This window comes from Pongo abelii, chromosome 8, assembly GCF_028885655.2.
Source record: "Pongo abelii isolate AG06213 chromosome 8, NHGRI_mPonAbe1-v2.0_pri, whole genome shotgun sequence".
Lineage (NCBI taxonomy): Eukaryota > Metazoa > Chordata > Mammalia > Primates > Hominidae > Pongo > Pongo abelii.
This window is the reverse complement of record NC_071993.2, coordinates 2,300,902-2,372,990: the sequence shown is the minus strand read 5'-3', so window position 1 is coordinate 2,372,990 and position 72,089 is coordinate 2,300,902. Positions and strand designations below refer to the sequence as shown.

At 39.2% G+C, this 72,089-nt stretch overlaps 1 long non-coding RNA gene across 1 annotated transcript; it reads right to left on the bottom strand.

The window, feature by feature from the left end:
* Positions 1-36,553: 36,553 nt before the first annotated feature.
* LOC129048140 (uncharacterized) lies at positions 36,554-69,775 on the bottom strand. The gene is made up of 3 exons (XR_008510237.1): positions 69,150-69,775; positions 41,845-41,955; positions 36,554-39,629 (listed from the first exon to the last, which is right to left on the bottom strand). It is a non-coding gene; the product is annotated as an uncharacterized LOC129048140 (long non-coding RNA).
* Positions 69,776-72,089: the final 2,314 nt, after the last annotated feature.

Below are 72,089 nucleotides of genomic sequence, written 5' to 3'. Positions count from 1 at the left end.
TAAAAAACACAAAAATTAGCCAGGCGTGGTGGTGGGCGCCTTAGTCCCAGCTATACGGGAGGCTGAGGCAGGAGAATGGTGTGAACCCGGGAGGCGGAGTTGCAGCGAGCCGAGATGGCGCCACTACACTCCAGCCTGGGTTACAGTGTGAGACTCCGTCTCAAAAATAAGCAAATAAATAAATAAATAAATAAATAATTGCATTAGAGGGTATTCTTCCTCTGGGAAGAAAATGATCCAAGGTGGAAGGGAGATAATAATTATCAATAGAGGGAGAAAATGAGTGGACAAATCTAAATGAATATTGATTGCATGAGCCATTAAAATAATGCTTTGGGGGAACAAAAGTACATATAGAATGAAAATACATTCAAAACTGCACAGAAGTTGGAAGCAGATGATGATATTAAATGTTTGAAGATATTGAATTATGTAGGAAGAGATAAGTTATTTTTACTAACCTTTATGCCTTTAGACAATTTTCTAAAAGAACAGGTAATTAACAAGCTAAAAGAGCAGAAAATAGAAATACAAAAAAAAAAACTCCATCAATTCAAAAAAAAAAAAAAAACAAGGACAATTCAATTAGAAAAAAACAAAGTAAAAATCAAATAGCCAAATAGGAGAGGTAAGTAAAATAACTATTACAATGGCAGCAAAGGCTGGAACATTGGACATCCACAAAGTACGACTGCTTATAAGAGGTATAGCCTTATACAAGGATTAAAAAAAAAAAAATTAAAATACCCGGATGAAAAAAGCTGCACTGTGCATTCCCTCCAAAAAAAAAAAGAAAAAGAAAAAATTACACTGATATCAGACAAATAATTCTTTAAGGAAATAGGCAATATGAGGGATCAAGAGGAAAAACAAAGACAAAAGTTTTAATTTCCCAGCAAAAAGTTGTTTTCTCCAGTAAAAATCATTTTAATATTGTAATTGAAATTTGTAGGCAATAGACTAATTAATCTGCTATCCTGGTAAGAGATAGGTGACTAATATAACAGAGACAAAATTCAGCATCAATGTAAAATATCTGATCATAATTAACTAACATCCTATTGATGCATAAAAATGCTACACCTAACAACTCCACAATACATAATTTTCTCAAATACACAAAAGAGTTTACCAAACCCGAACACAGGCTAGGAAACATACTAACTCTCTACAAACATCAAGTGACAACTTTATCTAGGAAATAGTTTCTACAGACAGTAGAATCAAACTATATAATGATACTACAAATATGTAATATTTCACAATTATTTCAACAATAAGCAATACATTTTTAAATAACTTATGACCGAAGGAGTAAGTTACTATATATAAGTGTGTAAAGATTACAATATCATAGTCTATTTTGAACTCAATAGAAATTAACCAAAATTATAACACTGATATAGCCCAAACTGAGTTTTTTGTGAAAACTAAATTTTTAAATATATACATTAGAAAAGAATCATCATTTATAAACAGATATGTCAGTGTTGTTTTCAAAAGCTGTGAAGAGAACAGTGAATTGAACCCGAAGAAATTGCTACACTTCTGAAAGGAAGAAGAAAATTCTTTTTTTTCACCCAAATAATGCAGAGAAAACATTCGAGAAAGTTAAACATAAACTTGTGACAAAAATCGGCCAGGAATTAAAGTACTGTGATAGGGCATTTAAAAATTTATAGCAACACTAATGCTTAGCAATGAAAAGCTGAATTCCTTGAGGTCAGGAGTTCGAGACCAACCCGGCCAACATGATGAAACCCCATCTCTACTAAAAATACAATTAGCCAGGCATGGTGGCATGTGCCTGTAATCCCAGCTACTCAGGAGGCTGAGGCAGGAGAATTACTTGAGCCCGGGAGGCAGAGGTTGCAGTGAGCCGAGATTGCACCTCTGCACTCCAGCCTGGGTGACAGAGCGAGACTCTCTTTCAAAAAAAAAAAAAAAAAATAGTATAATTGTAACATCAGGCAAAACTAATCTCTAGCTAACTTCGTAGATGGGTTGGGAGATGACTGACGGAAAACATTAGGAAACAGCTCATACACTACGTACAAATCTGTATAGAATTTTCACTCTGAAATTACTCAGACAGCTGTATATCTTATTTGTGCACTTTTCTGCATTTATGCTAAATGGTATTTCATTTTTTTTTCTTTAAGAGGAATGAATAACATGTTATTTTTCCAATTTCCTCAGGGCTAAGACACTCAACAGTTTTAGCTGGGAGGCTGTATTTTACAGCGTTTCTGAGCACATTCTTTACAGCTTGAATCCCTGGATTCAAATCCTGCCTCTGCCATCCACTGTGTGATCTTAGGCAGGTTAATTAATATTTTTGAGCTTCAGTTTTCTCAGCTGTAAAGTGGAAAGGATAATATCCATGTCATGATTTTAGCGGAGAAGAGCATGTGATAACCCAGCATTTGGACCTCGCTGTTGGATAATGTCTACGTCATGATTTTAGCGGAGAAGGGCATGTGATAACGCCGCATTTGGACCTCGCTGTTGGATAATATCCATGTTATGATTTTAGCGGAGAAGAGCATGTGATAACCCAGCATTTGGACCTTGCTGTTGGATAATATCTATGTCATGATTTTAGCGGAGAAGAGCGTGTGATAACCCAGCATTTGGACCTCGCTGTTGGATAATATCCATGTCATGATTTTAGCGGAGAAGAGCATGTGATAACCCAGCATTTGGACCTCCCTTTGTGAGCAGAGCTGGGCACTTGTTAAGCATGACAGTTTGGTAGATTGTTTTGTGATTTAATCCTTAGACATATTTTATTCTCATCAGGCTATAATCTTGAACGTATTTAACTATTATCAATTCTCATGACCTTTTCAGTATAGTAACCTTATCCAGTAGTAATTATGTAAATGTAATTATTAACATTTGAAAATTAAAAACAAATCATGGGTGCCAGCCTGCCTTTTTATTATTTGCAATATTATCAAAGTTCATTGGATAAATGTGTGTATTTTAACTTTCCATTTTTGATTTATACATTTCTAACATATAAATGAGAGTCAGAAATAAGAGAAGCTAATTTCCTCCCTTTGTTGGTTATTATTTGGTGTGGGAGTGACAGTGGCTTCCATTCAGGAAGCAGTGCACGGGAGCCTGATGGAGGCTGGGTGGTCTCAGCTCCCAGCAAGGTCTGTGCCTGGCGAAGGGGCCGCCTGGCCCCAGTGAGCACTGGCTTTGTTGGTAACTTGCAGAGTCTTTATGTGGTTCATTCGTATCCTGTGCAAGAAATCTAGGTGAAAAAACTCCCTCTCTTGCTTGGATAAATTAAGATTTTTTTGTTTTACATGGCAAAGGGTACTTCCTTTTCTTCCTCACTAGTGAAAATACAATAAAGAATCAGCTGTGTTAGTGAACAAATGCATTAGTAGTGGTATTATTAGGATAATGGAGCAGCCAACAACCCAGCACAGACCCTGGGAACTCAGATTAATTGCTACAATGTGCCCACTGACCGCTCGACTTGGTGTGAGTTCAGGGTGCCATAGATTCTGTTAAGAGAATTTTGTCAACTTACAACAGAAGCAAACAAGGCAAGTAAACATCAAGGAGCCAAGAGAAAGGAAAAGTCAGAGTGTCCTGAGAGAAGAGAAGGTAAGAATGACAGAATGAATGTGTCTGTAAGACTGACTTGATTTGAGAAACCCTGACCCAGACTTGGGTCAGTGACGCGGCCACTGAACTTGCAAAGTGGGGATGAAAGGCTGAGAAAAATGAAAAGCAAATGTAGTCAACTTCACCATGTTACATAGGATCAGCCCTGGCTTTGCATCTAAGGCTTTCGGGAAAGTCATGGAGCATTAAAATTACCAATTATAAGCACACTTAAAACCCTTCCAGAAGGCCTTTATGATTACACATGTGCAGACAAACTTTCTAATTGCTGCTATGGGATCCTGTGATGTCTAATATTGTATTAAACCACGGTGCTAGCATTTTAGTTACTTATGCAAAAATCACATCTGCAATTGATAGAAATATTTATCAGTGTGTTCACTAAAATGAAAATGCACTGAAGCAAGTAATAACATTTAAAACAAATAGGAAAGCTCAAATGAAAATGAAGCATTTGAATAATTACACAGTGTGTAGTCCAAAATAAACGATATCAGAATCCACTTTTGTTTCAAATCAATAACACTAAAATGTGACAGAATCTTGATGATACTCTATAACAAAAATTTAAACCATCAAAATATACTTGTAAAACATTTCCAGACAATGGGATACTTGCTATTCTCCTTTAGCACAAAACAATTGGCTCCTGGAAATGATTATTTTTTCCTTCATAATTTATTATTACATATAACTCATACATTCTGAATTAGGATTCTAGTGTTTCAGATTTGTGTTTTTAAGGACTGTGGTGATTTATTATATGTTCACATTGTCATAGTTTGCTGAAGATATTTCCTGAGTGTTATGAAGTCTGATGCAAGATCAAATGTTCTCTGAATTTATTTGTTTTGTTAAATTTAGGATGTTCACAACCATATAAGGGTCCTCATCTTGATTCTGGCTCCTGGCTCCTAAAGTGCCTTCAGCAACCTCAGGTTTGTGATTTTCGGCATTCTAATTATGCCTTCTTTCTTTTTTGTTTGTTTGTTTATTCATTTATTTATTTTGTTTGAGACAGAGTGTCACTCTGTCACTCATGTTGGAGTGCAGTGGCTCAATTTCGGTTCACTGCAACGTCTGCCTCCTGGGCTCAAGCAATTCTTGTACCTCAGCCTCCCGAATAGCTGGGACTACAGGTGCACATTACCATGCCCGGCTAATTTTTTGTATTTTCGTGGAGATGGGGTTTCACCATGTTGCCTAGGGTGGTCTCGAACTCCTGAGCTCAGGTGGTCCACCCACCTCCACCTACCAAAGTGCTGGGATTACAGACATGAGCCACAGTCCCCGGCCCCCTCTGTCATTATTTTAGGCAAGCATCAACAAATTTATCTGAATTCATCCAAGACATTGCAGGAGGCTTCCTATTTTGTTTTAACCAACGTGTTAAGAATCACAGAAAACAGTGAGACACAAAAGCCCAGGCTCTGTCTTCATTGTCCAGTGAGGTATTAGTCTGTTCTTGCACTGCTATAAAGAAATATCTGAGATTGGGTAATTTATAAGGAAAAGAGGTTTAATTGGTTCATGGTTCTGCAGACTGTACAGGAAGCACGATGCTGGCAACAGCTGAGTTTCTGCAGAGGTCTCAGGAAACTTACAACCATAGCGGAAGGTGTAGGGGGAGCCAGCACTTTACATGGCCAGAGCAGGAGGAAGTGGAGGAGTGCCACACACTTTTAAACACCAGATCTCATGAGAACTCTCTACCGTGACGATAGCACTAACGGGAATGGTGTTCAACCGTGAGAAAATATCCCCATGATGCAATAACCTCCCACCCGGCCCCACCGCCAACACCAAGGATGACATTTCAACACGAGATTTGGGTGGGGACACAGACTTAAACCATATCACGGGGAAAACAAGCTTTTCAGTTTGTCTAAAGATATCAGGGGACTAAATATCAACTGTCAGATATTCATTTTTAGCCTCAAAGAGACTTTGGATTTCAGAACTTTGTGAAAGATTCATGTATTATTCTGGCATGGAAAATAGTGAAACAAGAATCTGAATGTCAGTTTCAGGGTTTCAGAGAGCCAACTAGACCAGGTCAGGTCAGAGGCTAGCCCAGAGCAGAGGTGGGAGGCTAGCCCAGAGCATCCCACGAGAGGGAAGCACAGCCGCTGAGGCCTGCAGAAGACACAGCAGAAAGCAAGTGAATGTGGACAGGCATGTGGAGCACTTCAGCCTGGCTCCATGGCAACGTGGGCATTGCACGTCCATCCCAGGCTGCCAGCCTCGTGACCACCCTCCATCGGCAATTCCCCATCACACCACCTTCCCCTCACGTCATTATTTGTTCATTTCATCAAGGGCTCTTATAACTGTGACAGTGCTGAGTAAGTCAACACATCCATTATCTCGTATGGGTGCAGTTATGCCATCCCCATCCCTCAGTGGAAGCATTCGAGACCCACGGACATTTGCTGGCTGAGTGTGATGGCTGAGATTCCAGAATCCTGGTTTGAAAAATAGAGCCTACTGTGCTTTCCACTGTGACACAAAAGCTGTGCTTTTCACAGCAGTGGACTGTCTAGCCTGGTGAATGCCAGCTAGGAATGTGGCTGTGTGGTTTACTGGGGCTGCCTTAGCAAAGTGCCTCAAAGTAGGTGGCTTGAAATAGCAAGAATGGTCATCTCATCACCTGGAGACCAGGAGTTGGAGATGCAGGTCCCAGTAGTCTTGGTTCCTTCTGAGGGTGTGGGGATGCTCTGTCCAGCCCTCTCTGCTGGCTGCCTGTTCTCAGCCTCCAGCCCTTGGTGCTCCTTGGCTTGTAGACGCACCATCCCCATAACCCATCTTCACTGCGCATTCTTCCTTTGTCTCTGACTCTGTGTCCAGATATCCATTTTTGCGAGTACATCAGCTGTATTGAATTAGGGCCCAAACTAATAATCTCATTGTCACTTATCTCTGTAATGAATAAGGTCACATTCTGAAGTCCTGAGGGTTAGGAATCCAATGTATCTTTTTAAGGGACCCAATTCAACCTATGACAGTAGCTCTTCCAACTCCAGCCCCTAACAATGTTGCATTCAATATACAATTGCAAATGGTCATAATGGTAATAAAGAGGAACAGAACGAATAGCTTGGATTTTGAACACACAAGTGCAGGGTTCTGTGCAGCACACGCACTCACTGCGTACACACCATGCTTTGGAGGCACTCACCTGTAATTTAGTTTTCAGTTCTCACCTCCACCTGTGTGGCTCTCTCCTCCCATCACAGCTGCCTGGCACTGTGTTCCGGCCAATAGCCCTCCCACTGCTGTGCCCAAGAGCTGGGCTGCTCCCTGACACGCTGCAGCTCCACGCAGGGCAGTGCTGGGTGCCACCTGCACGTGACCCAGAGGTTCTTCTTGCACAGGACACAGGAGAAAGTGCCTAGGCCAGAAAAGTGTGAAAAGACTTGGGCTTCAGGATTGGGGCTTATTGTAAATGGAGGGAATGGAATGTATTTTGGGGGTGCACTACAAGTGACCCTTCTCTAAACCCCAAAGACTTTTCTCTAAACCGCGTTCAGTCAACTAGTGTCCAGCAATGCTGGCCACAGAGCCGTGCTGGGGCTGGAGTGTAGTCCCTGCATTTGTACATTGAAATCCTAACCCCCAGCCCCTCTGAAGGTCACTGTATTTTGACAGCGATTATTAAGAAAAAATAGCATCACTAAGAAGGGCCCTAATCCAATATGTATGCTGTCCTTAGAAGAGGAGATGAAGACACAGATGCACACAGAGGTACGACCCTGTGAGGACACAGGGGGAAGACATGGTCCACAAGGCATGGAGAGAGGCCCCAGGAGGAACCAGCCCTGCCGACACCTTGATGTCACACTTCCAGTCTCCAGAACCATGAGAACACAAATTTCCATTGTTGAAGCTGCCGTTCTGAGAGCACGCATTTCCATTGTTGAAGCTGCCTGTTCTGTGGTGCTTTGTTACGGCAGCCCTGAAAAACACACAGGCAACTTTCATCCACACAACAGTCCAGTCACAGAGTCGTGAAAAACACACACAGGCAACTTTCATCCACACAACAGTCCAGTCGCAGAGTCATGGAGTTCTAACTGTATGCAGGAAATAAATTATTCATCTGGGTTTGCAATTTTATTAGAGACCTTTGCGGATGAAAAATGAAAGCTCAGGGCCAAAAGCATATCAGATTGTGATCAATGGTAAGCAGCCACGTGGTTTTTATATTATATTTTGTTTTACTTGGTGTTTAAAAATCTGAGGCCAGGTGCCAAGACTCACTCCTGTAATTTCAGCACTTTGAGAGGCCGAGGCAGGAGGATGGCTTGAGCCCAGAAGTTAGAGAGACCAGCCTGGGAAATGGGGAGACCCTGTCCCCTGTCTCTGCAAACAAAAAACAAAACAAAACAAACAAACAAACAAAAATATATATACCTGCGCCTCAGTTTCTCCAGCTATAGAATGAAGCTAATGGTTGGTGTTGCTTAACCTGGGCTCTGCCTATGACGCAGATTCCCAGAGCCATGCAGGAGCATTTCAAAGCCATGGAAAGAATTTCACAACCACTCGTCATTTTCAATGGTGGGCAGTGTTTACAATACAGAGTCATATGACAGACAAAGATAACAAATGTAATCTCCATGCCTCTGGAAGTGGAGCTCTTTACTAGCTATGAAGATCTACAAAAAATAAATATAACTTTTAGCAGTGGAAGATTTTTTAGACACTAGGAATAAAAGGATATATGAGAATCTGCCAATCAAGTGGTGGACATGAACAGGTAAGGAACAAAAGAGAATATCAATATAGTGGAATAAGCAAAGGAGATACAGCACCTGTTTTGAGGGAGTTCAGTGAAACATGTTTAAACAAATGTAGGGATTTAACAGCTTCCTTGATGAGGCAGTGCTTGAGAAGGATTTTGAGGGATTTTACCAACAATTTAGTGAAGAAGAGTGAGGCGGCTCTAATTGATGATGAATTCGCATAAATGAAGACAAGGAGCTGAAGAGAAAAATGATCAAGGATTGTGTGCGCAGTGAAGGATCAGTGACGATACTGGGTTGAGTGCAGGGAACAAGGCAGGAACAGTAGGAGATGGCGAAGGCGATGTGGGATGGATTCTACAGGCCTTTTGATTATTATCTTATTTTTTATTATATTATTATTATGATTATTATTATTACTTGAGACAGAATCTCACTCTGTCGCCCAGGCCGGAGTGCGGTGGCACGATCTCTGCTCACTTCAACCTGTGCCTCCTGGGTTCAAGTAATTCTCCTGCCTCAGCCTCCCGAGTAGCTGGGATTACAGGCACCCACCACCACGCCTGGCTAATACAGACCTTTGTTCTGTATGCATGATGTTGGCTTTTGTTTTCTGTCATAATTAGATAGATTGTTAGAAACAAAATTAATATTGTGTTCAGGGTATTTCAGAACACCCACTGCCAGGGCATCTTAGAGGAAGGAACTGAAGAGATGAAACTGGGATGGCAAGGTTGGGAATGACCGGACATCAGAGGGCCCTGATGAAATCCAGGAATATCATGGGTAAGACTTGCTGTCTACTGAGGTGTGGGGTTGGGGAGAGGAGGGTGTGACATTGGACTCCAAGGACTCAGTGCACCTGAAAGAGCAGGAGTGCCTGGATGGGAACACGAGGTTCCAGGGAAGTTGTTTCAGAGTTGATTTGAAGGCAGAGGGAAGACCAAGTGGGGCTTCCAGAGGGCCGGGGAAACATCCGTAAGTCTGCACTTCTATACCACGTTAACTTCCTAGGAGCCTTCTTCTATCCTGGGAGGTAGGGGCTCTTACATCCCTCCATCTTAGCTTTAGAAACACACCCAGCTCCTGAGTATGGAGAGTAACGTCCATGGTATTGAAAAGAAACAACACTGGCGATGAGAAGGAGGAAGAACTGACCACGTTCGAGATGAAACTCTAAGTGAGCAGGGGCAAAAGGTCAGTGCCCCATGCAATTTTGCAAAATATAAGCCCCTCTACTTAGCACAATTTTATTTATAAGCATCCTTGGTTAGATAACCCCTGATAATGTAATTTTACAAGTTTTCATCAAATTTTATCCCACTTTCCATAACATTTTCATGTATCCACCAAAACCTATGCAGAACTGTAGCAGATTTTACACAATTCTGCCAGACAGTTTGAAGAATAAAGTAAAAACACATAAAACATATACATGCCCTCATGGAATGCCTTCTCCAGATGAGCATTATACATAAAAAGTTGGTGAACATCAAAATGCAAGCTAAATTCCAATAATTGTTAGACAACTTCTAAATTTTAAAATATTTGAAGAAGGAGGAGGTTGGTGAGAGGTGTGAATGTCAGGAAAGGTGTCATGCAGCGGTGAGGTTTCACCTGTGCTCTGGAGAACGGGCAGGGTTTGGGGTGGCAGAGGGGAAGGTTCCATAGTGGCAGAATGTGCTGGATAAGGAGGGAAGGGAGGCTAATTTTAGGGATTTATAATCTCAGTTTTTCTCAGTGCTTTTCTGCCCTGAGTTGGAAACAACACAGAACATGTCCTCTATTCTACTAGTCTTTGGAGTATATATTTTTTCCTAACCTGCCACGATAAATTATTTCTGAGTCTTAGATGTTATTCCCACCTCAACCACATTGCGCTTCATGTTGACATCAATTTTCAGTTGTAGGAAGCACTATGTATTCTGGCTTTGAGTAGACTTAGCGCTCCACAGCTCTGCCTTTGACTAGGCTGTGTGACTCTGGGGAATTAACATTGGAAACTTGATGTCCAATGTCATTAATTCTGCATTCACCCTCTCCCCAAGGTAAGATGCATGCAGGGATTCAGGTTAGAGCATAGTACTCGAACCCATATCACAGACACCATGTCTTAGAGATTGCTTGAGCTGCCTTGATTGATGCACTTGAAGAATGAATGGACCAAAGAGTTGACCTTTTCCATTGGAAAGCTCTCAGCTGGGGGCTTAGATGGTGAAGCAGACCTTTCTGAGACTTTCTTTTCTGGTCTATATTTTGTAATTTCATCCATGTTAATAATTACTTATCTGCAATTCCAAACACCAAATACTTTTAAAAGTCAAAAGTTTTCACTTTTCATAAGTTGAAGCTCAAACATTTTTAGACACAAAACTTGACCTGAACTGACATGAGGCTACGTTTCCTCTTTAAAAGAAAATCTTAGTGTAAATATTTGTAAATTTCACTGCCAGTTTAGTCTGTGTTTGATTATGTGATGACACTCTGTGCTGGGGTGTATGCATATTACTATCATTATGAACTTTTAGACAATGGGTTGTGAAAATTCAAAACTGTCTTGTATTACACTTCTTGAAATAATATATGTTAGCAGAGATAAAACTGGTAGAATCACTTGAACTCAGGGGACAGAGGTTGCAGTGAATCAAGATCACACCGCTGCACTTCAGCCTGTGCAACAGAGTGAGACTCTGTCTCAAAAACAAAACAAAACAAAACAAACAGGAATGCAAGGCAAAAAAATGGCAATTATTCAGAAAGGGATGTGTATATGTGTGTATATATATATATATACACACACACATACATGCATATATATATATATAGTCCCAATATTTTATCTCAAGGATTGGCATCAGAAAAAAAGATACATTTTTAAACAAAGGCAACAAATTAAAAAAAAACACATTACTTAATGTCTGTAATCAAATGACAGGATATTATTAAATGCCAAAGCAATTCTAATTAAACATTTTGAAATATATTTTTATAGAAAGAAGAAATGTAATAACTATACTAAAAGTTTGAATTTTAAATAATATATTTTAAATTTTGAAAATATTGATAAGTAATATCAAAATAATGATATAAATGTGTGAAATTTTAAAAACAAAATTATTGCTTATATTCAGCAATGATTTAAAGAGAGAAATTTGTGTTTATATACAATACATATTGATTGTTTTCAGGAGTTTAAGATTAACATTAACATAATACTTTTGCTTCAGAGAATGGAAAGTTCTAACTTTTAAAACTATGAGCCCATTGGTTAGTCTAATATTCTCAGCCAGGATACCACCTCAGGTACCCAATATACTAAGGCTCTGGGCAATCCCTAATTAAAGTTGAGATAAATGACAATTGTTTGTATATTTTAGTCATTGTCAAAAGGTCATCTAATTGTAAAGATGCCTTATACATATAAACATAAAGACAAGACAATGGGAAAATGGATAATTACCTGAATATACAGTTCATAAAAATGATATTAAAATGGTGTATAAATATATGTCAAGGTGCTTGGTTTCATGAATCATCCGGGAAATGAAAGTTATAAACCTCAGATACCATTGCATACACACCAGAAAAGCTTCAGTGAAAAGACTTAGAGAAGATATGAGACAAACAGAACCCTCCTGTGCAGCTTTAGCAAGTGTGATTTTAATTCAGCAGTTTGGAAATCTGTTTGTCCATGTCTAGTAGAACTTAACCATACACGCACTGACCCAGCCACTCCAGTCCTTGCTGATAACCCCAAGAAGTAGAAGAATGTTCATGGCATCACTGTGAGAAATAGCTCCAACTGTGGCCTACCAAATGCCAATTCACAGTAGGATGGATGGAATAGTCGACAGAATTGAGAACAGAAAATTTATAAGTAAACACAAAATCTCATATGACTCTAATGAACAAAATATTGAAAGAGGCTACACCTTTTCAACATGGAATACTATAGGGTTCCATTTGTAAAGATTCCAAAGCAAGCACAATCATCTATAGTGTTAGAAATGAGGATGCTGGTAATTCTTGGAGGAGTTATGGGAACACAAGGACTTCTTCGAGAATACTGGCCTCCTCTTTCCTCTACCGGGATTCTGTTTATGCCGTGTGATAATTTACGATTATTTATCAAGATGTCTACTTACGATTTGTGTGTTTCCTATATGTATTTATATTTAAATAAATTAAAAAGTTATTTAGAGAGATTATGTGCTGCATGGAATGAGATGCCTTCAGAATAACTGAGTAACTTGTCAAATGTCATTTAAAAGTCAAGGCCAATTTTCTGTTTAATAGTAAGGTTGTCAAATGACTCTTTGTAACTGGATGTCTGTACTCCTATAACAGGAGCAAGAGAGTTTTCTCTTCCCTTATCCACATTGTGACAATAACTGGGATCTGATTAACTGAGCTTTTATAGCTATGAAGACAGGAGTTAAAATATAGTATGCTTATTTCTGTTAACTGCATTTATCTTCATTTCTAAGAACTCTGTCTTAGAAGCTTTTAGGTAGATTGCTGGTAGTATCACAATTTTACTGGAAAATCGCTAACAAAAACCTCGTTTTGCAATTTGGTGCATGCTTTTCTGAAACAGGCATTTTTGAAGATGTCAAGTCACTTCTCTCCTGTGTTTTTACAAATTTAAGCCATTGTTCTTTCCTTCCAGGCATGTCAGTGATGCCACGAGCAGAGGAACCTTGTTGCATGCAATATCTCTTCTTGCCTGTTCATCAGCTATGTGTCATGTCTGTTCTTCCTAATGTTTCTAGGAACGGCTCACCCAGTAAGTTTTCCAGCTTTGTCCAAGGTCTGCGGTCACACGTGTTTTCTGAGCGTCTGTGGATGTTTGTTGCTCTTTCGGTCAACTTATTGTGTTAGTACTGTGTAGGAATCATGATAATCAACATCATCATTGTCACCATAACTCAGAGACAAGAATGTCTCTCCCACTTTCGAACCCTTCCAACACATTCTTCATTTGTCCAGTACAGTCATGTACTCAAATTACGAAAAGCAAAAGCAAAGCCACACCATGGGGACTAATCACACTTCCCGTTTGCAGTAATGCGTTGTGAAGGGCATTTCTTTATACGCCCCCTTTGAAGCCTCAGAACATGATTGCAAATGACACCTGTGACGTCCGGCAGCCCATCCCGCGCCTCGGTTCACAGATTGTGCTGGGAAGTGGGAACACGGAGGCAAATGGCAGCTCCCATCACTTAATGAGACGTTTATTAAGAAACCAGGACTGATTATAAGCTGCAAATTAGCCATAATGTAAGTAATCAGCAGAGATGTCACTTTGGTAGGAGGAAATGATAAACAGCACAATGCTCATCCCTGTGCTCATCAGAAAATACCTTCAGTTCATTACAGAGGGTAATTTACTGGAATCCCAAGATATAGGTAGAGGAAGGAAGAGTGTGTCTCCTTTTTTTTTTTCTAAAATGCATTCATCAGTGTTGCTTTATGTTATATCAAAGTAGATTTCATAGGTACCTTAATCACACCTTTGAGGTTTTAAAATTTTACCTGAGGAGTATAGCTATGAGTTAAAAGCATCAGTGGGCTCTGAGACTTCAGCATTTGCCAATAAAGTGAAAGCAATAATCCTCTAAGAGGAGAATCAAAAATATAATCATGTTCAAATATGCCCAATGGCTACATCAACATAGTGGTCAAGAAATCACTATTTGCCATTGTAATGATTTCTAGATTATGTACATGCCCTCAAATAAGAATACAAAAGGAAGAGATATATAAAATAAGTGGAGTGGATAAAATCCTAATTTCAGCACGAAAAGACTTGAGACTCAAATCAAAGTGCTCTAGAATGACAGAAAATGTCACTGATCAGGTTTCTAATTTCATAACTCAATCAATACATTTGAAACACAGATATTTTGCTTACTGAGGCTTGTGAGAAACCATTAGCTGTTCCCAAACAGCTTCCATCTGAAAAATCATGTTATCTATAACAGGTAATTTTCCAATTTGTTTGCATTATAAAGTTTCTCAAGATAAATATCCCACTATTTTCATTCCCCAAAGCTTAACACTTGGTATCAAGCCAGAAACAGAAATAAATTAATAAATATACTGATGTTTACTATTTTGCCACTGCATTATGGATATGGAGAAAATAAATGTTTTAGTAATCACTTTACCCAGCTTTTTGCCACATTAAGTATGCACTCCTGGAAAAAGATTTATTCAGGTTAAACACTTCCCAACTGTTCCAGCCTAGAGCATATCAAATAAATATTGATACACTGAAAGAAGGAGAAAGAAACAAATAAATACATTAATTAGGTGGACTGCTAATCACAGAACACTATCTTTCTTATTAAAAAAAACTGCCAGGATCCAGGTAATAACTGCAATATAAATACCTTAAACGAGATTGGTGTGTTCAATTATCTGGCATACGTTTTATAAATCTCCATCTCTAGACATTATTAAATTATCACATATCATATAACCCCAATACAAAATTTCAAAATTTCTCTTTGAATTAAGTATGTGCTCACTGATCAGTATTTTCTTCCTTGGAGCCTCCTAAGCAAAATATTTAAGTGGTTTAATAATAAAATTATATATTTCTATAATGTTTTTAAATGACCATAACATATGGGGAGAATATTATATAATAAAATGTAGATGACAGATATTTATATATTATGAATTATCTTATTTAAACTTGTATATAAACATAAAATCACATAATATCATATGTAATTCTTCTTAAATAGTTTCCACCTTAAATCCTACTTAAAAAACCTAAAGCCATCTATTTTATGGTTTATCAGACAATTCCACATTTCAAATTTCTATTGTCCAAGAAAAAGTCCACACTACAAAGTAATTTTTGGAAAAAATGCGAATTTTTTTTTTCATTTTTATGAGCAAACGTCATTCTTATAAGAACACCATGTGGTACACCAGTAACAGTTAATTATAGAAAACCGACTACAATAACTTGAGATTCAGAACTTAAAAAATGTCCTACCTTATTGAGAATATTCAAATCTTTCTATTTGAATATCTCCAAGTTATAATGATAGCTTTATTTTGTTAAACTTCACATTGCTAAAATCACCCGCATGTCAGTCATGTTTTAGGATGTACCAAATATAGGTGAAATTTCAGCTATGCTTCTACAACCATCTGACTTCAAAAACTAAACCTCCTTTCAATTACCATTGGGGTGAGAGAGAGTTTTTAAAAGTGTGAGACATTAGAGAAGAGAACAGAAGCAGATTTTAAGAATCAGGGAACTTAAAGTTAGGTTTTTAACCTAAGGATAAGGACAATGTCCCATCATGCACTTTTTTTGACAATTGTCGGAAGAGGCATTATTTTTAAGTGAGTAATACACAGAGATTCAATTGGATGCAGGCTTCCATTTCATTAAATAAGAATACGGCCCAAATATTTTTGCTCTTCATATTGAACTTCCAGAGATATTTTATTCTGTTTCAGCCTCTGTTGTATTTATCGTTAGAATATCTCACCTCCCCAAACATTTTGTAAGCATCATGGTTTGAATTATTATTAAACCAGGCTCATTATCAACATTTTCCTTTATATACTGAGATCTGCTGCTCCACGTCCTGTGGCAGAGCCTGTGGACAACTTCAATTCAGAATCCCATTTCTCATCTGTAGGAAGTTTGCATAACTTCTCTTTTGTGAAAACAAGTAATCATCCTGTTTTTCTTTTCACATTATCTTGAAGATCATTGTACAGAATTATGCCTGTTCGATACATCAGAGAATACTCAGTTTCTTCTGCTTTTACAAAAATAAAAATTTTGGTTAAACAACAAAAACTTGTACTGAGTTTTTTTCATAAAGTGACAAAATATTTCAATGATATATGTCATGTAATGGTAACTTTCATAAATTGTACTGTAAAATATTAAATAAGATTTAGAAAATTAAAATGTACTGCTCAATATTATATCAGAAATTGATCACCCATGTTTTCCCTATGAAGCTTGAAGGGTTGCCAGCGACCCGGAAGACACTAATGTTGGCTCCTAGTCACTACTTCTCTTTCCACAACAATGGAAACATACTTCTGACTTCTGTAATAATTATTTTCTTATAGTTTTATTGTCTAAGCAGGCACCCTTGAAAAATAACTTTTTTGATATGTTTTCAAACTTTATAAAATGAATGCAAAGCATATTGTTCTTTTGTGTTTGTTTTCTTTTCCAGAACATCACATTTGTAAAACTCACCCAGGCAGTTGCAAGTGGCTTTAGTTTGCTCATTTCCATGACTGTTTTGTAATCCATTGTGTAAACATACCAAAGTATCCATTCAACCGTAGATGGACATTTGCATGATTTCTAATTTGTGATTGTTAAAAATAATTCTCTTATGCCCACGCTTGAATATGTCATTTGGTACTCATAAGCACAATTAATGTTTGATAGAGAGTGACAGTGGCATTGACGGTTGATAGGCTACACTTATCTTTTCATTTAGCAGCTGATGAAAACCACTCTTTGACACACTAATGTCCATTTATATTCACATTAGCAGTGGATGACGGTTTCCATTGCTCCATCTCCTCATCAAAACTTGTAAGCCGTACAAAGACTGCTCATTTTGATAAAGAAAGAGAGAAAGGAGAAGACACATCCCTTTTCCTCCTTTCTTCTTCTCTTCCAAACTCACACTCGTTCTGTCTATTGCCTGAATCTATCTGGAAGCCATTGGCAAGGTGGCTTGGGCCATGCACTTTGCTAATGTCATCAAGGAAGACAGCAGATGAATATGATAGGAAATGGGTGACTACCTAGCAATCAGCTTTTTGTTTCTAGTGCATGTTGCAAACATCTTCTCTCCTTGTTTGACTTATCTTTTTAGCCAGTATAAAGTTGCTCTTGTTTTTGTGGATAAAAAATTTTAATTTTAATATAGTCACATTTCATTACTAGTTTATGATTAGTGCTTTTTGTGATCTATTTAAAATACTTTCCCAACACTGAGGTAATACAGATATTCTCTTTTATAATCTTTGAGAGCTTTGATAATTGATCTTTTATATTTATATTCACATTATGCTTTTTAAGTTGATGGCATATGGGAGGGTTTTGTTTTTTAAATTTTTCCTATGATATCAAGTTATACCATATTTTGATACCAGGTTTTTGCTTTTATAAAATGAATTCAGCAAGCACAGGTATTTTATGGAATTAGAAATGATTATGGTGATTGCTTCTTCTGGCGCAGTGCTGACATCTTACTTGCTGGTGAGTAACTAAAATCTTTCCCACTAAGATCAGGAGCAAATCCAGGATTCCCCCATTGGCCACTCCTATTTGACTTCTGATTGAGTAACTAGACAATGCAACAAGACAAGAAAAGAAAAAGTATACAATTGGGATGGAAAAAATAAAATTGCCTTTATTCTCAGATGACATGACTGTCTTTGTGGAAAGTCCAAAATAATCAACAGTAAAACTGCTAGAACTAATTAGTGATTGTTAAAAGGCTGCAACATCCAGACTAACATACAAAAGTCAAACACTGTCTTCTATAAGAGTATATAAATAATATATGAAATTTAAAATTAAAAACACACTATCATTGACATTAGTATCAACCCACAAAGAAAAATAAATAGGTATATGTCTAAAAAATATGTCTAAGATCTAGATGAGGAAAAGTACAAAACTTTGACGATAGAAATTTTTTTAAAAACTCATAAATGTAGATTATTTTGTGTTCATAAATAGGAAGACTCCATATTATCAAGATGTCAGTTCTTTCCTACTTGACCTATACATTCAATGCAAGCCCAGTTAAAAGCCCAACAAGTTATTCTGTGAATATCAACAAACTGATTTTAAGTTTTATTCATTGACTTTTGTTTGTTTTTTTTTTGGAGACAGAATTTCACTCTATCACCCAGGCTGGAGTGCAGTGATGCAATCTCAGCTCACTGCAACCTCCGTCTCCCAGGTTCAAGTGATTTTCCTACCTCGGCCTCCCAATTTCTAGGATTAGAGGTGCCTGTCACCATGCCCAGATAATCTTTTGTGTTTTAGTAGAGCTGAGGTTTCACCATGTTGCCCAGGTTAGTCTCAAACTCTTGAGCTCTGATATGTGTTGTGAATGTGTCAAGTCTTCTCTCCTAGCTATTTTGAAATATAAAATGCATCATTGTTAACTATAATCACCCTATCCTGCTATCAAACATTGAAACGTATTCTTTCTGCCTAACTCTATGATTGTACCTATGAGCCTACCACACACACACTTTTCCCAGCCTCTCTTCTCAGTCATTCTACTCTCTACCTCCATGAGAACATTTTTTTATTTTAAATCTATATGTGAAAGCAAAAGACCTAGAATACTAACATAATGCTGAAGGAAAAGACCAAAGTAGCAGACCAACACAACTTGACTTCAGGTCTTACAGTAATCAAAATGGTGCCATGTTGGTGACATAATAGAAAAATAGATTAATAGAGCAGAATAGAATGCCTAGAAATAAACCCACACAAATGGTCAACTGATCCTAGATGGCAAAGACAATTTAGTGGAGCAAAGACAATCTTATCAACTAATGGTGCTAGAACAACTCAACATCCTTATGCAAAAAAAAAAAAAAAAAAAAAGATTCTAGACAAAGACGTTACAACCCTTTATTGAATTAACTCAAAGTGTATCATAGACCTAAATATAAAACACAGGACTATAAAATGTGAAGATAACATAGGAGAAAATCTAGCAACTTAGTTTTGAACACAATATCCATATCATTATTCATGAATAAAATATGTATAAATTTTGGTAAATTGGACTTTATTAGAGTTAAATGTTTTGCTCTGCAAAAACACTGTTAAAAGAATCAACAGCAAGCCACGGACTGGGAGATAACATTTGCAAAAGACATATCTGATAAAGGACTGATATCCAAATTGTATTATACAAAGAACTTTTAAAGCCAACAATACCAAAATAAACAACACAATTTAAGAATGAGCAAAATATCTGAACAGGCATTTAAATAAGGAAAATATACAGATGGAAAAAATAATATAAAAAGATGCTCAAAATCATACATCTTTAGTGGATTACACGGTAGAACAACAGTGAGCGAGCACTCCACACCTGTTAAATGCTGAAAAAGCTGAAACATTGACACCACCAAATGCTGGGGAAGCTGTTAAGCAGAGAGACTCTTACTCATGGTTGGTGGAAATTCAGATGATATAGCCACTCTGGAAGACCTTTTGCCAGTTATTTTGCAAACTAAATGTACTCTGATTTATGACCCAGCAATTGTCCTCCTTTTTATTTACCAAAAGGAGCCAAAAACTTATGTTCACACACAGAAAAAATCCCTACATTGAATGTTGATAGCAGCTTTATTCATAGTCACTGAAAACTGAAGGCAACTGAGATGTCCTTCAGTAGATGTTTGGATGAACACTTTCTCTAGTTTCTTAAGATAGAAGCTTTTATTTTTTGATTCTTTTAAGTTTTTTTCTCTAACATGTGCACTTAATGCTATAAAATTCATTTCAAACTTGAATTTCATTGCATTCAACAAATTTTGACAGTCTTTTAATTTCTTATTCAATTATATATAAATTTCTTTTGAGAGTTCTTAGGTTCACGTATTATTTAGTGACAACTAGCTTACTCTCCAAATATTTTTGAATTTCTTGCTATTGTTCTGTTGTTGATTTCTAAATTAATTTCATGGTGGTCTCAGAGTATACTTTGTATTATTTTTTTCTTTTAAATGTGTTAAGTTGTGTTGTATGGCCCAGGATGCAGTCTCTCTTGGTGAACATTTTCTGTGAGCTTGAGCAGTGTATTCTAACAATGTTGGATAAAGAAATCCATAACTGTAAATTAGTTCCAGTATTGGTGGTGCTTTTCATGTCAAATACGTCCTGTAATCCTCTGTATACGCATGGCACCAGATTTCAGAGTGACAGTTTTTTCTGCACCCTCAATTTTCTGAAGGGCTTAAAAAATTATTAATTTTGTTCTTCCAACATTGTTGTTGTTGTCATAAGGATAGGAATGACAACTTCCATGACGGTGACATGTGAGAGCTGAAGTTGGAAGCCTATCACTTTTCTTTTTTCCTGAGTCTTTATATTTAAAATGGATTTCTTACAGAAGACAAATAGTTGAGATTTTGCTTCTTTTTCTTATCTGCTCTGCCATTTACCGTTTTTAACTGGTGCATATAGATTGTTCACATTTAAAGTTATTGCTAACATAGTTAGGCTACTATTTATCATATTTGTGGATTTTTTACTGGTTGCATTTGCTCTGTGTTTCTTTTTTCTACCTTCTTCCATTTTAATTGGCCATTTTATATTATGATATTTCATCTCCATCTTATTCCTTATAAGCAAAATGCAGTGAGCATCTCTCTGGGTTCTTAGTTGTTTGTTTGTTTGTTTTTTGGAAGGGTGGGAGTTTGGATTAGCTTTGTTTACAAATTATCTGTAACATAAATGACAATTTTGCTATTACATTGTGACATTTTGGTCCCGTCTTCATAAATAGAAACACTGGAATAAAGAGAGAGAAAAACAGAAAGAGAGACAAGGGAAAAAGGAAGGAAGGAAGGAAGGGAGGAAGGAAGGGAGGAAGGAAGGGAGGGAGGGAGGGAGGGAGGGGAGAGAGAAGAAAGAAAGAAAAGAAAGAAAAAGAAAAGAAGGAGGGAAGGAAGGAAGGAAAAAAGAAAGAAAGAAAGAAAGAAAGAGTCAACATGTAAAGAACTGCCCTAGCTTTAACATAAAAGGTATATGCTCTTTTGTGTTTGTGAAATTAAAAAAGAAGAGAAAAAAATAAAAGAAATAGGATCATAATAAAGAATTCAGGTAAACGAATGTAAATTAACTAGTACCTTGTATATGGTAAATTCTCAATTTAAGATTACTACAGCTCTAATTTTATTATTTCTATTAATGAACAGGTAAATAAAGGATTTGCAATTTTTATTAATTGCTTTCAGGAGAAACATTTTGAAATCTATTTAACTTTAAAAATATACATGTCTACTCTTTAATGCACTGAGAAAGACACAACATCACTTTTGCCAAAAAATACATGACCTCAATCGAATAACAAGGATGCTTCAAGAAAACACAAATTGAAGGATACTCTACAAGGCATCCAGCCTGTTCTCTTACAAAACGCCATGCTCAGGACAGAGGAAAACAGAATGTGGTCTGTCCAGATTGAAGGAGACTGAGATGTGTCATGGAAACTACATCCAGTGTGTGGTTTGGGGCTGGCCATTGACGTGATTTTATTTCCTATTAAAAAAAAACATTATTAGGGCAATTGACAAAAGATAGTTAAGGTCTGTAGATCAGATCGTAGTATTATATTAATGTTAATTTCCTGATTTAGTTCACTGTACCATGGTAATATCCTTGTTCTTAGGAAATAGTATTTACTGCTATAAAATATTAGTATTTCGGAATAAAGCGGCATGGGGTTGCAACTGACATTTAAATGGTTCACAAACATGATAATATGAATATACAGGAAATGGTAAAGCCGATGTGGTAAGGAGAAATAGCAACAATCGCAGGGGTGGGGTAGAAGTAGATGGAAGTTCTTTTATACTATTTTCTAAACTTTATATAACTGTAAAATGATTTGAAAATTACATAGTCATATAAAATATGCCATAGCTCTGATGTGTTACTAAATTCAAAAATAAGTGAACTTTAAACTAATTACAGATCTCAGGAAGGTGCCAGAATATATTATTCTTTATGTTCTGTATCAGACTTTTACCTTTGATAAAAATAATGTACCCCTGTGAGTTTTTCAACATTTAATCTCTGTTTAAAAAGAGCATTTTATATGGTTCATTTTTAACGTAAATGTTCTCTAAATTTTTCTGCTAAATTTGTGTATGAACTCATGGTTTCTTATTTACAAAAAGTCAGTAATTCTATTCTAGTTCATAAACTAGATTAAAATATGTTGCCTTTGCTGATAACACAATTTTTGTTTGTAACATACAATGATATTCTTTAATTTTGCACTTAGATCACTTTTTTTTTTTTTTTTTTTTTTTTTTTGCTTGGCAATGACCTACACACTGGTGCTCAGACCCTAGCTCCTTGTTTGGCTTCAGATCATGTCTTTCTTTCTTTGACCGAAACTCTTCTAGATCCCTATTGTGTCCATTGCACCATTTTTCCCTTGAGTGACTTTGGCTGTAAAAGGAACAGCATATAATTAAAATAGTATATTCTAAATTATTGTATGAGCACAAAAGGGAAAATTTACTAGTTCTTTGGGAAAGTTGAGAATTTCAAAAAAAATAGATATTTTTCCCCCTTGGATTCAGTGACCTAAAATGTTTGTTTTAGTAAGATGGGTTTGAGCTTTATAAGGACAGAGCCAACTGCCTAAAGTAATTCAAGCCAAAAATTCACGGTTTGCTGACTCTCTAAATTACCTGGCCCCCTGTGCTCCCAGTCTCATCTACTGTACACATTGGAAAGAAACAGGCTTTAGAAAGGCAATATGGGTATTATGTTAATTTCAAACAATCTGAAAATGCAATAGAAACTGCTTTGGAAATCAGGTGAATCCTCTAGATAATATCAATATATTGGCAAACACAAGCTTTTCTGCCCTACAATGAAACATTAAATGCATAAACAACAGCACTCTGGAAATGCCCTTATGTGTGGGATTTGCATTATGCCATGAGTAAGTAAAACTGATGCCCATCAGTGACTTTGTACTTTATAATATTTGGCTATATTTATTATTTGGAAGGACTCAACTATTTTCTCAAAGTGGCAAACAAGTAATTTCCAGGATGAATATGCATCTAGTTTTTGATGAAAATTTTAGAGAGGCTCACAGTGAAAATCTATGTTACAAGCAAACTTAGGAAATAAATTTAGAAAAAAAAAGGAAGGAATTTGGAAGATGACTGTTTCAACCCTGGGTTTGCCACTTATCTGCCAGGTTGTGTTACCTTGGATAAGTTACTTAAACTCTCTAATCTCTCTGTTTCATAAGTATTAAATGAAAATTTTATAGCCAGATACACAAATAAACATACATAAGAAATTTAAAGATTAAAATACTTTATAACTTGGAAATGGTAGCCAAATGTTTATCTACACTATCTGACCAAGGAAAGTGCTGATCCCTGAACTCCATGCTGTTTTACGCCTTTCCAAGAAACAGAAATAATGGTTTAAAAGTCAGATTTTCCAGTGTGACAGAATCCAGAGAGAAAAGACAGTTTGGGTTTTTATTCCACCTCTGCGTTTAAAGCGTCTTGATGAGGTGTTACCCCACAGCATGGTTTTCACTGCCTCCACTGCCGCCCTCCCAGTTGATGGGAAAGCAGCAGCACTAATTAGCTGGAAAAAGCATTGGCAGTCAGCTCAGAAATTCTCTCTCCAAAACTTGAGGTTTTCACATTCACTGTCATGCTTTGGGAACACTTCATCTGTGTGGGATGACAGGAGTTTGGGAGAAGATTCCAATAAATTAATATCACAAGGCTGTTCAAAAAAACCAAACCTCATGGCTACAGAGAACATACGAAAGCAAAACAAAACAAAAACAAAGCACGTTTTTCCCTTGGCTGCAGAGGATAAGCTATTCTTATCAGTCATTCTCAACTCCTGAATGGCATTAAATGGATTTCATCAAAATGCTTTCCAGAAATAATTCTTTAAAAGCAACTCAGTATCTACAAAGTCACTCCTGTTTTTAGAAGCTTATGTTTTCTCTTCATGTAGTTTAAATATATTTCATGACAGCTTGGGTAAAAGATTGCTGGAACAGATAAAAATTAAGTAAGTGACGGGGAAGAGACTGTGTTTGTGGCAATGTGAAGAGTGTGTCTCATTTCGCAAGGACCACCTTCGCTATGTAGACAGCAGTTGTTTTAATGTAGAAATGGTGGCTAGTACAGAAAAATCTTTCAAATTTTCAAACATAAAATCACTAATTTGCAATTGAATTCCTAGTGCTTATATGTTAGAAACTAATTTTTTAAACCAGCTTGCAATAGCAGCAGCATTTAAAACCAAAACATTTTAATAAAGCTATTATTTGCAATAGTTATATAAAAATATATAACTTACAGGATTACATTTGAAAAATATGCTGAAGACTATACATTGAAAATTATAAAACTTTCATAAACAACACTTAAAATGAAATACATGAAGCTTTACATACTATATTCATGGATATAAAATCCTAATTTCTTAAAGTTTTCATTTCTTCCCCTAATCAACATGTAGATATAATCATTCTAATTCTAAACTAGTTAAATCCAATGTATAAGCATATGTATCATGATCTGTGTAAATATGTTGTGTGAAATTTCATATTTATATGAATATATTTATATGAATATATTTATATTTATAAATATAAATTTATATTTAAAGTTAAAAAGTCAAGAATAGAAATATTCCTCCAAAGAAGAGAAGTAAAATAAACAACTTTGAAATTATTATTGTTTAAGAGAGCATTGTATTGGGGGCATATGAATAAAAAAAAATTACAACATAGAAAGCACAGAAATATATCTGAAACTTTAATATATAACAGTGATAACATGACAGGTTGCTGAAGAAGAGAAGCTGTTAAAAAATAGAGGTGAAAAAATAATTATTCATGTTAAAAAAGTGAAAATGTGATTCTTACCCTACGTCATATATTTACATTTAAACCAGAAAAGTAATTTAAGTGTTGAAAGCAAAACCAAAAATTTTATAGAGAAAAAAGTAACATATATGTAAGCATATGTATGTACATTTTACTTTTTTAAGTTCTGATATTAAAATATTATTTCAGTACAAATGTGTAAATAATAAAGATCAATCAATATGAATCAATTGTAATTAAGATTTTCTATTCATAAAAGTACACATTAAGAATGTAAAGCACCCCACACACCAGAAAACAAAGAAGACAAGAAGGCAAGAAGCCATTTGCCATATGTATAACTCCCAAAGGCCTGGTGTAAAAAGTACAAACTCTGAAATTTAATAAGAAAAATAAAAACCGAAGAGAACAATGGTCAGAAACATGAATAGATATTTCACAAAGAAATATATATAGCTAATAGGCATAAAAAGAGATGCTTACAATCATTTACACAGAGAGATAAAAATATAAATTTACGCCTGTTATGTTGGCAAAAGTAACAAATATTATAATACTCAGCTATACCAAATATTTTAGTCAATCAGTCTCAGGCACAATCTCAGTGATAGTAAACTTCGTGAAAGCATTTTGTGATAAAATGTGACATTATCTTGTGAAGTTAATTATGTGTAGATTATGTGGCCAGTGTACCCCATTCCTTGATTTATATCCAGGACAAACATCCAGGTGAACATTTAGAGTAGTCGTCTTTACTGTTCAAAAAGTTGAAAAACAGCCGGGCGTGGTGGCTCATGCCTGTAATCCCAGCACTTTGGGAAGCTGAGGCGGGCGGATCACCTGAGGTTGGGAGTTCAAGACCAGCATGACCAACATGGAGAAATCCCATTTCTACTAAAAATACGAAATTAGCCGGGCATGGTGGTGCATGCCTGTAATCCTAGCTGCTTGGGAGGCTGAGGCAGGAGAATCACTTGAACCCGGGAGGCGGAGGTTGCAGTGAGCTGAGATCGCGCCACTGTGCTCCAGCCTGGGCAACGAGCGCAAAACTCCATCTTAAAAAAAAAAAAAGTTGAAAAACTTCCATTGACAGAATAATGGATAAATAAAACATAATATAATCAAATCATGAAATATTATAGAGCATTTAAGATGAATAACTCACAGCTCCAGGCAAAAATTTGTATAACCCTTATTAGTACAATGCTGAATATAAAAACAAATTTTAACAGATAGTATATAGTATGACATCCTCTTTATAGTTCAAACCTTGTACAATTTAGCAACATGTTTTAATGAATTAATATCCAAACTATTTAAGGAGCTCAGACAACTTAATAGAAAGAAATCAAATACCTAATTAGAAAATGAGCAAAGGACCAGAATAGACATTTCTCAAAAGAAGAATGTTGGGGTTTCGACGGGTGTGCCATTCAAAATTCAAGTTAAAACTTAATCCCCACGCTGGTGTTGGGGAAAGATTGTCCTTCTGGGGAACGATAAATTTCCTCTGCCTTCTGCCACGTGCAGACACAGGGTTCCTTCCCCCTGGAGGATGTAGCAACAAGGCACCGTCTACAAGCAGACGGCAGCCCTCACCTTACACTGAACCTGCAGGTGCCTTGCTCTTGGACTTCTCAGCTTCCGAGCTGCCAACAATCAATTTCTGTTCTTCACAAATTACCCAGTCTGAAGTGTTTTGTTATAGCAGCAAAAATGGATGAAAACAAAGACATGGAAGTCTGCCCACCCCTGTTATAACGGCTATTATCACAAATGGAGAAGAGATAAGAAGTTTTAGTAAGAATGTGGAGAAAAGAGAACCTTTGTATGTAATTTGTGAGGATATAAATTAGTGCAGTCATTATATAGACAGTAAGGAAGTTTCTCAAAAAATTAAAAAATAGAAATACCATATGACCCATCAACTCCCAAGTGGGTGTATATCCCAAGAAAATGAAATTAGTAAGTTGAAGAAATGTTTCAATCCCTATGTGTATTGCAGCCACATCTCACAATAACCAAGATATAGAATAACCTGAGTCATAAATATATACATGTTTTATTTGTTAATTAAAAATCGATAAATCATTTTTAAAATTGCAATTAAAGCTATAAAAGAAATAAACAGAAATACAAATAAGCACACTCTAGCAATGCCATACTCAGCAATAAAAAGGAAGAAACAACTGATATTAAAAAATATGGGTGGTTAAGAGATGGCTTTTTGAAATAGAAGAAATTTAAATGTTGATCTGAAAGATGAGAAAGTATAATTTTATAAAGAAAGAGCATTCTAAATTTAAACCCACACACTCACACACATGTGCATGTGCACGCACACACACACACACACACACCATTGGGCATATTGAGTTGCTGAAGAAAAACCACTCCAAACGGAATTATGATGGTGTAAGGTATGTCCAGTTGCCTTCCCTTCTTGGGTGGACAACACAGTCTTCTCTTTTATTTTTATTTTATATGTATATATATATGAGACAGAGTCTTTCTCTCTCACCCAGGCTGGAGTGTAGCAGCACGATGTCAGCTCACTGAAACCTCTGCCTCCCAGGTTCAAGCGATTTCTCCTACCTCAGCCTCCCAAGTAGCTGGGATTACAGGCGCCCACCACCATGCCTGGCTAATGTTTGTATTTTTAGTAGAGACAGGGTTTTGCCATGTTGGCCAGGCTGATCTCAAACTCCTTACCTCAAGTGATCCACCTGTTTCAGCCTCCCAAAGGGCCGGGATTACAGGTGTGAGCCACCGTGCTCAGCCCTGCCTTCTCTTTTAGATGAAGATGCCAGATTGGATATACCTTAAGTTAATTCTAAGTTTATATTTCTATGTATAGGGAAATTGTGAAGGTCGCTGAGGACTATTAATCCAATATTTCTCAGATGTTAATATGGCACTATTGCAGTGACGTGGGAAGGAGACTAGGAAAGGGATCTGTAATACAGGGAAGCCTGAAGTAGGAACCCGTCCATCATCTGCTTACCACCCACAGGGTGAGGCTGCAGGCAGTGGGGGCATATGACACCTGGGGAAGTTCTTGGGGTTGTGGCCCAGCGTCAGTGAGAACGGCCTGCCTTATGCCCTGAAACAGTCCTTGGCAATTCCTTGAGAGCTCTGATGGCTCAGCCTCTAGTAGAAGTACAAATGCTCCCAAAGTCTCACCATGTGGTGTGCTCTCACCCCATGGGTGTTCACATCTTCATGTAATCCTCTCCCTGAGCCTGGGAGCAACCTGTGACTTGTTTTTCACCTACAGGATACAGCAAAGGTGATGGGCGTTCCTTCCAGGGCGACAGTATTCTCTGCAGCCTCCATCACTAGCTGACTTACTCTAAAGCCTCGCTGTCCTCTTTGGCTCTGAAGAAGCACATAGCCATGAGTTCTACAACTCTAAGGAAATGAATTCTGCCAAGCAGTTGAGTGAACTCAGAAGGGGACCCTCCCCTGCTTCAGCCTCCAGATGACAAATCAGTCTCCCTCACCTTGATTGCAGCCTCGCAGAGACCTGACTCTGCCATGTCAGGATTCCTGACAGAGAAACTGTGGAAGAGTAAATATGTGTTGTTCCAAGCAACTGTGTTTGTGGTCATCTGTTACACAGCGTAGGACACTAACACAGTATCTGTAGTGTTGTCAGAGTGAATAATGCCGTCCACTGTTTCTTGCTTGGCCCTGGTGGATGAGCATTGCCCAAGGCTAGCCACAGATAAGAGACGCTATTTTGTTTCTCATAAGTTTTCTGTATTCCTTAGAGAGAAGTAAAGTGCTGTTCTGATTAATTTTTGGCTGTGAGTTTGGGCTTAACATAAAGGATCTCTAGGAAGTCACCGGTGCAATCAACCCATTCAAAATGGTGGCAAAAACACATGAGATTAACAGCTCATCTCCTCCAAGGATGCTATCAGAGAAAACAGCTGTAAACATGGCATAAATTCGATTCAAGTTAAGCACTGCAATCTCGTTGAGGCTATTGATCTTGTCCCTAATAAATTAGTGGGTGAATGCCTGGCTGGGCAGAACAAAGGTTGTTGAAAATTCCCTTACCTGTAAACACTCTGGAATGAATCTCAACCTTGCCTCTTTCCCCTTGCATTTATAAAATAGAGATTAGGAAATAATTCCTGGTTATTCACCTTTAATTTAAAAGAAAGCGGTGTTCTGCACCAAGTAATACATGGTTTATAGGGTCCCGTGTGATGTGCACACTGGTTGAAGAAAGCACAGATTAAAAGAAAGACAAGATTAAATGAAGGAGTGAGCAGGCTTCTTTTTGAGAAGCTAAGTGTGGGCGTGTTTAAGTACTTTGAGGCAGGGACAAGATTTTTTCTAAACCTATGTTTTGTTGGTTTATTTATTATAAAAATAAATTTGGTAAACTATCATCCATAAAATGACCTGGTAAGTATAAAAAAAAATAAAACCTCCATGTATATAGTAGACTCTCCAGAAAATGGGTAAATGCTGCAGTAAATAAAAGAACAATATATAAAGTTAGACATACAGCGGTACTTACTCTCCAAATGTGGCCTTCAGCAATTTATTGACTACTGAAAAAAACATATGACAGCGTGAAGCCGGCAAGCGGCAGATAATAGACTATCTTGAAAGAGGATCCTTTTATTCCACACACAGTGGTGGGTGATAAATGGCTGTAATGCTGGTGCTTCCTATTTTCTTCTCTCTTCCCCCACAGCATATCACAGATCAGAGACTAATAGCCCCCCAGGAGAAGGTGTCTCGACACAGCCCCTTCCATCTGTGATAACTGTGGTTATCAAACATCTGTCTGCAACTTGCAATAGGGACAGGATGATAGCTTGTCATTTGTCTACCAAAACACTTGGTATTTTCAGCTATAAAACAGGAGAAAGTAACATAATGTAATTTATTTGTGTAAATGGAAGAGGTTTTATGATCCAAAAGCCAGAGTTTAGCTTAGAGGCCTTCACAGTTTAACCATTTCTCTTAATACATACCCCAAACAATAACTTCTGTCATAAAGATTTCCCACAGTGAATAGCAAGCTTATCTCTAAACTACCTAATAGCAAGGCTTATTTCAATCTCGTGCTTTAGAAAAATTAAAATTAAAGAAACAGAGTAACTCCATCAATTTCACAATGACATGGAACCATATGAAAGTTCTAGTGTCTAATGTGTGTCAGCATTTAATTCAAGCAAGGCTTAATGTCTCTTTGAGGCAATTGCCTAAGAGTTTTAATCAGCCTGCACCAGGCTGCCTGGCTGGCAATGGGCACAGTAATACAATAAACAGCATGCCAGTGGGCGTGGTCCTCACATCCTGGGAGGCTCTGTTCTTGCTCCTTTCTGCAGGCCAGGACTGATGGTGGGTGGTTCAGTTTCAAGACCTGGCTTACGAGGATCAATAGGGACACTGGAACCTCAAAACGGTAGAGGCCAAATGGTAATGCTTAACTGTCACAAGCCGGGTGGAGTGAACTGTCGTAATGGCTGGAAAGGCCGGAGTGGCAGCCAGAGGGCTTTGACCCACAGGGAGTTATGAAGATTGTTCATAAAATACAGTGTCTCTGCTCACATGCACCTAGAGTCACTTCCCAGTCTGCTCAATAAGAATAAATACTGGAGGGGTGGTCAGGAGGCAGAGGGCAGGCACTCCCCCACAAAAAAAAGTCAAGATTCTTTGTGTGTTTCAAATGGATCCAGTTTTCAGATGCAGACCCCACTGCTTGAAGGACAGCTGAAGTTCTTGCCACTCCAAGGAAGGTGTCCAGCATAATGATTCTCCAATCCTTCCAGTATCCTTACTTGGGAGACTGCACACTGGGGAAAAATGCATTTTGAGGCCTGTTTGATGCAAAGTTCTTGTTGTCATTGGTACCTTAAGAGCTAAGGTGACATTAAAGACTCCTCATCGAGTAGGCACGAGGTGAGGTCGGGTGATAAATGCAGTTCTGATGAATGCCTGGCTCAACATGGTTCCCACTGACCACATCCACCTTATGGTTATTTCCACTGCCCTCAAATATCTCTGGTTGTTGAAGAAACCTCCATATTTGTTGCTTGACTTGTAGAGTGATTATTATTGTACTTAAGACCAAGGGAAAGCCTCAAAAACTTTCTTCCCCTTGTCTAAATAATGCATCAAAAATGGTACTACATCCCAGAGGAGGAAAGGCAAAAATGACTGCCACTATGAAGGACCTAAGAGCTGTGGTGGGGTGTTCCTCAGTATATCTCCATTTACCTCAGCAGATGTATCCTTCAAAGACCAGCCAGATCCCAGAGCACGACAGTGAGCTGTGAGGAATGTTGCCAATCAGTGCCCCAGCTGCAGCCTCCCTGCCAGATGCCTCTTTGAATATGCAGCCCCTGAGCTGGTGGCTTGAGACTTTTCCACCCATACTTCAAAAGATCAGAAAGAATTTTCATTCACTCTGAAAAATTAAAAGTGTATATTTCTCACCCAGTGTCGGGGCTGTGTTAATAGTCACACCCTCTGTCATGATATTGTCTACTGAGAGCTGAACCAGTATGATCCATGAAATAGCTGCGATCCACAGACTGGTCCACTGTCTCATCACCACCATGCCTTGCTGATGGATGAGATTTTTAAAAAGTGGCTGGTGCACTAGGGCCCTTGGGAAGAGCTCCAGGAAGGACCCAGGACACAGTGAAAGTGTTATTTGTGGGCCATGCCGGGATGTATCTACACAATAAGGACACATGATGGCATGTTGAATCTCCCACTAACAAGGAAGAAGTATAGCAAGTGGAGGCTGCATATTCCAGATAAACTAGTGACACAGTGGGAGGTGGGAGCTGAGGGTGAGGGCACTGGGCATGGAGATTAGAGAAGGAAGATGGGGAGCAGTTCGCTCACTCAGATCAACACTGACCTTCAGGAAAACAGGTCTCCCAGAACCCTAAAGGACATTTCCAAGCTTTAATTCGGCCAGGAGCAGTGGCTCACGCCTGTAATCCCAGAACTTCGGGAGGCTGAGGTGGGCGGATCACCTGGGGTCATGAGTTCGAGACCAGGCTGACCAATATGGTAAAACCCCATCTCTACTGAAACTACAAAAATTAGCCGGGCATGGTGGTGGGTGCCTGTAGTTCCAACTACTCAGGACTGAGACAGGAGAATCACTTGAACCCGGGAGGCAGATGTTGCAGTGAGCTGAGATTGCACCGCTGCAGTCCACCCTGGATGACAGAGCAAGACTCCGTCTCATAAAATAAAAAAAATAAATAAAGGAGTAGATTGTTCCATAGTAAGTGGTGTGCCGCCGTGACACGCACTCAGGGCCGTGATGCAAGCTGCAGGGAATGCCTCCAGAAGACAGCGTCTATCACTGATTCATCTTCAGAGAGGGCGTTGGCTGAGCGGTCTTGTCACAATTCATGCACTGTTCCCAGGGTGGCTCAGAGCTAAGTGACTGAACGGTGTGGGGTATGGAAAGAGTGTTCCTCTCTCACCTCAACTTGGAAAAACCCTGGGTGTTTCTCTCGTTCTCAGAACTTCCATTAAATTGGCCGAGGCTCCCGCTGACAGTGCATGACAGGTCAACTACCCATCTTCCTAGTCTCATTTCTTTTCCTTCCTTTTCCTCCTTTTGACAATACACTTTGTTTTGATTACTGCACAAAGTACGGATGGTATCATTTATTTATTTTAATTCTATTTTTAAAATTTTAACTATTATTTTTTCTGTTGCCCAGGCTTGAGTGCAATGCTGAGTTCTCGGCTCACTGCAACCATCACCTCCCGGGTTCAAGAGATTCTCTCACCTTGGCCTCCCAAGTAGCTGGGATTACAGGTGCCTGCCACCATGCCTGGCTAATTTTTGTATTTTTAGTAGAGATGAGGTTTCACTATGTTGGCCAGGCTGGTCTCGAACTCCTGACGTCAGGTGATCCGCCCCTCCAGCCTCCCAAAGTGCTAAGATTACAGGTGTGAGCCACCACCCCCAGCACTTTTATTTTAGGTATGGGAGCACATGTGCAGGTCCGTTTCGTGGGTCTATTTCGTGATGCTGATGTTCAGGGTATGGATCCCGTCACCCAGGTAGTGAGCACAGTACCCCATAGGTAGTGTTTTAACCCACCCCCTTCTCCTCGCTTTACCCTCTAGTTGTCCACAGCGTCTGTTGTTCCCTTCTTCGTGTCCACGAGTGCCCAATGTTAAGATTTCACTTATCAATCATCACATGCAGTATTCGATTTTCTGTTAAAATGCAATTCAAGTTTTAAAACATGTAATTAGCACCAAGTAAATAGCAATAACAAAATACAGGCTATTATTTCAAAGATTATGGGATGACATGTTGCTCTATTGGAATTTATGAGAATTTCAGATGTTGTGCAAAAATGAACGTCTTCTCATTCATATCTGGTCATCTCTTGCACATATTCAGACAAATTAGATCACGAGTGGAGCTGAGGGTTCATTACTGACTGCTCAGTGGTAGTGTTTCATGGTAGCTAAGAAATTGGAATTTTGTTTCTATTGTACTTTCTGACCAATGATTGGAAAACCAGAACCGAATACAGGTCTTAAAATCTAGTATAGGGTGTGTTCATTATAATAATGTAAAGTATATTCTTGACCTCAACAAATTTCCTACGAGGAATACTGGCATCTTCAAAGTTAGGTACGGGAGGTAGTTCCTGTTTCACAGTTCACCCTCTGCGTGGATGTTCGAGGCCCTTAAATTTCAATAATCATGATTCAGAGTTATGACTATATTTTCAAACAGACTCACATAAACGCCCTTTCCCACCTGATTCCAGCCTCTGTGAGAAATCTAATTAATGAACATTAGTGGAGGAAAGCTTTAAAATGAGTCATTTTTAAAAGACCGTGAAAAGCAATCTTTATTCCATGTGATTTATTTCTAGTTTAAGCCATAACACAGTGGAAAGAAGAAGGAAATCACACATGTGCACTTATATATCATCTTATTTGAGATACTTCTAATATATTTATACCTATGATATTTATTAGATATTTCCCTGGAGTCTAATACTGAATAATCACACATTTATATATGAAAGCTATTTTACACGCATTTTCTGTTATCTTGTGCCTCAGTTTCAATCTTGCACTGATCACAAAGCTCATGACACTCGAAAAATTCTGAGTCACAGCTTCCCCACACATATATATATATAAATGCGATCTCTTTGTTTAAAAAAGTATGTATGTAGTTCAACCACAGAAAAGAAGAGAAATAAATAAAACGCTGAAATCCTCTCTGATCCTGACTGCCTTTTCATCACCACCAGGCTTCCTTATTCGCCTTGGCAGACAAATCCATCTCCGAGTCTCCTGGTCTCATAAACACCTTCTGGTCAGCTCAACGCCCCGCACTCTTGAAGCTACCAGCTTTGTCGGTCTCCAATGCCCACTTCTGAAACACGAACGGGCCAGTCTCAGCCCTTCTCCTTTTGGACCTTCAATAATATTTCACCTAGTTGGTAACTCTCTTCTTTTACTTATATTTTCCTCCCTTGGCCTCCAGGAAAACACATCTCCCTGTTTTGTTTTTAACTTTTAATGTGAAGTTCCCCAAGCTCAGTCCTGACAGCTTCTCTTCTCTTCTCCTCCATGTCTTGAAGCTCACGTCCAGTCTCGTGGTTGTGTTAGCATCAATACACCAGCAATCCCCTGAATTCTCATATGTCTACTCTGGAACTTTTTCACAAAATCGAGACTGACTCCTCTACCCAACTCAAATAGAGGCCAATGAACACGTTCCTGGGAGGTTTTACACACACCTCAGCCTGGTCTAGAACTGAAATCCTGCCCTCCCAACCCCTTCCCTCAGTCAGGATGGGAAGCCCTCCTTCCTCTCAGAGCAGAAACTTGGAAACTGTTTGCGATGCTTTTCTTTCCACCACAGAACCCAGTACATGTGGAATCCAATATCAAATCCTGTTGACTGAATTTTTAAAATGTTTCTAAAATCCCAACTCCTCCTGCCACCTCTTTGCTACCTCCTGACACAAACCAACATCCCTTGCCCCTGGACTGACTCTCCAAACGATCTCTCTTCCTTTCGGAACCCTTGCACGCTTGCAATCTACACTCCACACAGCAGCCACAGGGCGCTGGTCACAGCCACGCTGGGCCGCCTCCTGGACCACAAGGGCTCACACCCGGCCCCTTCTTTCCCTGACCTCGTCCTCTGTGATTCTTTCCTCCCTCGCTAAGCGGGGGGCGCGGCAGCCTTGCTGTGCTGGCATCGGAGCGGGGCTTCTCCCACAGGGCCTCTGAGTTCTGCCTCTGGAGTTTTGTTTATCCCGGGAAGTCCCAGCCACCGCTTTTGTTCTGATTTATTTTTCCTTATAGCTGTCGCCTCTAACGTCTTATCTATTGCATTTCTCTGCCTTTTGTCTGACTCCTTCCATCAGAATATGGGCCCTAGGAGGAAGGACGTGGCTTGCTGTGTTGACTGTTTTATTGTCAGCACCGGCGGTGGACCCCGATGCATCTCAGGTGCTTTTCTTTGACTCTTCATGAGTACGTTAAATTGAAGATGGAATGAAGCCATACATAACTATTTAGCCTCCATCTGAACCCTGCAGTGAAGGATTGGGTATTGCCAGGTGCAGGGACATCAACCGACCTTATGAAAAATGCCAAACTCTTGCTCAAAAGCAGCATGCATCCACACGGAAAGAAGGAGGGATATGGTGAGTACGTGCACAGACGCTGGAGAAACACGGCCTGTGTGCAAACCCCGGGCCCCTGCGACTTGCCTTGTGACATCGAGCAGGTCTTTTAACTGTTCATGACTTAGTTTCCAATTCTATGTAAGATGGGAAAATTATCATATGTACTTTTGGAGATTATTATTAACATATATATGATTACTTATTATACAATGTTTGCACAACTGTATTATAAGAGTGTATTATAATAGTGTTTATTACCTATATTATTATGAGCATATATTATATATTATTATGAGCACACATATAATAATTATAGAATTATTACACAGGCATATACTATAATTTTATATATTACCTATATTATGAGCATATATATGGCATATTATTATAAGCATACATATGATAATTATACAATTACACAGGTATTTTAATATAATATTATCTATTACTTATATTATGAGCATATATATGACATATTACTATAAGCATATATATAATAATTATACAATTATTACACAGGTATTATAATATTATGTTACCTACATTATTATGAACATATATATGACATTATTATGAACATACATATGATAATTATACAATTATTACACAGGTATTATATTATATATTACCTATATTATTATGAGTATATATATGATATTATTATGAGTATATATATGACATTATAAGCATGCATGTGATAATTACACAATTATTACACAGGTATCATATTATAATACATATTACCTATATTATTATGAGCATACATATTACAAATTTTCATGAGCATATATATAATTATACAATTATTACACAAGTTTTATATTATATTATATATTACTATATTATTATGAGCATATAAATGCACAATTCAGCCCTTTTGTAAAATGACAATCCATGAGCGTGTCTGAGATTTCATGATCCCTCCCAGCCTCGGCAATTGAATACATGCCATTCCTAGTCATTTTTGATCTATCAGGTTGTTGATGATATGCGAATATGTTTATTTTCTGAACCCTCCTCTTTACCTCTCCTGCCTATTTTATTAGCATTCCTATGAAAGATCTGAGTTCTTGGCTTTCATCGAGGGCTGAGAGTCTGTGTTCACCCTAACTTTTTAAGACTTAGCACATTTGCACCAGGCCCACCTCACCTTGCGTTTGGCATTCTCATGCTCTCCGTGTTCTTATCTGGTCTCTGTTCTCACATTCTTCAATAGTCTCTGTTTGATCTTCTGTATCCCATCCGGAGTGTCACCTCCCCCAGGAAGCCTTTCTAAGGCCCAGATTGACGTGGTGTGTCTCCGCCTGTTTCCACAGCATGCTGTTCCTGCCAGGATTGTGGCCGAGGGCGTGTCTCAGGCTTGCGGATATTTCAGCTGTCAGTGCAACTGCTCAATAAGCTCCCATGGGGGCAAACATCGCATCTCTGCTTTCTTTGATTAGGTGTTCAAAACAATGCCTGATGCATTGAGCGAATACAAAGACACCTTACTCATGCTTGTTTAAAAATTAAATAAGTGACTCACACAGAGAGTGTCGCAGAATTTCAGTGGAACTTTGCTCTGTAAACTGCACGTCTAGGAGCTGGCCTCAAGTTTCTTACTCTAAATTTTCACATATATTTATTTGTAAGTGAGATTAATGTGGGCTAATAAATAGCTCAGCTCTTTCATAAACCAGTCACCCTTCTGCCTTGATCAGTCTTCTGCTGCCTTCGGCATGTTAATATCACTGACTAAGGAAGAGTCATGCTCATTTCCTCTCCGCCTGGGCAAGGTGGTGCCTATTCCAGAGTCCAACACTCAGTTCTACTTCTGTACCTAATAAAAATAGCTTTTTTCTAGTCTAGGCATAACCAAAGAGAGTTCGTTCCAAGGGTTACCCTTTAGTACCTTTGTAAAAGTTTTCATTTCTAGTTTGTTTGACAGGGAATTAGTTTAGGTTCAGATTAAAATTTATCCTACGAGCATACTTATAATGAAAGAAAAAAGAAAACTGAGCGATATGATGAAGACCAGACCTTTGCCCTTCAAAAACTGTTCTAAGAGGACACCAGTTCTCAGAAAAGGATGTTCTTTCCGACATCAATTGGCAGGCAAATTCTGATTTGGAAATTGAGCATTGCTATCATTTTATCAATCATTGTTTCAGTTATTATCATTGTTTGGGTGCATTCTTGCAAGAACAACAGTTGAGCTCTTTACGGAACATTGCATCCCAGTAATGTCCCCTGTACTTAATTATAAAGGGCTTTGCAAATGATTATTCAGTGAGATTATTCCCCCTAGAATTATGAGCATTTATTTTTAAGTAGTCTTCAAAGGTTTCAAGCTAATGGTTTTTGTTTGTGGTTTTAAAAACCCACATTAAGAAGGCCCACTGTGATACTGGTTATTAGAAAAGGCCACCTGTGAGAACAGAAAGAGTTTTATGAAAAAAAAAGCGATAAGAAATATAAATTCAAGTCTTACCTCTTTCACAATGATGATGTTAGATTTGAGTCTTTTTTTTTTTTCCTAGGATCTTGGTTGACATGATATTTTTTAAAAAAAAGAGAATCATACTCAGAAAAACTTCCTAGCTGGGCAATTGTTTGGATCAAATGAAAAAATACATAAGATACTAAATAACAAAAGAGTCACTGTGCAAATGTTATAATTACATTCCTAACACTGTTGCTTTCAAAGATCGTTTGTAACATACAGCCCTTTTTTGGAACTCTTCACTTCCACTTATTAAGTTTTGGGCTCAGTAACTATCACTTTGTTTGTTTGTTTTCCCATAATAGGTCACTTTTTGGCTAAGTGAGAGGCTTGAGGTAAAGTGTTTGTTTTGGTTATAATTAGTACGAAAGTTTCATCTTGTAAACAGATACTCCAGAGTGCATTAATTTCAGGCATTATCAACAATCAGGATTTTTTAAAGTAACTTATTGAGTTTAATTAATGAACCTTCAATAGATAAAATAGCAATTAAACTGAACTACTAAAATTATTTTTAGAAAGGGTAATTAAAAATGTTTATTTAAGTGTAGGATTATTATAAATGGACACTGCTCTCTAATGATACACTATATATCCATGAAAATTATGAAGGATATGGCAGGCCTATTTTCTTTTATTGCATTATGCAGGTACTGTGTTTTTTACAAACTGAATTTTGTGGCAACCCTGAGTCAAGTCTATCGGCACCATTTTTCCTACAGCAGGTGCTCACTTTGTGCCTCTATGTCACATTTTGACAATTGTATTAGTCAGGGTTCCCTAGAGGGACAGGACTGATAGGATAGATGTATATATGAAAGGAAGTTTATTAAGGAGAATTGACTCATATGATCACAAAGTGAAGTCCCACAATAGGCCTTCTGCAAGCTGAGAAGCAAGGAAGCCAGTCCAAGTTCCAAAATCTCAGAAGTAGGGAAGCCGACAGTGCAGCCTTCAGTCTGTGGCCGAAGGCCCTAGAGCCCCGGGAAAACCACTGGTGTAAGTCCAAGAATATAAAAGCTGAAGAACTTGGAGTCCGACGTTCGAGGGCAGGAAGCATCTGGCACAGGAGAAAGATGGAGGCCAGAAGACTCAGCAAGTCTAGTCCCTCCACCTTCCTCTGCCTGCTTTTATCCTAGCCATGCTGGCAGCTGATTAGATGGTGCCCACCCACATTGAGGGTGGGTCTGCCTCTCCCAGTTCACCGACTCAAATGTTAATCTCCTTTGGCAACACCCTCACAGACACACCCAGGAATAATACCTTGCATCCTTCAATTCAATCAAGTTGATACTCAATATTCACCATCACATCAATCATCAAAATATTTCATTTTTTCCTTGTTATTACATCTGTGATGAAGATCTGTTATCGGTGATCTCTGATGTCACTATTGTAATTGCTGAACCTCGCCCTGGAAGACAATAAACTTAATGAATGTTGTGTGTGTTCTGACTGCTTCAGATTGTGTGTGTTCCGCTATTTCCCAGCTCGCTCCCTCCCCCAGGACTTCACTCTTCCCTGAGACAGAACAATATTAAACTCAGGCCAATGACTGACCCTACAATGGCTTCTAAGTGTTCAAGTGAAAGGAGGAGTTGCACATGTCTTACTTTAAATCAAAAGCTGGAAACAATTAAATTTAGTTGAGAAGGCTTGTTGAAAGTCAAGAGAGGCCAAAGCTAAGCTTCTTGCACCAAACAGTTAATCAAGTTGTGAATGCAAAGGAAAAGCTACTGAAGGAAATTAAAAGTGCTTTTCCAGTGAACGCACAAATGGTGAGAAAATAAAACAGCCTAATTGCTGATATGGAGAAACTTTGAGTGGCCTGGATAGATCAGGCAAGCCACAAGATTCCCCTAAGCCAAAGCCTAACCCAGAGCAAGGCCCTGACTCTTAATTCTGTGAAGACTCAAAGGTGAGGAAGCTGGAGAATAAAAGTTTAAAGCAAGCAGAGGCTGGTTCATGAGATTGAAGGAAAGAAACCATCTCCGTAACATAAAAGTGCAAGATAAAGCAGCAAGTGCTGATGGAGAAGCCATAGCAAGTTATGCAGAAGGTGTGGATGAGATCATTGATGACTACACTAACAACAGATCTTCAATGGAGATGAAACAGCCTGCTATTGGAAGAAGATGCCATCTAGGACTGCCATAGCTGGAGAAGTCAATACCTGTGTTCAAAGCTTCAAAGGATGAGCTGACTCCCCTGTTAAGGGGCTAGTGCAGCTGGTGACTTTAAGTTGAGGCCGATGCTCATTTATCATTCTGAAAATCCTAGGGCCCCTAAGAATTATGTGAAATTGGCCAGGTGCAGTGGCTCATGCCTATAATCCCAGCTGAGGCAGGCTGATCGCTTGAGGTCAGGAGTTTGAGACCAGCCTGATCAACATGACAAAACCTCATATCTACTAAAAATACAAAAATTAGCCAGGTGTAGTGGCAGATGCCTGTAGTCCCAGCTCCTTGGGAGGCTGAGGCTGGAGAATTGTTTGAACCTGGGAGGTGGAGGCTGCAGTGAGCTGAGATTGTGCCACTGCACTCCAGCCTGGGTGACAGAGCGAGACTCCATCTCAAAAAAAAAAAAAAAAAAAGAAAGAAAGAAAGAAAAAGATTTATGCTAAATATACTCTGCCTGTGCTCTATAAATGCAACAACAAAGCCAGGATGATAGCACATCTGTTTATAGCATGATTTGCTGAATATTTTAAGCTCACTATTGAGACCTACTGCTCAAAAAAGAGAGTCCTTTAAAAATACGACTGTCTGCTGACAATGCACCTGTTCACCCAGGAGCTCTGACGGAGATGTCCAAAATGAATGTTGTTTTCATGCCTGCTAACACAACATCTCTTTTGCAGCCCAGGGATCAAGGAGTAATTTTCACTTCCAACTCTTATTATTCAAAAGATACATTTTATAAGACTATAGTTCTATAAATAGTGATTCCTCTGATGGATCTGTATAAAGCAAATTGGAAAGCTTCTGGAAATGATTCATCGTTTTAGATGCCATTAAGAACATTTGTAATTCATGGGAAGAGGTAAAAATATCAACATTAACATGAGTTTGGAAGAAATATGACTTTAAGGGATTCAAGACTTCAGTGGAGAAAGTAACTGCCCATGCAGTGGAAATATAAAGAGAAGTAATAATTAGAAGTAGAGCCTAAAGATGTGACTGAATTGCTGTAATCTCATGATAAAACTTGATAAAACATGATAAAACAGATGAGGAGTTGTTTCTAATGAATAAGCAAAAACTTTTTTTGTTTGTTTGTTTTTTGAGATGGAATATATTCCTGGTGAAGATGTTGTGAACAGTGTTGAAATGTCAACAAAGGATTTAAATATTGCATTAACTTAGCTAATAAAGTGGTGGCAGGATTGGAGAGGATTGATTCTATTCTGAAAGAAGGTCTACTGTGGGTAAAATGCTATTAAATAGTGATGCAGGAGCTAGAAAGAAATTATTTAAGCAGATAGTGAGGATGAGAGTCCTCTGTAAGGTTTCTTTTTAATAAAAAGCAACCCCCAAAAAGCAGCTGTAAACCGGGCTGCAGACATAGATAAGCAAGCTGGAAGCTTTCCTAGGTAAATGCTGGAAGCCGTGCCAATAGAATACAGATACCTGGAACCAGGTATATTCCACATGGAGGTTCCATCTTCTTTGCCTTTTCTTTGTCTCCATGGGTGCAGTATAAAAGCAGGCAACATGGAGGCGGCCAGGTAGAGACTGCATCTGCATAATGAAAGATAAGGGTGGGATGGCCAGCTTCTTCACACACTGTGCAAACGGCACACCTGGTCCAACAATCTCTCATCCCCTATGTAAATCAGACACCACCTACTCAAGATCGTCTAAAACGCTGTGCATTTTATCACAGAACCGGAAGACCCACTCAAGAGCCCTCTCTCTCTGCAGGAGAGAGAGCTTTTCTCTTTCCTGTTAAACCTACGTTTTTTTTTTTTTTTTTTTTTTTTTTTTTGAGACGGAGTCTCGCTCTGTCGCCCAGGCAGTGCAGTGGCGCGATCTCAGCTCACTGCAAGCTCCGCCTCCCGGGTTCACGCCATTCTCATGCCTCAGCCTCCCGAGTAGCTGGGACTACAGGCGTCCGCCAACATGCCCGGCTAATTTTTTGTATTTTTACTAGAGACAAGGTTTCACCGTGTTAGCCGGGATGGTCTCGATCTCCTGACCTCGTGATCCACCCGCCTCCGCCTCCCAAAGTGCTGGGATTACAGGCGTGAGCCACCGCGCCCGGCCTGAGCCTACACTCTGAAACTAACTTCTTGTGTGTCCACATCCTTGATTTCCTTGGCCTGAGATAATGAACCTCGGGTATTTACCCCAGAAGACGATGCCGCTTCAAAAGCATCACATGCTACACAGAAATATTTCATGAAGAGAAGAGTTCATCAATGAGGCCAATTTCATTGTTGTCTTATTTTAAGATATTTTCACAGCAACCACAATCTTCAGCAACCACCACCCCAATCAGTCAGCAGCCATCTACACTGACACAAGATTCCCTCCTGGCAAGATTACAATGATGACTTATTGAAGGCTCAGATCATTCTTAGCATTTTTGGGCAATAAATTATTTTTATTAAGGTATGCATATTGTTTTTTAGACATAATGCTATTACATACTTTATAGGCTACTGTATAAGTAAATATACCTTTTACACACACTGGAAGCCAATCAGTTTCATGGCTCTCTTTACTGCCATGTACATGGTGTGGAACTGATCCTGCAATAGCTATAGGGTGAGCCTGTACTTACAAAACAATCTGCAGAGGTTTCCACGCTTTGCTTGTAGAAATGGCATTAGGATCTAATGCACTTATAATCAATTACGTTTTGCATTTCATAAATTCTATTCAGTAAAAACCCACATGTTGGAAATAAAAATTAAGATCTTATTTTTATTAAGAGGAAAACACAGTCATAAATTTCCTACTATGTAGGAGAATATTATTGGCCAAGGAAACTGTAGGGCTGCTATTGAAATTAAGATATGAAGCAGGCCTGGTACAAAGCCTCATGTCTGTAATCCCAGAACTTTGGGTGGTCGTGGTTGTTGGATCTCCTGAGGCCACAAGTTTAAGATGAGCCTGGGCAACAGAGAGAAACCCCATTCTTTACAAAAAAGTTTTAAAAAGTAGCCAGGCATGGTGGTGCATGCCTGTAGTCCTAGCTACTTGGGCGACTGAGGCAGGAGGATCGCTTAAACCCACGAGTTTGAGGTTGCTGTGAACTGTGATTGCACCACTGCACTCCAGCCTGGGTGAGGGAGCAAGGCACCAACTCAAAAATAAGAAGACATCAAACATTTTTTCTTTCTTTTTATTTGTGTAAAATCTGATTGGCTTTTCATCTTTTTTTCCATCAACCTACCAAGTAGTGCTTATTTGTACGTGTATCATACCCATGTCTGATTTGATAAACCAAGTCCAGCATCTTTAAATTCACATAAATTGAGAGAATTAATTTTTTTCTGAAATTTTTAAGTGAGAGATTTTAACTGATTTAAATTTGTCTCCCTTCCTCTCTTCCTTACACACATCTCACTTCACTATTAGCACAATCTGTTTGTATTAAGTAATGTATTGGCCAGGCATGGTGGCTCACGTCTGTAATCCCAGTACTTTGAGAGGCCAAGGCAGTGGATCACTTGAGGCCAGGAGTTTGAGACCAGTCTGTCCAACATAGAGAAAACCTGTCTCTACTAAAAATACAAAAAAATAGCCAGGCATTGTGGCACACACCCTCAATTCCAGCTACTTGAGAGGCTGAGGCAGGAGAATTGCTTCAACCCAGGAGACGGAGGCTGCAGTGAGCTGAGATCACACCACTTCACTCCAGCCTAGACAACAGAGTGAGACTCTTTCTCAAAAAAAAAAATAATAATAAAGAAACAGTAAAAATAAATAAAAAAATGTATTTTTGCAGAAACAACTCTATTATGTAGCCTATCCAAGGATAATGAAATTCAAGAAATGTATACAGAAAAAGAAAGAGGAAATGGAGAGGAAGAAGAAAGCAAACATACCTGACCCCTCCCACTCCCAAAATAAAAAGCTGAGCAGAGGTGAGAATGAAGGTCCAGTGAAGGTTAGATAAGAGCACACAGGGTGGGTAAAGGGGTTTCAAGAAATGTTTGGTGGGACGAATTATGAGGAAGAACAGGATTGTGAAGCCCCAGGTCTCCCAGCTTAACACAAGCCATCACATCGCCCAACTCTCTTCTTCAGCAGAGGAAGTCTCTGTTCCCTGCCTTACACCAATGAACTCTCCAAACAGGGTCCTAATGTTTATTTCTCCAAAAAATCCCTCACTGAATGACATTCTCCCACTAGAGACTAAACCACCTACATGTGTGTGTGTGTGTTTGTGGTGGGGGGAGGGAGTTTAACCTGCATTCCCAAAGATTTTTCATTAAAAAGTAATGAAAGCTCAGGAAATTTAATAAGTGCTTAAATTGAGAAAATAAGTCTTAACGGACATAGGGAACAACCTTGTGTCAACTCCCCTGGGAGATGGTTAACCTTTACGCTAAAAGAGACTGGAAACTTGTAACGCTGACGTTGTAATAGGGTTAAGGAAATAAATCTTAATATATAAAATACCATGTCACTGGCTGTATTTTTATCTAAAGTTTTATATTTAATACATCATATCTCAAAGAGGAAAGCACCTGTTGCCATATTTGGAGACACAAGCAGGTAGTGCACGGAACTCGGGGTAAAGCGGGGGCTGATGTAGCCTTTTTGAAACTTAATGCTCCTGAAGTGAAACCTACAGGTTTTGCCAAGTGCATGCATGCAGTCTATTTCTGTGTAAGGAAAGTAAACTCACCTCAATGGATCCCAAGTATCAACTTTTGGAACACTGGAAGAAGTAGAATAAATGTGGTCTGTATAATTTTTCTGCTGGGAGTCCTCTGTGCAAAGGGACTAGAGTGAAAGAATCCATTCTGAAGCATGGATGTTACGTTTATATCCCATTGGCAGGTCCCTGCATCTGTTTGGATTAAGTGTTTTACCTGCAAAATGAGGGCTTAATGGTTAAGATGTGGATCCATCTCTATTATTCTAAGAATATCTCTGTTATTCTAAGATCCAACTCTATTTCATTCAAAATGGAATGAAACTGCTACTTGGAAGAATGATATTTAATAGCACAAAAGTTAATTATCTGAAATTAAAATAGGTGCAAAAGCAAAAAAATATATCTCTTTTGGTTTTCACTTTGCTCACTCTTTCTTCTAAGAAAAAACGATTGCAATAAATAAAAATATCATACAATATTTAAGCCTTACATTATTGTTCATTTAAAAACCAAGGGTGCACAGTGTGCTGCTTCAGTGAGAGAAATCCATAGTTAAATTGTCAGTATCCGATCAAATGAGAAGTGATTAGACTGAGGTGACCTCACACTACATTAACATGATTAAGGTAAGAAGCAGGGAGTGAGATACTATAAGTCTCCCCCGTTTGCATCATATAAATAGCAATAGAAAAGGTTTATCAATGAGTAATTGATAGAGGAAATGATATATAAAGGTAAATTCCAGGGCCGGGCGCGGTGGCTTATGCCTGTAATCCCAGCACTTTGGGAAGCCAAGGCAGGCGGATTACGAGGTCAAGAGATCAACGCCATCCTGGCCAACATGGTGAAACCCTGTCTCTGTTAAAATACAAAAATTAGCTGGGTGTGGTGGCATACACCTGTCGTCCCAGCTACTTGGCAGGCCGAGGCAGGAGAATTGCTTGAACCAGGGAGGCGGAGATTGCAGTGAGCCGAGATTGCACCACTGCACTCCAGCCTGATGATAGACTGAAACTCTGTCTCAAAAAAAAAAAAAAAGGTAAATTCCAGAAAAGCAATGCTGAAAGAGTGAAGTAGCATTGTCTGAGGGGTGACAGAGGAGGGTTGGGTACTCATCTTTGTGTTATATACATCTTGATACCATTTAACTTTTTAAACTATGCTGTATTGATTGGCTAAGGGTACCACAAAAAAACACGAGAGACTTGGTGGCTCAAACAACAGAAATGTGTTTCCTCACAGTCCTGGAGGCTGGAAGTCCCATATCAAGGTGTCAGCCAGGGCTGGTTCCTGGAAGCCTCTCTCAGTGGTTTGCAGAAGGCGTCTTCCCCCTATGTCCTCCCAAGGTCCCGCTGGACATGTCTCAGCTCCTCTTCTTATCAGGACACCCCAAATCACACCTCAATAAAAATGACTTTAAATGTCTGTGCCTGGAAGAGTTTGGAGTGAATTTAATTTGAACTGAGCATTATTGAAGTGAGTTTTAGAGACATTTCTTCTCTGTCTGGTCATTCTTTCCATTACTTGGATAAGAAGAGAGAAAATATAGTTTCCTGGTTAATAACAAGCTCTATGGACCCTGCCTACTCTGAGCAGGAAGTGGGAGAGAGCAATGTGGATTGTCCATTGGCAAACATCACCCCCCAGGAGGGAAGATGCCATGAGGAGTTGGCGACTAAGAAAAGAAGCTGCTCCTTGACAAGGTCAGCTCCTCACAGACCTCCCCCGGGAAAATGCCCTCACCCCTAATGTGAGTCCCTGTTCCTTCTCTCCGGGAAAACAGCAAATGGAAGGTTCCCCCTGTGCCTCAAGCTCCCATGGCTGGGGTTGCATGGACAACTGATCCTCGAAGCGTCCTGTGTCCTCCTCCTTGTGCCTCAAGCTCCCATGGCTGGGGTTGCATGGATGGCCGATCCTCGAAGCATCTTTTGCACAGCTGCTGTTTTCTAACTTCACTCTTGGAACAATGACCCAAAGTATAAACTCTTTGCAGCACTCAGCAGGTTGCTGCCTGCATAATCCAGCATTGCCCAGTGGTATTAAAAGCATGACAGGTCTCACTGATCAAAAATGAGCCTTAACAATGTTGATGGCTGAAAGCCTGGAGCCCGCACGTGCACTGTTGCTGCCTTCAGCCTGGACAGGAAGAGCTCCTGAGCAGCTGCACAGCCTATTCTTTCTACGAGAAAGGAACTAACGGAGGGGTCTGGGGCGACAGGATCTTGCTGTCTAAGCAAAGCATATTCAGAGCTTTGCCTTTTCCGAGCTTGCTCCTACTGAGTGAACTGGAACCCGCCCACTCCGAGCTTGCTCCTACTGAGCGAACTCCAACCTGCCCACCAGCACTATTTTACACGTGTCCAACTGCTCAGGAGAAAGAGGACATGTATTGTACCAATAGCTGTGGTGCAAGTCACAGCATAGGCTCATTCATGACCTCTTAGGAGGTCATTTGTGAGGAATTTGCTTTTCTCCCTTATCCCTTCAATGCCTTTGATTAAAAGAGTTTCAATTTTGAGTTATTTTCATCTCTGGGATCTTAACCATGAAACGGCTATACTTGGTTGCAGTCATTTGTACTCAATTTATAAATAAGAATATTTGGCCAGGCACGGTGGCTCACGCCTCTAATCCCAGCACTTTGGGAGGCCGAGGCGGGCGGATCACAAGGTCAGGAGATTGAGACCATCCTGGCTAACATGGTGAAACCCCGTCTCTACTAAAAATACAAAAAAAAAATTAGCCAGGCATGGTAGCGGGTGCCTGTAGTCCCAGCTACTCGGGAGGCTGAGGCAGGAGAATGGCGTGAACCCAGGAGGTAGAGCTTGCAGTGAGCTGAGATCACACCACTACACTCCAGCCTGAGCAACGAGCGAGACTCCATCTCAAAAAAAAAAAAAAGAGAATATTTATTTGCCATTTGTGGTTTATAAAGAACTGTGCCAGCTATTTGAGACATAAAGAAAATCATTGAATATCCTTAATTGAATTTACCTTCTACTTAGAAAAATTCTTATTATACAAATAATGATAATACAAGGTAAAACAGAACAAAACAAAATAAAACTGATAAGATAGCAATACAGACAGAAAGCCAGGAAAAATAGGGCCGTGTAGTCAGTGTGACCCTCTGTTGATCCAGAAAATGAAATGATTCACAATTCCATGACTAAGTCCTCCTCTCCCATGGACGTAGGCTCCAAGCACAACGCCTTGAGCCGTGCTAATGTAACCGCCCAGTGGGTTCACCTTGCCGGCTGCCTGGACTCAGCCAATTTATCAAGACAGGGAAATTGCAATAGAGAAAGAGTAATTCATGCACAGCCAGCTGTGTGGGAAACTGGAATTTTATTATGACTCAAATCAGACTCCCTGAACATTCGGGGATCAGAGTTTTAAAGGATAATTTGGTGGGCGGGGAAGGCCAGCGAGTTGAGAGTGCTGACTGCTTTGGTCAGAGATGAAATCATATGGATCCGAAGCTGTTTTCTTGTGCAGAGTCAGTTCCTGGGTGAGGGCCACAACAGATGAGCCAGTTTGTAGGTCTGGGTGGTGCCAGCTGATACATCAAGTGCAGGGTCTGTAAAATATCTCAAGCATGGATCTTAGGAGCACTTTAGGGAGGGTCAGAATCTTGTAGCCTCCAGCTACATGATGCCTAAACCATAATTTCTAATCTTGTGGCTAATTTGTAGGTCCTACAAAAGCAGTCTAGTCCCCAGGCAAGAAGGAGGTTTGCTTTGGGAAAGGGCTGTTATTGTCTTTGTTTTAAACTATAAACTAAGTTCCTCCCAAAGTTAGCTCAGCCTATACCCAAGAAGGAACGAGGACAGCTTGCAGGTAAGAAGCAAGATGGAGTCAGCTAAGTTAAAGCTCTTTCACTGTCTCTGTCATAATTTTGCAATGGTGGTCTCCTTAAGGGGCACACACACGCTGCCTTCCTATGAGGGACTGGGACATTGGGGTTTCTCTGACTGGGGCTGATGCTTCTTTTGGAAACTTTAGATGAATTCTGTGGGAGGAGAAAAAAAAATGTCTTTTTATTTCCTCAGTTAGAAAAATGGCCACCAAGCCAAGCTTTGCCTGTGAGCAGCACAATTAGGCCCAGGCTTTCTGATGCGTGTTAAATAAAGCCAGTGAATTGATCAGAGGCTGTTTTGCACGTGGCATTGGTGTCTGCCGAGTGAGCAGCAGACCACTCTCTACCAAGGAGTCTCTGTGGGGACCATGGTCCCACTGTCAATAAGTAATAGGCACATGTATGCATGCAAAATATCTCTTCCTAGGAATTGTGGATGGCTTACAATCAACACACCTGTCTAGTCAACGCGCTCCTGCCTTATATGTATGCACAAGAGTGAAAGGAGGTGAGCTTCATTAAATACCACTCGCCTTGTGCACACAGCCTGTGTTGCGTCACGATTGGGCGGGCAGTCACGTGATTCGTGGCTTCTAACTCCATGTAGCAGGTGGTCCACCTCGAAGCTGTGGATGGGAGTCTTCCTCGTGTGGACGGACTCTACAGACTGTGCACGCCCAGTCCCTCCGGAGGAGACGCACAGCACGCCGGGCACACCCAGTCCCTCCGGAGGGGGACGCATAGCACGCCGGGCAAGCCCAGTCCCTCCGGAGGGGGACGCACAGCACGCCGGGCACGCCCAGTCCCTCCGGAGGAGACGCACAGCACGCCGGGCACGCCCAGTCCCTCCGGAGGAGACGCACAGCACGCCGGGTACGCCCAGTCCCTCCGGAGGAGACGCACAGCATGCCGGGCATGGACAGGCCTCTGTTCTTGGGTATTTCCTTTTGCTAGCTAATTTAACCAGAAATTGTGCCAAATCCTGAAAGCTTTTTAAAATTATTATTATTAAATGAGAATCTCTGATTCCCTGAGCCACAACACAGGAAACAAACAAACAAACAAAACCATGGCTACTTCCAGAAGATAGAACTGTGCTTCCTAGAGAAAAGTCTTTGCTCAGTGATTCATCGTTCTCTCTGATGAATGAGGCGTGCTTTCCAATGAGCCGCAGATTTCTCCTCTTTGCCCCCTCTTCTCTCTATCCCCTGAGTTCGCCCTCCATGCCCTTGGATGCTCCACCCACTTCCTACTTTCTGGAACTACGCTTTTCTCCAGCTAGCAGTGTCTTCTTTGAAATATAACTGACCTACCATTCTGACATCAGTTCTTCACTTATCTATGATCCCGACCAATATCACAGAAGCTCGAGGGGAGAGTACACAAAGAGAAGAGGATCAGATTTTTCCCCAGATTAAATTGAATGTTTAATATTAATCGTAATATTTAAAATTCAAATTTTCAGTTATTATGCACTACCTCAAATAAATGTGCAATCGATCTGTGCAAATATCACTATTTAAAATTTACAGAAGAAGAAACTAAAATATAAATATTTTAAGACATTCATTCAAGAATAGCATAATTGTAAGTGGCAGACCCAGAATATAAACTCACAACTCCCAATTCTTTTTGTTTTTTTTTTTGAGACGGAATCTTGCTCTTGTCGCCCAGGCTGGAGTGCAGTGGCACAATCTTGGCTCACCGCAATGCCCTCCGCCTCCCGGGTTCAAGCCATTCTCCTGCCTCAGCCTCCAGAGTAGCTGGGATTACAGGTGCCTGCCACCAAATATGGCTAATTTTTGTACTTTTAGTAGAGACGGGGTTTTACAATGTTGGTCAGGCTGGTCTCAAACTCCTGACCTCAGGTAATCCACCCACCTCGGCCTCCCAAAGTGCTGGGATTACAGGCATGAGCCACCAAGCCCGGTCCACAACTTCCAATTCTAAGGCTCCCCTGATTGTGGCATTCTGGCAGCCAGCATACAGGATTCACTGACGTGTGGATAAAGTCATCATATGTCACATATAAAAATAAACATTCAGTGACAAAATAAATGCTCATCAACCAATTAAGAGGCAAGTTATTCATAGAGGTATTATATTTCCAAACTTTGGGGCAATTACAGTGTTTAGATGTGGTAAGATTTAGTTTGCATTCTTAAGCACTTTGGAACTTAGCAGATGGTGTAAATTATTTTATAAAACAGAAGAAATATTTTACAACTGAATCAAAATGTGTATTTTGATACTCTAGGTTTTACCAAGGAAATTAGATAATCCTGAATCTGTTTTGCTCTGTAGTTTTTTTAATTAAAAAATTTAAATAAAGATTTTAAAATTATAAAAGTTTTAAATTTGCAGAAAAAGCACAGACAATACAGAGACTTCCCCTATATTACACACTCAGCTTCCCCTATTAATAATAACTTCACTTCATGTGGTACATTTGTTCTGATGAATGGACCAAGGTTGATTTTTATTGATTAACTAAAGCCTACCCTTTAATCGGATTTACTTATTTTTTACGGGAAGTCCTATCCCTTTCCCACAATCTCATATGCAGGATCCATTTAATCTTATGTATTCCATTTAATCCACATTACATTTAATCCTTGTGTCTTCCTAGGCTCTTCTTGGCCATGACAGTTTTTCGGACTCTTTATTTTTGATGACCTTGTCAGTTTTGGGAAGGGAGTACTGGTCAGGACTTTTGTGGAATATGCTTCAGTTGGGATTTATCTGAGGTTTTTCTCATGACTCAACAGGGTCATGAGAAAAATGCCTGGGAGCAAAACTACAGAAGTAAAGTGTCATTTTCATGAAACCATATTGCTTGTACATGCCATCATCACGACTTTGCCATTTTTGACGTCAAACGTGAGCACCTGGCTGAGGTGGTACTTGTTGGGTTTCTCCTATGTAAAGTTCCTTTGTTTTTTGTTTTTTTTTTAACTTTCCTACTGTATCCTGGGAGGAAAGGATTATGCTCAGCCCACATTTATTGACTCCGTAGGCTTTCCTTTTCCATCTTCATAGTTCTGCCAAAAGGTTATCTAATAGGAGTCACACAGTATGTGGCCTCTTCAGGCTGTTTTTCATCTAGCAATTTGCACTAAAGAGTCATTCTTATTTTTTTGGCCAGATATCTAATAATACTTTTATTATTGAATACTATTCATTGCATCAATATACTATAATGTGTTTATTTATTCACTAATTTAAGAACATCTTGATTGCTTCCAGTTTGTGGAGATAATGAATGAAGTTGCTAAAAATAATGTTTTTCACTAACAGAAGTTTTCAAATCAGTTGGGTAAATACCTAGGAACACAGTTGTTGTGTTCTAAGAGAAGACTGTATTTAGCTTTGTAACAAATTTGTGAAGATGTCTTCTAAAGTAGCCGTAACACTTCCAATCCAAGCTGCAGTGAATGAGAATCCCTATTGTTTCATAGGATTTCCAGCTTTAGTTATTGCCAGCTTTGAGGATTTTAGTCATCCTGTGCATTGTAGTATTCCATTGTTATTTTAATGTGCAATTCCCAGATGACAAATGATGTTGAACATCTTTTCATATATTTATTTGCCATTAGTGTATTTTCTTCAGTGAGGTGTTTGTTTAGAACTTTTGTCCATTTTTTCATTGAGTTGTTTTCTTACTGTTTTAAATAATTTTTTTGTATTTTAGAAATAAGTACTTTAGCAGATATAAATGTGTTTTCAAGTATTTTCACAAATATTTTCAAATATTTCTTTTATTTGTCTTTTTATTCTCTTAACAGTGTGTTTCAAAAAACAAAAATTTTTAATTTTTACTTTGACAAATTGTGCTTTTGGTGTTGTATCTAAAAATGCATCACCAAATCCAACAGCACCTAATTTTTCTCCTATGTTTTCTTCTAGTAGTTTTATAATTGTTCCTTTCACATTCCCATCTAACTTCCTTTATTTATTTATTTATTTATTTTTTGATACGGAATCTTGGTCTGTCATCCTGGCTGGAGTGCACTGGGGAAATCTTGGCTCACTGCAACATCTGCCTCCCAGGTGCAAGCATTCCTCCCACCTCAGCCTCTCAAGTAGCTGGGATTACAAGCATGCACCACCATGGCTGGCTAATTTTTGTATTTTTAGTAGAGACAGCAGTTTCACCATGTTGGCCAGGCTGGTCTCGGACTCCTGACTTTAAGTTATCCACCCGCCCCAGGCTCCCAAAGTGTTGGGATTACAGGCATGAGCCACTGTGCTAGGCCTCAGTTTCATTTTAAGTTAATTTCTGTGGAAAGCATAAGGTCTGTGTTTAATTAAGGTCATTTCTCCTCTTTGGGATGCCGGAATGTTCCAGGACCATTTGCTTTAAACACTGCATTTTCTCAACTAAATTGCTTGGCTCCTTTTTTGAATAATCAGTAGACTACCTTTGCGTGGCTCTGCTTCTGGATTGTCTGTTCTGTCCCATAGATCTATGTCCAATATGGTGCTGATTTGATTATGGTAGCTTCGTACAAAGTGTTGAAGTGTGGTAATGCTGGTCCTCGAATTTGTTCTACTTTAGAATCTTGTGGCTACTCCAGGTCTTTTGTCTTCCATATATACTTTAGAATCAGTTTCTTGATATCTATGAAATACCATGCTGGGATTTAGGCTGAGATTGGGCTGACTCTGTAGATCAGATTGGGGAGATTTGATAATAGTATAGAATCTTTACAATCCATGAACGCAGAATACCTCTCTAGTTATTTAGGGATTCTTTTTCAATCTTTTATCAGAATTTTGTGGTTTTCCACATACAGATCTGTGCATAGTCATTAGATTCATATGTAAATATTTATCTTTTGGTGCCATTGTAAGTTTTTACATTTTAAATTCTAATGACTTATTGCTGGTATACAGGTAGGCACTTGGCTTTTGTACATTAACTTTTTATCCCATGACCTCACTGCTCACTTACTAGTCCCAAGAGTTTTGGGGACAGTGTTTGGGATTTTCTCCATAGTAAATTTTGTCATTTACGATGAAGACAGTTTTATTTCTTCCTTTTGAATCTGTTTATTTTCCTTCTCCTCTCTTGTCTTCTCGTTTTCTTTTCTCTTAATTAGCTGGTTCTTCCGGTACCTGCTGGATGTGAGTGGTGAAGGAAAACATCACAGCTTTGTTCCTGGTCCTGTTGGTGAAGCATCCATCCCTCACCCTTAAGATGTGAGCTCTGCCTTTCCTGAAGCATTGACTTTCTTATCATTATGTTATGTCCTCATTTATTTCTTTTAATCTTCCTTGTTCTGAAGTTTTTTCCTTTTTCCTCTAAAATTAATGCAGCTTTGCCACCTTTCTTTGACTGGTGTTTGCCTGCTGTATCTTGTTCTTTCCCTCTTCTTTACCCTGTCTGAGCCTGTGTATTTTCAATGGGTTTCCTCTAGATAACATAGAGTTAGGTTTTGGTCTTTTTATTTCTTCTGATCATTCTTTGAATTGCTGTATTTAAACCATTCACACTGAAGGTGGCAGTTGCTGTAGGTAGGTCGATATCAGCCATATTAGTAACTCTTTCCTATTCATTGCCTGTGTTCTGTGCTCCCCCCTTTCCTGTCTTTTCTGGTTATTATTGAGCATTTTATATGATTTCATTTTATCTCCTCTCGGCATATCAATTATATTTCTTTTTAATTTTTGCCAGTTACCCTAAATTTTCCAGTATAGATTCTTTAATTAATGTAAGTTATGTTTCAAGTAGTGTCATATCCCTTCCTGCGTAGTGCAGGGACGTTATAAGCATTCTCCTGTCCTCCCCCCTCCCTTTTATGGCATCGCTGTCACTCATTTCGCATATTTATGTTACAATACGCCATATTTTTATATTTATACCATTTTCTTTTAGTCAATTATAAGTGGAAAAATAAATATTTTATTTTACTTGTACTTATTCTTTCTTTGAAGTATTTTCTTTGTTATAAAGATTGGAATTTCTGACCTATTTTATATTTATTTTCTGCCTGGAAAACTGCTTTTAACATTTTTTGTGAAAGAGGTCTGATGGTGAAACTGAGTTCTTTTATTTTTGTTTGCCTTGAAAAGCGTATTTTTCTTCTCTTTCATAAGATGATTTTGCTGAATGTAGAATTCAAGGCTGATGGATTATTTTTCTTTCACTTTAAATGTTTCACTGCACTGTCTTATTGATTCCATGTCTTCCAATGAGAAGTTTGCTCTACTTCTTATCTTTGCTCATTTTTAGTGAAGGTATCTCCCTAAGTTTCCTTCTAGACTTCACTTTTGTCTCTTGCTTTCTGCAGTTTGGATGTGAGAAGTAGGTATCCTTACTTCGGGACTTACACTACTTGCTGTTCTCTGTCCTGGATTTGTGGTTTAGTTCCTGTCATTAATTGTTGACAATACTCAACCAGTAGTACTTCAGGTAGTTTTTCTATGTTTTTCTCTCTTTCTTCTTTTTCTAATACTACAATTATGCATATATTGCACATTTTGAATTGAAGGCTTATGAGTTTGTAAAAAGAGCTGACAATCGCTAAAGCTATTTCCATATTGTTTAAAGATGTACTTTTGTTTTGAAAAAAATAGAGACTCCAAGGACATGACAAAATACTATCTCAAGTTTCTTTCTAGACTAGAATTCTTCACCATTGATAGAACTGGGATATAGAGAGTGGTTTTCCTTACCCATTAGGGTAGGGTCGGCAAGATTTTATCTCTTCCAGGTTTCCACATGCTCAATGCTTTCTCTAGGCTGTTGAACTTATAAAATGCAGTTACAAAACGACTTCAACTTAATCAGCTTATCTACTATTCTATTATCAAAGTCACTTTGGGGATGGTTTTGAGTGATTGGTTATTCTTTTCATTATGGGTCATATTTTCCTGCCTTTTAAAAATGTCCTCAGCTGGGGGCAGTGGTTCATGCCTGTAATCCCAGCACTTCGGGAGGCCGAGGCTGGCAGATTGCCTGAGCTCAGGAGTTCGAGACCAGCCTGGGCAACACTGTGAAACCCCGTCTCTACTAAAATACAAAAAATTACCTGGGCGTGGCGGCGTGCACCTGTCGTCCCAGCTACTCGGGAGGCTGAGGCAGGAGAATCACTTGAACCCAGGAGGCAGAGGCTGCAGTGAGCCAAGATCACAGCACCACACTCCAGCCTGGGTGACAGAGCGAGACTCTGTCTCTAAAAAAAAAAAAAGAAAAGAAGAGAAAAGAAAAAAATGTCTTCTGAGATGTTTGTATGTCAGACCTTGTGGACTTGACCTTGGTGGTGTTGGATATTTCTGTATTCCACCAAATATTTTAGACCTTTTTTCTGGGATGCAGTTAAGTGACTTAGATGTAGTAAACCTCTACCAGGTTTTGCTATTAAGCTTTGGTAGACAGAACTAGAACAGTATTTAGCCAAGTGCTAATTTCTTCACTTCTGGGGCCGTTCTGGGTAAACTCTCTCCGAGCATTAAGCTTGGGCAACCATAGGGCTCACCTCATCTACTTCCCATCTCTCAGGAGCCACTGCCCCTCACTGCCTGATGTCCAGTAACTCTAATTTTATTTCTTCATGCAGTAGTTTTTAGTTATTTCAGAAAAAAAAGCAAATCCAATCCCTGTTGCCTCATCTTAGCTGAAGTAGACTCTTGCTTGTGCATTTTTGAGGGTAAAACATTTGAATATAATTCTAACTTTGGATGGTTGTATAGTGTATGATAAAATGCAGAAGACATGCCTGGGAGGAGATGTACTGCTTCCTTCAGAACAAGGATAAAATTTTAGATTCTATTATGCCTCCAAGATTTAAAAAGTTTATTTCTGTCTATAAAGAATAGAAAAATATCATCTAATTATTTTATATTAAAAGTATTGTTTGTCTTCTTATTAAATAACCCCTAAACATCTTATACAATGCTAGATTTATATAAAAATACATATGACTTATTTATGTGGTTTGTTTAACCCTCATACAAGATATGCATGTTTTGTTATTATTGCAAAATAAAGAAGGAAAGCAAATTTGGGTAAAGAAAGTGGCTTAATTAAAGTGATTACACAGTGAGTAGATAATCTGGGATATAAACCTATCAGACTTATTCCTGAATTTACTTCTCTTTCACTAAAACATTGTGCTTTAAACACATTTTCTCTTTCACAAATTTGTTTAAAGAATAAGTTTGATTAATACATTTGTTACCTTTCCCTCTGATGTTTTACATTAAACTTAAGATGTGAAGCTTGAATTATTTTATGGTATTTCTCAAATAAAAGCCTTAACAACCTATGATATAATTACAAATCATACCTATAAGGCCTCATTGAAAGAGCCACAAAGGGAACATTTAAGTTAATAACTCATGGTTAGTATTTGAAAGAGAAACTATTAAGATTCAAGCTCAATGATAAAGCAGGCCTGTTTCAGTAAAAGTTCTAAGAGAAAAATATGAGTCCAAACTCCTAAGGAGATTATACTGCTATAGATTGGAACATAAATGCCCAAGAAGACAGATGATGAATATCCTTTAAAGTTTGTGAATCTTTAAATGCAAGCTGGAAAAATAAGCCTCCATTGAATTTTTATGATATTCTCTGCTTACTGGATCCGATAAAGCACAAAATCAATATTTTTGCACAGTATTCAGTTATTATTGTAATTTTGAGTTAGAACTTGATAATTAAATAAATGTAAGTGCTTTTCGTTTCTAAACCATTTGGAAAAACTATTATAAAAACCTTATGCAGATATCGATTGAGACACATAGTAACCATACACATAATCTTTTTTGGTACATCACTAGCTTCTCCACTGGTAACATTAATAGAGACTAAGATGAATGCTAATTTAGATGCATTTGGTGGAAAACAGCTCTTTCCTCCATTGAGATATGATTAATAATTATAATACATAATGCCTAAACACTGTCTAATGAGCCTGAAAACACTAAGTTAAATAAACACATTAACCTTGTAGCCTGAGTTAGAGTTAGCATTCTATAGAACCAGACATTTCCCCATGGCACATGCAATATTAATGGGATTTCACGCCTGGACTAAGACAAAAGGCTTTCCTTCTTGGAGTTCTATTTCTTTCAACATTGGTTATCTATGCAGGTGCAAAAATTTTTGTTGAATAGTAATTTTATTCTGAGAGGAAATAGATAACAGGTCATGGTAGGGAACCTCATTGTAGAGGGTTGCTTTGACTGCAAACTTGCAAGGGCTGTTTAGGAGGAAGATAGATGGGTGGAAGTCACCATTGTTCCTTCAAAACTTCGTCTAGAATTGTCTTCAGACAAGTGTCATTCACAAATTCAAGATAGCCTGGCCGACATGTCGAAACCCTGTGTCTACTAAAAATACAAAAATTAGCTGAGCATGGTGGTGGGCACCTGTAATCCCAGCTACTTGGGAGGCTGAGGCCGGAAAGTCACTTGAACCCGGGAAGCTGAGGTTGCAGTAAGCCGAGATCACACCACTGCACTTCAGCCTGGGTGACAAACAAAGACTCTGTATCCCCCAAAAAAATAAACGATAAAAAAGAAGGCTTTTCTTCTTTGAGTGATAATGTTCTTTATTAATCTCAAAAAATTGTAAATAATTCTGTTTGGTATAGAGACACCAGTCTAGTAAGATAATCACTTTTCATTTTCATCTCTCTACATATACAGGAACAAACCATCTGGAGAAAGAGCTGGAATGGAGCACATCAGGTCTGCTGTTACATTTAGTTTAGCCAGTTTTTATATGATGTGAATTGCATTTGAATCCCCGATCACTCAAGTCACTGATTTGAGTTCTGCACTGCAGTGTATTATAGTTTAAATACTGGTGAAAAATATATGTTTATTTGTGTTTATGACTTAAATTGCCCCATCATTCAATAGAAAAAATAAATTGAATTAGAATAAATTCACTCAAATGCCAAGCATATTCTATATATGCATAATGTTGTAGAGTTAAAAAAAAGATACATTATGTTCTGCCGTTGGCCCCTTATAATGTCGTGAAGAAAACAGACATGAATATAGTCAACAATAACGCCCTCAAAATATGAGGACTTGTAATTCTTGACTAGATCTTCATTCTTTCTGTCACATTTTAGTTAATTCTTTCATCAATCCTCACAGAGATATTGCAATAATTTCCAAGTGGATTCTTTTGTCTGAAGATTTTGCCCCCTTCAAATTACCTCTAAGAATGATCTCCTGTTTTTATCCCAATGCTAAGCCTGCAGTGATGCTTCACTGCTTCAGGAAGATGCATGCCTCAGCAGGACACACAGGGCTCAGCAGCTCACACGGGGCTCAGCAGGTCACAGCCATAGGTAAGCAACCAAAGCACCCTAGACCCCACCACCTCTTTGAATAAAATTACCCAGTCATGCCAGGCTTCTCACCTTTCCCAGAAGGAGTAGTACTTCACACACACACACACACACACAGATGTGCATGTACACACATATACACAAACACATTCAGACACATACACATGCACATACACATACACACATGCACACACACACACAACACACACATGCACGCTACACATACATACACACATGTACAGATACACACATACACACACACGCATATACACACACTACACATACACACACACACACACACATATGCATGCATGCATCCCTCTTTCTGTGGCATCCCTGACCTTTTGGAGATTGAGTCATTTAATTATTTGTTTAAATAGCTTTGTAAATGTTCTAATGTCCAGAATATTTGCTAGACAATAACAATGTTTTCCATGGTTTATTATATAAATAACTGTCCTAATAGAAATATAAATTGTTACAGAAGTGCATAAAATGAAATTATTTTTCCAAATGGAGTTAAATAAGAGTATATTGAAGGAATTATATATATTAACCTTGTCTTCAAAAATGAGTAGATTCTCACGGGCAAAGACGAGAGGATGGATAAACAAGGATTTGCCAAGGAGAAGAGGCCAATGTCATATTTTCTCCTGCAGTGTGTTCAGATGGGATTGGAAAGTCTCCCTGTCCCACATAGGTAAGAATTCTGTTGCTTATCTTCTGCACACCCCACCTCTCTTCTCCCTCACTTACTCAAGCCTAGGTTTATCCAGGCCAGCCAAGTGGCCAGGTGGATAATTATATTTCTTAAATTCTTTTGAAGTTATGCCTGCCTACTTAACACATCTCTGGAAGAAGGCATACTGAGATTTCTGAGAAAACATTGCTTTCTATACATGGATGTTGCCTTGTCTTTTACTGTATCTCCTTCCCTTCTTTGGCAAGTTGTCAAAGCATGGTGGATGATACAGTGGATAAAAGAGGCTGCAATATGAGCTGATAAAATGATATCAGCAATAAACTGTATGCGTAGTTCTTGTTACTAAAAAAAAGTCATCAGATTTGCTTAATTTACTGTTTGCTTTTCACAGCCAAAAACAGTTTTTGACCAAAACAAGTTGATAATAGATATTGCCATAGGCTAAGAAAAAAGACATGTAATACTCCAGTTGACAAAATATTTGGAGATGCATTTAGCAACTTCTAGTTTTACTAGTAGCCTAGTTACTGTCTTGGGGACCCACCGATCAGCTGATAATATGTGTGAAATATGAAGAAGTATATTGACAAAACATGCCAATGATTGATTTTGGCCCAACATAAAACTAATAGCACATTGAAAACAGGGTGTCAAGAGTCAATAATGAAGGTCTTTTTGACAAAAGATAGAAGATATTGTATCAGTGTAAATATTTACCATCCCTTCTATGAATAGACGGATTGATACATAGAATCACAATAAAACCTGGATTCACTATGACCCAACCAATCAGATCACTCAGTTTTGGAGAATAAACTTTTTGAAGAAAATTTGAAACTGCTGGCTGTAATAAGTATTTAGCCAGTAGTTTCAAAGCTTTTGATGTGTATCACCCTATCTTCAGAAAGCAAATAATGTAACCATCATAACTAAAAGAAAATTAAATCAATAAGCATTTTGCATGAGAAGCATGCAGTTGGGTGCTGAATTTGAATGTGTGAAGCACTCTACAGCAGAGAGAAAATGTTAAGTACACTTTTAAAAACCAGGTACAGTGTCATCAGGAGAAAGGGCAATTCCATGCTGCTAAATACAATCAAATCAAAACCCGAGAACACATAGCAAGAAGATCTTAAACCTGAAGACAAGTCCTTAGACGCTTCGGGCATTGCCTCTACTCACACACCAAGCGGGTGTGGTGGTGCCTGGTTCATATCTTCGGGAACTCTCTTTCTTAGGACTACAATGTGTTTTCTCAGTTTGCCAAAGGATGCCGTCTGCCTGCAGGTGCACTGTGGGTCCAACTCTGACCCCTGACGCTGCCTTTTGTAGGGTGTCTCCTCTGCTCCAAGGGTTGGACCAATGGGAACTTCTTTCTGGAGATCCCTTGCCAGTTGGGTTTGTTTATAACCCACCAATGAGAAGCTTTGAAGATATTTCAAAGATGAAAGAGAAGCAGAAGCCACATTGTGACTCCCCCAAAGGCACAGGAGGAATGGCCAAGATTCAGCAGACAGGAGAATGTGGAGCAAGCTGGGGCTTCCCTGCAGGGCGTGGATGATCTCTGCTGCTCTCCTGTGGATTCCATAATTTCCTGGTGCTCTGCAAGTGATCAGCCGACGTAAGGTGATGCCTTGGAATTCCCCAACTCTTTTATTGCTTTTGTGGGCACCACATTTCCTGTGTTAGAGTCCCTCCTGCTCAAGATACCAAAGTGACACCACCCCTAAGATATGGAACCACAGACCTTGAACTGCCTTGAATACCCTCAAAATGACCAAGTGCTGAGTATTTCATTTACTCAGTGAAATTCCTCACTTTGACTTAAGTCTACTGCATCATTATTTTTTAGTAAATTTCTCATTGTTAGATAATGGTAATTAAATACACCATGTAAGCAATAGAGAAAAATAATTTCAGTATAATTTAGTATCATAGTAACAGAAAATAAATGCATGGACCTTCGATGGATCTGATACTAGCCATCATTTTACCAACTGTCAATAAAGAGGTGCTTGTGATATCTTTCTACCCATATGTGTCTTACTTAGCTTTTTGGGGAGGAGATCATGGATAAAATGTGCTATTTTAGAAATTAGAAAGTCCAATAAGAATAGAATTATCCATCTAAATGACTCATTTAATAACTTAACTCCAGTGGAGGTCCTTGAAGACTATTTCTCTTCACTCTACTTCCTTATTTTGCTCCAAAAAAAATCTGGCTTAGGACAGGTTCCTGAGAAGCAGAGTTTGAAATGGAGGTGCTTGTGTAAAGGGTATATTGAGGGGTACAGTCAGGAGAGACCAATGAGAAAGCAAAAAAGCAGGACAAGACAAGGGAAGAAAATACCCACAGTGGGGTGTAGACTGCAGCCTGGCTCAGCTGGCTCCCACGGGAAGCCCCGGGTTGTGCACAGCATCCTAGAGCCTTTCCACCTTGGGACCAGGGGACTTCCAGACCTTCTTGTCAGTTTGCTATAGGCTGTAGGGTGCCCCTAATTGGAAATGGACACAATCTCACAAGCATTTCTCAGGAGTCAGCCCACGCCAGAGTGAGGGCAACTGTCTGGGAAAAATTTTTTAAAGCAGCTGTGAGTGGTTAGTACTTAAAACTCACAACAGCTGAGGCCTGGAGTTGCAGTCCCTTGAAGGGAATCAAGGCAAGTCACTATAACGTTAATCCACTATCAGAGTCATTGCTGTTTTTGAAGAGATTGCGTGTGTTTCTACGGCCTCGGCATCAAAAGGACATGAAAGACAAACTCATAGGTGTTCCTGATTCTTCTTTCTCCATCGTCCTATTTATTACTGAGTATTTGATGCCTCCACTTTACTTAGTTTTTCTCCTCCGATGTCTTTATGTAAGCATAAGGAAATGCAAATTCACAGCCATATGCACCCTTCCCTTTTCTTCTGTGCAGGATCCATGACAGCAGAGCGTGTCGAGTTCACTGCTCACTGTTCACTGCGGTGTCAGCCCATCTGCGTTGCCATAAAGTAATATCTGAGACTGAGTGATCGACGAAGAACACAGGTTTGTTTTGGCTCATGGTTCTGCAGGCCATATAGGAAGCACAGCACAGTGCTGGTATCTGCTACTGGTGAAGCCTCAGGAGGATTCCAGTCATGGCAGAAGGCAAAGGGAGAGCCAGCATGTCCCACGGTGAGAGAGAGAGCAAGATAGGGAGTGAGGGAGAGCCAGGCTCCTTTAAACAACCAGGGCTTGCATAGACTTACAGAGTGAGAACTCACTGGCTTCCATGGAGTGGGTGCCAAGCCATTCGTGGGGAATCCATCCACATGACCAAATGCCTCCCGTCAGGCCCCACCTCCAACACGAGATCACATTTCAACATGAGACTTGGAGGGGACAGATACCCAAACAATGTCATATGCTTTGCTTTTCTCACGTGCAACTATATTCTAGAAGTCTTTCCATGTCAGTACACAGAGACTATCCCCATTATTTCAGTTGTGCCAAGGAAACATCATTGACCGAGATAGCCATTTCTCACTAGATTGTCACTGTCGAGACATTAACTCATCCATGTTCCTAAAACTCCATTCGCATGGACACACACCGTGTGTTAGTGCTGCTTCATCAGATATCGTGTTAGCAAAGCAGCCAGTGCAAAAAAAAAAAACTCTTAACCTACGTGAAGCACCAACATGTTGCCCATCCTGGATGTGTGTTGTGAAATCAGGTGCATGTGACGTAGACATACAGGTGAAAAATTGCATTTTAGATGTATTTGTTAATAAAACTACATTATTGAATGTAATGAAACTACAAATAAAGTTAAAATTTTTAATGCAACTCAAAAATAGTCCAACAGATGGACTGTGCAACAAAGGAATAGAAATAAATAAAAATCATGAAATGTCTCATTGTTCTTCCCTGCTATGAATAAAAACAAGAATTTTGAAACACTGCAACATGCTCATGTCATAAAACATAATTCAATTTATGTCAATTGAATGTAATAGTCGTCTGATTGGCTTACATCCCATTATATTAAACTTCATTTGTATCTATCTCCGACCTTTGATAAATCAGCTCTTGGCAGAAGCCTAAGAATAAGGGATACTTTATGATACACCATCACAGAACACCTGATCCCACTGGTTTTCTCTTGTGCAGCCATAAACCAAATTCCTATTGATGACTGATACAAGTGAAATTTTACTGCACTATGTTCATCTTTATATTCTGTGATGAAGAAAACATCCTGATCTATGAAAGATAAATATGCTTATTTTGCAATTCCTATCAACATTTATCACATTGAATAGAAACAGTAATAATTAATAATAATAATAAAGTGCCAATATGTGTATATTCTCAAGTTAGTGCAAAATGTATCTTACTGAAAATTGCTTGAATTAGAAAAGCAAGCCAAGAGGGCCTCTTCCTCTCTGGGGTATTGCAGTCTTTAAAAAGCTTGAGATTGTGGAACTTGATACTATTCATCCTCCTTTTTGACCTTAGCCAAGAAAACCTTCTTACATGCTTGTATCTTGCCCAAGTAGATTAATGAATTCAGAATATAATAGATCCCTGAAGTGATTTGCATGTATTGATTAAATGTCATGAGTAAAATGCTAGAGGTTAAATTACTAGAGACACAGGAAATGCAGAAAGCACAATTGTAAGCATTGTTCAAATAAATTACTTGGCAATTCTTCTTGACATATGATTATATTCTTTACGTTTACCCCAACAGCTGCGTAGGTAGTGAGAGTGTGTTGTGCAACCGCAAGAGAGAAAGACGGCTGAGGAGGGGCTCTATCACTTTGGGGGACTTTGGCTCTAGAAAATTCCTCATTATTTTCCCAGAACTATAAAACAAATGACCCTTGGTTCTAAGATTAAATAACATTTAATAAGAAGCAGACATTTCAAAATAGAGACTGGCAGGAAGTGTACAAACAAAACTGAACTGCAATTAGAAGACTTTGTTGTAGACCACCTCAACAATGTTGACTGAACGTGGATAGGGATGAAAGAAAAATAAAGCCCCCCCAGTAAGCTAAGAGGGCCCTAGACAGAGAATATATTTACACAAGGCAAATATATTCTTTGGCTTATATTAAAGTTCACTTTAATATAATAAAAGGCTTATATTAAAGTTCACTCAGGTCCCAGTGTCCAGCACCCTTAGCCCTCTCTTTGCAGTTCCTTAGAACGGTTCTCTTAGTTCGGCAGTTTGTTAAAGTTCATGCAGGTCCCAGTGTCTGTCTGCCACCCTAGCCCTCTCTCTGGAGTTCCTTAGAATGACCCTCAGGTGGGCAGTTTGGGGTCAGCTTCTGCCAGGTCAGAAGAGCTCCAGGCTTCCTTTTCACATGTTTATCCCAAACAACACAGGAAGCCACGTCATTTATTTCCTGGCACTAGTTCATGCCTTGCCCAGCAATGCATCCCAAGACTGTCACCCCATGCAGAGCTAACTTTAGTTTCTCATAGGTAAGATAGGTCTAGTGACCTAGTATTTCTTCCCATAGGGGTGTTTGATATGAAAGAGGAGATTTTTAACCAGAGCCATTCCAGGATTAAGACCACATCTTGTCCTAACACACAGAGACATATCAGTTTAAAATTGCATAAGACCACGTACAAAACAGGAGACCAGAAAGCATCCAGGAGGAAAACAATAAAAGCTTTAACAAACAGACCTAAAGTACATCAGGAAAAGAATAGTAAGCGTCTGGAATCCTCATCCACAGCACCAGTACCAGGAGACAATATACACGTACATTCAAAGTTCTGAGTACAGAGGATGTTTGTACCCAGAATTCTGTGTAAAAGACTCTACAGAATTCTGATTAGGACATTTTTTAAGAGTCCATATCTAGCTGGAGGCTGAGACCTCTGTCATTTGAAGTGTTGCAGAACAAGAATTCAGAATGCAATTAAGTGGTATCAACTTGGTAACAGTAAAGGGTCTGACATGTTTACTCGTTTGCAATCTAACGTGTTCAGCAATCACAACTTCATAAATGATGGTAGCATGACCTGAGACTCCTGAGTCAGAGACAAAGAAGGTGCTTACTCCCGACACAGCAGGCAGCGTGAGAATCTGTTCAGAGAGGCCCTTTTTGCTTGCTTACTCACCAAGTCTGACGTGAACACTGAGGGGTGACCAGATGAATGGTGCAGACAGAGTAGGTTTTTGACTGGGTAAAGGACCCAAATGGAGGATCCTCAGTCTCAAAAGGAGACTTGAGCAAAGCTGACCAAGCTTTGCCCTACAGGAAGACGTTATCTTTACTGTCCTGGTCAAGGAACAAATCTGCCCTCTGCCCTGGAGAGAGACACTGTCTCTGACCTCCCAGGCTGTTGGCTGTAAGAATATCCGTTAGAAACTGTTGTAGGACAAAAGTTGTCACAGAATGTGTGGAAATGCTGTGGGCTGTTGTCTCCCAACAAGGAGGATCAAATGCTTGCTTGACATGGAGGGCGGATGCATTTCAAGCAGTGAAGGGAAGGATATTGAATACCCACGTGGACCAAGGCCACGGTGAACCAAGCGGGGCGCATTTGCACCCATGTGATGACTTAGAAAATGTTTCATGGGCATGCATTCCTAGAAAATTAATTTTTTTTTGAGATTGGGTGTTCTTTCTCACTCAGGCTGGAGTGCAGTGGCACGATCATGGCTCACTGCAGCCTGGACCTCCCAGGCTCAGGTGATCCTCCCACCTCAGCTTCCCGAGTAGCTGGGACTACAGGCACACACCACTACTCCCAGCTAATTTTTGTATTTTGTGTAGACACAGGGTCTCACCATGTTGCCCAAGCTGGTCTCCAATTCCTGGGCTCAAGCGATTCACTCATGTCAGCCTCCCAAAGTTCTGGGATTATAGGCATGAGCCACCATGCCCAGCTGAGAATTAATTTTTTAAAATGTATTTCAACAAAGTGAGCTGGAAACCAAGAGACACCGAAAAATAGATCCACAAAACAATTATTGTGACCCAAAAATTCAAGAAAGAAAAATCCTAGGATGACAGCTACTCACAAACTTAAAGAACAACCATTCCCGACTGAATTCTGAGGCAGAAGGAGGTGACAAGAAAGTATAAAGTCAATCAGAGGCCTTGATAGAAGTGTAGCAGAGTGAATGCCAGAAAGCGAACATTCCCAGATACAGCAGTGCACACACTGCAACTTGTAAAATTCAACCCAAAAGTTAAAAAAGTGTCTTATTAAAGATCACACACCAACCAAATATGACATATCCAGTCCGCTGTAGAAGACGAAGGCGATGGGTTTCCACACAAAATCAAAAATAGTCATGAGGATAAAATGAATAAGGTGGCATTTTTTCATTTGACTTTTTACTAATTGAGTAAAGGCATTTTAGGTTTAAGTGAAAAGGGAATGTGGCATACGAGTATTCACACAGAAGATGGAGATAATCAGAAACTTCCTGAAAATAATTAGTTTTCAAAGAATTATGAACCAAATGGATAACAGTCTAAAAAGGTGGCGTTCGTTTGAGCAACTGGGTTTGCTCAAGAAAGGAGAAGGGATTTGAAACAATTCCTTGAGGAAGTGGGCAGATTGTGCCTCAGAATGTCTGAAATTATTAATGATGCTAATAATGAAGGCTGCTGGTTGTTTTTTCTTTAGAAATTAATCTGTAAACAAAACACACAATCTTATTTTGGGTTACAAAAATAATATAAATGTAATTCTGTGAAAGTAAAAAAAAAAAAAGAAAGAAAAGAAAAACTTGAAAGATATTTAAAAGCCATAGGCCAGGTGCAGTGACTCACACCTGTAATCCCAGCACTTTGGGAGGCTGAGGCAGGCGGATCACGAGGTCAGGAGGTCCAGACCATCCTGGCTAACACGGTGAAACCCCGTCTCACACTAAAAATACAAAAAAAAATTATCTGTGTGTGGTGGTGGGCGCCTGTAGTCTCAGCTACTTGGGAGGCTGAGGCAGGAGAATGGCCAGAACCTGGGAGGCGGAGCTTGCAGTGAGCCGAGATCATGCCACTGCACTATAGCCTGGGCGACAGAGCAAGACTCCATCTCAAAAATAATAATAATAATAATAAGCCAGAAGGTGGGAGAAGGTTATTAACTAAGTTAGGAATCTAGGGAATATTCTGTAAAGTTAGTGAAATAGGACATAGAGTTTAAGAAAACATTATAAATTATGAACAAATTAAATATGTAGAATTAAGGTAATTATATAATTGTACTGTAAGCAATGGAAAAGGGAATGGCAGGGAAGAGTGTAGACAAATTCTACTTTTACTCCTCAGAGAAACAAGTCCCTAGATAAAGCTGATGAATTAAAAAATAACTACAAATGTGTCACATGGTAACCCTGGTAACCCTCACATGAAATTCCAAGTGAAGTCGCTAAATGTGGGTGTCTCACTGCATCTGCGTGTGCTGGAGAGGAGGATGGGGAGGAAAGCATGGATTTTAGTACACGGCCCTGTGTTATTTGATATTCTGATTTTTATTTTTGTTAAGAGCTGATCTAGAAGACAAGATATTTCTGAATATGTCATGCATAGTTTAATGCTGGGGCTATGTTCTGAGAAATGCATTTTTAGGTAATTTTGCCTTTGTGGGAACATCATAGAGTGAACCTACGTAAACCCAGATGGCAGAGGCTCCAGCACACCTGGGCTCTGGTGTACCCTGTTGCTCCTGGCTACAAACCCAGGCAGCCTGTGGCTATACTGAATACTGCAGGCAATTGCAACACAATGGTAAGCATTTGTGTTTCCAAACAGATCAATACATAGAAAAGGTACAGTGAAATATGGTATTATAATCTCATAGGACCACACCCAAAACCTCTTTATGGGACACACAACTGTATTAAGTAGCTAATTATTTAAGCGATGAGAAAAGGACTAGAAATGTTCAAGGGTCTCAAACTCAAGACAGGCTTCTTCCATCATAATCATTCATGAATCTTGTTAAACAGATAGATCCTCTGGCACCACCTGAATTTGTCTTCAGTCGGTCTGGAATTCCGTGCAGGAATCTTCATTTTTAACAGACTTTCCTCGTTACCCTGCTGCACAGCTCATTCTGGTAGCCACATCAAGTATTCTCCCCCACGATTCTCATTGGGCTGAAACTCCCTAATGTAATCATCCCTAAAAACTGGGCAGCTTACACTGCTTTAAAAATTGCCACATAACTTAATATTGACTGTAGTAATTGTTTTGACTAATGCACTTGAAAATACTTACCTTTAATTCAGTCTCTTCCATTTCCTGAGACCCAGATTGGCTCTCAGGAGAAAATTGCATTGCAATGCTTGGCACTGGAATTGCTTACTTCTCACCTCTGGGAAGTGTGGCTTCTGTCTTGTACTCCAATGTTGTTCTTCAGTTCCTGTTATTGATTACAAATGACGTTGGCAATAATCATCACACAGATGCAAGCTAACCCATCCTGATGTATGTCAGATGGATAGAAGTTTTGTGTGATCTGTAGATGACAAGACCATTCACAGGAAGCCTTAGCATCCAATTCCGTCTGCTGCATAAAGGAAGGAATAGACAAATGTGTCCCAACGGATCCAATGGTATCAGCCATTCCCTTCCTGTAAGTGTGTGTCTCTGTGTCCGTCTGCATTCGCTGGGCATGTGGAGAAGCCGTGTCTCTTCTCCCTGCTTGGATTTAACCCTCCTCTCTGCTGCTCTGTGTCTTTTGTCTTTCCAAGGTTGACTTTAAGTCCAAGGAGGTGTGCCCTCACTAGATAGCACTGTGTTCCTACCCTTAGCTCCCCAAGCGAGCAATATTGAATTCTTCGCTACTTTGAGCTTCCTGGATAATTACCAATTTGCAACTTGATAAATGATTGGTCTTTTCAAGTTTCATGGTTGAAATCAATAACTGGCATTTTCATTGCTCAAGGAAAAAGGAAAATAAGAAAAAAGTTACACAGAGCGTTATGAAAGGGTTAATATCTGCCCATTGGAAAAGAGAAGGAAAGAGAGAGTCCCCGAGGGCCTGTGCTTCATCTTACTGTGTATTGAAATGTGAGCTGCAACCAATGGTCTGGTTAATAACAATTCATGCAGCTGTCAATCTTTTTGACCAATCTCATCAATATTTTACTCTGCAAAATAACAACAATTAAGAATCAGGACCAGGAGATGCACTTGGGGCAAAAGTGTTTCTAACACAGTGATGAAATCGACAGTCCGGAGCCAGCATTTCCGATAGGTGTTCAGAGAAAGGTTAGCCTGTGATTGTTCTCTCCAAACAGTAGGCATCGCAGTTCTTTACCATAAACGAACACCAATGCAATGCACAGATACTGTAAATGAGGTCTGTAGAATTCAGACAAAAGTGATCCTGGGACAAGTGATGACACTAACCCAAATTCACATCTACTCAGGACGTACCTGGGCTGGGCACTGTTTGAAATATAAGATGAATTCAAAATTAAACAATTTGAATGAAAACAAATCTTGCCAAATGTCTACTTGATATAAAAGCTAGTTTGCAATGCCTACAAAAAAAATCAGATCTCCATTTTTTTTTAAATTTTACTTTAAGTTCTTGGATACATGTGCTGAATGTGCAGGTTTGTTACATAGGTATACATGTGGCATGGTGGTTTGCTGAACCTACCAACCTGTCATCTAGGTTTTAAGCCCCGCATGTATTAAATATTTGTCCTAATGCTCTCCCTCCCCTTGCCCCCACCCCCTGACAGGCCATGGTGTAGGGTGTTCCCCTCCCTGTGTCCATGTGTTTTCACTGTTCCCAATTCCATTTGGAGAGGTTTTAAGAAAAGTGAGATTGGCCTTGTTTTATTTATCATCCTTATTAGTGAAAATGCAAGCTGCAAGGCATCAGATTTAAAATTCTGTTTTACTTATTATGTAAATGCGAATAAAGCTTTTTTATATTTTCATGTTATTTTAGGTTCAGATTTTATGCCTCATTGTGCTTTTGCATTGATGTTCACCAACTAGAGACAACCAAAATTACACCTGCAGTCACAGTCCAAAGTTGGGTGCACTTTCCTCAGGGGAGCCAAAGAAAACAGCCACTGGGGAGCTCTGTGGGTAGGAAGGATGTGGCGTGGGGCTGCTCCAGGGTGACTCTGGGCAGGACCCAACATCTGGAAGGTATGGCTGCTCTGCATGGGATGTGGGCTCTAACTGGAGGCCACTTGGTGATTCCGTATCTCAGTAGCTTCCTGTCCCAGAGCTGGGAATGATTACAGAGGCCTGGAGTTGTATTGGTAACAAAATACGGATCACTCAAAAAGAACACATTTTTTTTTTGCAGTTGTGCCTCTACCAATATTCTGATATCTATAATCTGATGAAACACTGTTTCTGTTAAAGAAACAGAGAAAATGGAAAAGCGAAGGTTCTGCCTAGCAAAAGGGAGTCAGACTCTTACAGAGGGGCAAGCAGCTAAACTTCCCAGCCAAGGTGGCTTTCCCCGCATCAGCTGCTCTCTCTGTTTGGATCTTCCCCTTTGCTCATGTTAGTGATGGTTTAGGATGAGTGACTTGAAGCAGGTACTGCATCAGGAAGGGATTTCAGCTGCAATCCACCAAAACCAACTCAGTTCAATTAAAAGAGAACAGGAGATATTTAAAGAACTTTAAGGAGGTGCTTAGTTTTACTGGAGAATCACATTTTCTACTCACTTTCCCACTCTACCTGAAGGACGATGTCATGCCTTCTCCTTCTTGTCAAACTTACAACACCTAATCTAAATTCATAATTTTGTGTCGATCACACACACACACACACACACACACACACACGGAAAATACAATTAAAGCCATTAGAAAAGATGCCGCTAGAACATTTGTCTACTTACTTATATCTCAGTCCACAGTTTCACTGGAAACTTTAGTCGGCATGGTGGCTGGCGCCTGTAATCCCAGCTACTCTGGAGGCTGAGGCAGGAGAATCACTTGAATCCAGGAGGCAGAGGTTGCAGTGAGCTGAGGTGGTGCCGTTGCACTCCAGTCTGGGCAACAAGATTAAACCTCGGTTTTTTTTAAAAAAAAAGAAAGAAAGCCTAAAGCAGATGTTCATAAACATACAGGGGCAGAGATGGGTCTTTAACATAGATACTCTGACTCCAAATTAGTTATAAAGAATTTGTTATTAAATAACACACATCTACACAAAAATTCAAAAACAGAGTGT